General features: G+C 33.5%; 4 protein-coding genes, 2 long non-coding RNA genes and 1 pseudogene across 15 annotated transcripts; 6 read left to right on the forward strand and 1 right to left on the reverse strand.

Moving 5' to 3' along the window:
- The first annotated feature begins 134 nt into the window (after positions 1–134).
- On the forward strand, positions 135–2,004 carry LOC147390552 (uncharacterized). Of its 2 annotated transcripts, XR_015182648.1 has the most exons (4): positions 135–277; positions 548–740; positions 822–1,012; positions 1,426–2,004. It is a non-coding gene; the product is annotated as an uncharacterized LOC147390552 (long non-coding RNA). The 2 variants fall into 2 exon arrangements; XR_015182647.1 differs by lacking the exon at positions 135–277 and having other exon boundaries at positions 420–740.
- Positions 2,005–11,805: 9,801 nt separating this feature from the next.
- LOC147390553 (putative disease resistance protein At4g19050) lies at positions 11,806–23,310 on the forward strand. Of its 3 annotated transcripts, none has more exons than XM_086458284.1 (4): positions 11,806–11,951; positions 18,827–21,983; positions 22,575–22,609; positions 22,987–23,310. In XM_086458284.1, the coding sequence occupies exon 2, from the start codon at positions 18,869–18,871 to the stop codon at positions 21,980–21,982; it is 3,114 nt and encodes a 1,037-aa protein (XP_086314410.1). In that variant the 5' UTR covers positions 11,806–11,951; positions 18,827–18,868; the 3' UTR covers position 21,983; positions 22,575–22,609; positions 22,987–23,310. The 3 variants fall into 3 exon arrangements, with proteins under 3 accessions (XP_086314410.1, XP_086314409.1, XP_086314411.1); XM_086458283.1 differs by having other exon boundaries at positions 22,999–23,310; XM_086458285.1 differs by having other exon boundaries at positions 23,046–23,310.
- A 117-nt stretch (positions 23,311–23,427) lies between these two features.
- On the reverse strand, positions 23,428–27,734 carry LOC147390554 (uncharacterized). 2 transcript variants are annotated; one of them, XM_086458287.1, is made up of 3 exons: positions 27,099–27,734; positions 25,986–26,900; positions 23,428–23,804 (listed from the first exon to the last, which is right to left on the reverse strand). In XM_086458287.1, exons 1-3 carry the CDS (start codon positions 27,138–27,140, stop codon positions 23,802–23,804), a joined length of 960 nt encoding a protein of 319 aa, XP_086314413.1. In that variant the 5' UTR covers positions 27,141–27,734; the 3' UTR covers positions 23,428–23,801. The 2 variants fall into 2 exon arrangements, with proteins under 2 accessions (XP_086314413.1, XP_086314412.1); XM_086458286.1 differs by lacking the exon at positions 23,428–23,804 and having other exon boundaries at positions 23,814–26,900.
- Positions 27,735–28,077: 343 nt separating this feature from the next.
- LOC147390555 (pre-mRNA-splicing factor SLU7-B-like) lies at positions 28,078–32,368 on the forward strand. 3 transcript variants are annotated; one of them, XM_086458290.1, is made up of 5 exons: positions 28,078–28,233; positions 29,675–29,973; positions 30,756–30,815; positions 31,158–31,258; positions 32,100–32,368. In XM_086458290.1, the coding sequence occupies exons 2-4, from the start codon at positions 29,770–29,772 to the stop codon at positions 31,242–31,244; spliced, it is 351 nt and encodes a 116-aa protein (XP_086314416.1). In that variant the 5' UTR covers positions 28,078–28,233; positions 29,675–29,769; the 3' UTR covers positions 31,245–31,258; positions 32,100–32,368. The 3 variants fall into 3 exon arrangements, with proteins under 3 accessions (XP_086314416.1, XP_086314414.1, XP_086314415.1); XM_086458289.1 differs by lacking the exon at positions 31,158–31,258 and adding an exon at positions 29,481–29,562 and having other exon boundaries at positions 28,133–28,233; XM_086458288.1 differs by lacking the exon at positions 31,158–31,258.
- A 4,676-nt stretch (positions 32,369–37,044) lies between these two features.
- LOC147390556 (aquaporin NIP1-1-like) lies at positions 37,045–42,059 on the forward strand (annotated as a pseudogene). Its single transcript, XR_015170318.1, has 6 exons — positions 37,045–37,269; positions 37,608–37,728; positions 38,809–38,912; positions 39,758–39,955; positions 41,054–41,115; positions 41,752–42,059. The product of XR_015170318.1 is annotated as an aquaporin NIP1-1-like (transcript).
- A 12,893-nt stretch (positions 42,060–54,952) lies between these two features.
- Positions 54,953–61,243, forward strand: LOC147390557 (putative disease resistance protein At5g45510). 3 transcript variants are annotated; one of them, XR_015183242.1, is made up of 4 exons: positions 54,953–58,122; positions 58,696–58,730; positions 59,152–59,905; positions 60,943–61,243. XR_015183242.1 is itself a non-coding variant. In XM_086459998.1 (3 exons), exon 1 carries the CDS (start codon positions 55,011–55,013, stop codon positions 58,119–58,121), a length of 3,111 nt encoding a protein of 1,036 aa, XP_086316124.1. In that variant the 5' UTR covers positions 54,953–55,010; the 3' UTR covers position 58,122; positions 58,696–58,730; positions 60,943–61,243. The 3 variants fall into 3 exon arrangements, 1 of the variants encoding a protein (XP_086316124.1); XR_015183241.1 differs by having other exon boundaries at positions 59,164–59,905; XM_086459998.1 differs by lacking the exon at positions 59,152–59,905.
- Positions 61,244–64,827: 3,584 nt separating this feature from the next.
- LOC147390558 (uncharacterized) lies at positions 64,828–65,572 on the forward strand. Its single transcript, XR_015182581.1, has 4 exons — positions 64,828–64,902; positions 65,014–65,082; positions 65,172–65,243; positions 65,334–65,572. It is a non-coding gene; the product is annotated as an uncharacterized LOC147390558 (long non-coding RNA).
- The last annotated feature ends 1,578 nt before the right edge of the window (positions 65,573–67,150 follow it).

The following is a 67,150-nucleotide window of genomic DNA, read 5'->3' on the forward strand; positions in this document are numbered from 1 at the left end:
CTCTCTCACTCACTCACGCTGAAACCCTCGCACTGAAACCCTCTCTCTCACTCTTTCATTCTCTCTCGCACGAACACAAACACGAACGGGACCCTCCCACTATCGTTCCAGCCATGGTGACAAAGAAAATGGAAACCTGGAGAGTGGCAGCTTGTAACAATCGATAAACAAAGGGGTTTGGTTGATTAGGGCTTTAAATTGTTCGAGAAATTGATGCCCAAGAGGCTCTTAAAGATGTCACAGCTTGAGAGGCCAAGAAGAATAGCATAAGCTGAAGGTGTATAGTGTTTTTTTATTTACTTAATCTTAGAAATATTAATTTTATTAAATCTCATGTAGATGTGAAATTGTGAAGTTTGCATGTTTTCCTACCCCACTTGATTCTTTGTTATCTTTGTTACTTAATCTTAGAAATATTAAATTGATTGAATCTCATGTAGATGAGAAATTGTGAAGTTTGCATGTTATCCTTGTTCTTTTACTCTGATTCAGTTTGAAAAATTACAAAAGAAAAATTTTGATGAGTTGGAAATTGGATGTATTTTAGGTTCAATGCATAAAAAATGCTGGAATTGATTAGGGGGAAGAGACTGGTTTTTGTTGGTGATTCAATTAATAGGGACCAATGGGAATCCATATTGTGTTTATTGAGAGGACCCATCAAGGATCCGAAGTGCGTTTCTGAGTCCCATGGTCGAAGGATCACTAAAGAGAAGGGAAATTACAGTTTCAAATTTGTGGTAGTTCTGTGAAAACTTGTTCATTTCTTAATCGTATTTTGGATCTGCACAAATATTTGATTCTCGAGTGGTTTTTTTCAGGACTTTAAGTGTACAGTTGAATACGATGTCACTCATTTCTTAGTTCACGAGAGTAAGGCAAGAGTAAGACAGAAGCAAGTACCAACTCTGAGAATTGACACCATTGATAGGAGCGCTTCGAAATGGAAAGGAGCTGATATTCTTGTTTTCAACATTGCACATTGGTGGTTTCATTACAAAACAAAAGCTGGGTGAGTATCATTCTTGAACTATTCTACGTAAAAGCTTCTCTAGTACACTATTTTTCTCATGTACATTCTTGTTTGAAGCTTTGTAGAAGCAAAATGATTCAATCAAACTAAGCTTCTTCAAAGCAATTCCATGAATCTTAGTCAATTTAGTAAATTTAATGTTGAAGCTAAAATGGGTTTGGTTTACATTAGATGTTTAAATAATGTTCCTCCAACTTAGACTTTCAATCCTTGCATACTTAGAAAATATATAGGTTTTGAATGGTGTATTGTATTACATTTCGATGTATTACATTTTCCATATGTCCAATCAGACTAGCCCCAAAGTAAAAGATATCCCACACTTTAACATGCTTTGTATTACTAGAGAGGATGGACTAAAATGCTTTAATTTTGGCCTCTTACATGGTTAGGATTTCTACTCAACCCACCTTTTATGCGCCATCTACGAATCTATGAATGAGCTCGAGGAAGCATTGAAGCTCTTACAAAAGGCAATGAAATTGTTGGAAGACACACCGGGGCAGCGATGCATGATTGTAGGGATAGAAGTACTGATGGGTGTGATGCTTTACATGGTTGGATGATATGGAGAGGCTTGGAGCTCTTTTGAGAGTGTTGTAGCAAAGCTTAGAGCCATTGGAGAGAGGAAATCAGCATTCTTTGGGGTTGTACTGAATCAGATGGGATTGGCTTGTGTACAAGTGTACAAGATTGATGAGGCTTTTGAGTTGTTTGAAGAAGCAAGGGGGGTACTAGAGCAGGAGTGTGGTACATGTCATCCAGATCAAATGTTTGCAATTGTATGAAGTCTTGTGCTCTTTTGGCCATTGCATGAGTAAAACATGCCTTATGTATTGAACAAGAATTGTAAATGAGACATATTGTACGTACAGGCAACTCTTTTTGTATATTGAATCATTTTTGTAATGTTTTTTTAGGTACCTACTGAATCAAATAAAAATGTTCAACATGAACTTACGAATTCAATCTGTCAATTTTTTTTTTTTTTGAGTTCTTGAATCCAAAATCGTCTCTCTAGAGGTTGTGAAGTGCTGCTGCAACCCATACCATACGTCTGGTTCTATTAGATATCTAGCAATTTCATCACCACTTTTAGAATTAAGAAATCATCTCATTCTAAGTGTAGAGCTAGCATACCATAGGAATCTTATTTCTGTTAGGATGAATTGATTTTACTTGAATGTTCTTATGGTGTTACTTCATTTTGACTTCTTTGCTATTGCATCATGGTGTTTCCTTTTATTAGTTTTTTTTCGTATTAAGTCTTCTTTTATATCGCTATTTTATTATATGAAGATAAGATGTTGTTTTTATATACAGTTCAAATTATCGAGTTTCCAAGATACTTCAGGGCCATGTGAGAGTATCGTCAAATAGAAACCCATTTTAGGACTTTCTATATAGAAAAAGGTGTGTCATAACTTTTCACTTTCTGAAATCTAATGTTCTAGAGCCAACCACCTTTCCAGCATTGTGCCCTTTGATTTCTTTCTAGATTTTATTGACTAATTTTCCTCAATTTGTTCATATCCTTATTTATAATAAAGCGCAAATTAGAAGTGAGCCTACTTAAATAGCTTAACCAAGCCTAGTATACTCAAACATGGCTACAACAAGCATGTAAAATCGTTTTTTTTATGGGTATTATCATACCATAGAGTTGGTCTTTTGATGAAGTAGATTTTACTAAAGTTATCAAAGTGTATGCATAATTCTTGGATACTGCTTTGCTAGCATGTGGATAGGAATAAATTGCATATGGTGAATAATTTTGTGACTATGCAAGCAACCACATTAAATGGATTACCTAAAATCTAGGTTCACATCATGAGTACTTGTTAATTCTACATTGTTGGAATCATTTAAATAGTGGCTCTCAATCTACTTGATCAAGCATGCATCTATGATTATCTATTAGTGGACTCTCTTGTGGGTCACTACCAATATTTTCATTAATCCATCAAAAACTACATGTCTTTTATTACAAGAGGAAGAATCATCTATCACCAGACTCAGTTTGTCTATGGTGCTTGGGGAATGAAACATGAAGACTCCTTTCCTATAATAATATAAGCAAAATACTAAGCTTATTACTTAAGTTATAAAGCTTACATTTGCAACTATCACTACTACTTCAAAAGCCAAACCTCCATTAAATTCTTCAAAACCAAGCTATCCAATAGAGAGCACTAAAATGACCAAGAACCATAGCAAAACCCATTTAAACACCCATCACACCTATAACCTATGCAATGATAAATAAATGAAGAATATCTTGAGAAGAGGGATATCAACACCAACAAGCATAGAACTGGAAATAAGCGAAATTATATACATTTTCAGTTGGAATAAAACTAGAAATAAGTAATGATTATATATATTTCATGAACATTCCATGTATCAATAAATAAAGTCTAAAGCTCAAACTGACATTTACATTACATTCCAATTCAAAAGCCTCAAGAATCTCAAAATCTGAAGTTCAAATAATTGTTTACACGTCAACTAAAAAACAAAGTACATTCATTCCCATGCATCCCCCAACCTACTTCTAAACAAGAGAAAAAAAAGACCACATACTCTGAACTCCAATGCTGAAAATTTTCATCAAGATTAGCAAACCAAGTGGAGCTACTGGTGGATTAGTTTGCAAAGTTGCCAAATCAACATCTTCCCCCATTGATGCTTTTGAGCACCACTTCGTACATTATTGTGCTAAGAAAATGGATCGATCACCACTATCACAATCACATGCTCCTGTTGTAACTTAATTCTCATTTCACAAATTGTAAAGTAACAGATCACCACACCCTTGGCAATATACATAGCAAAGATATTCAAACTAAACGATATTCAAACCAATAGAATCCACAATATACATTGCAAAGATATTCAAACCAATAGAATCCATAAAGTTTATATCTGCCTTAGCTTTACAAATAATTTTAGCACCAAAATTAAGAATGCTCTTTAAAAGCATCTTCATCTTGAACAGTTACTGAACACACATAAAGATTTCTCATCTTATGGATCATGGCTAACCGAACCATCATCGTCGTCTTCTACACAAGTCTCTCCACTAGTATGTCTAGAAAAATTGTCTTCTTTAGTTGAATTGTTTCTGCACTATCAATGGTATCAATGGTATCGCCGCTCTCCACAAGCAAGATGATTGTTTCTGCGATTAAGCTTTCCACATAGATCTGCATCTGAAACAATAGAGAAAAAAAAATGATCTTAAAAGGGCTCAGTTAGGTAAATTTAAACTTAATTTCGAAAGTTCTATAACCAAAACAACATGATCATCAAAATAGGTAAATTTAAACTTAATTTATTACAAGAACATTCATAACAAAGAAGAATTGGAGACCACAATTGAGGGAAAACAGTCATCAAAAGACAGCATTCATTGGCTCATCAAAGGTGGCAATTTCCATGTTTTCTGTTTTTTGAATACTAATAACTTCCTTACCCTTGCCTACGCAAGAAGGGATTCCAAGATACATGCCTGGGCTAAATTCACATATCATGTCTATTGATGGCCTTTATGCAGCTACACCACCCTGCTTAAACACACCAAGATTGATGTTTTTATTGCTCCATATGGTAGATCATTTTCACAATAGGATGACCATACAAAACCAACAACAGAGGTCCTCATACTCATCCCAAAGATTTGGGGTCAGCTAACCAACAACAGAGGTAGTAACCAAAAGTACAATCCTTAAGAAAATTAAAACCAAGATCCGTAAGACTCATTTTCAAATGCAAAACAAAACAAAACAAAACAGAACTCACCTAGCTTTGTGAACAAGAGCTAAACACATTACCTCAACAAAACCCTAGTGTATGAGCCAAATGTTTCAGAACATTTACTAACCTGACGAAGGCTAAACGAACAGCCGTTCGTGTTCGTGAGATGGAGTTGCAGGGCGGAATAGGGTCCTGTTCGTGTTCGTGTTCGTGCGAGAGATGGAGTTTCACACACAATGATAGAGTGAGAGAGGTAGTCGCAGCGAGGAATAGAGCGAGAGCGAGAGAGAATGAAAGAACAAAAGAGAGGGTTTCAGTGAGAGAGAGAGGGTTTGATCGGGTTTAAGCGAGAGAGGCAGCGTGAGTGAGTGAGAGAGTGAGAGAGGCAGCATGAGTGAGTGAGTGAGAGAGTGAGAGAGAGAGCGAACGAGAGAGAATGAGAGAGCGAGAGCGAGAGCGAGTGAGAAGAGAGAGAGCGAGAGAGAGTTCGAAGAGAAAGGGTTTGGAGTTCTGTTCGAACAGAACATAGAGTTTTGTTCTGTTTGGTTTAAAGAGAAGAGGGATGTCAAAATAAAATGAATATATTTTGAGGGATGGCGCTGCAAATATATGTATAAATTTAAGTTTCGCTGAGATTAAATCGTGGCCGTCTGATGGCGTAATATCGAACGACCCATATAAGTTTGCCAATCCGTTTGCCAAAAATTTAGCCAGCGAACGCTCCCCTCTATATATATATCCCATATATATATATATATATATATATGTGGGAGCGGTTCAACAGCCCCATAATGGTGCCCCACATGGTGCCACGCATTTTTCAAAACATGGGTTACAAGCTTTGGAATGAGTTGATTTTTTGTGAGGATGATCTCTATGATGAGGAGATCATCCTCATAAAAAATCAGCTTATTCCAAAACTTCTAACCCCGTCAAAAGTGATTTATAAAAATTGGATGGTCCACGATTCTTCAACTTGTAAACTTGGGTTAGAAGTTTCAAAATGAGCTGATTTTTTGTGAGGATGATCTTTTAGTGTTAAATTTGCCATAAATCTTATATTGGAAAAAAAAAATTAAAAGACAAAGGTTTTGTATTTTAAAATGCCTTAATTCTATTCGAATCAAACTGGCTTTAAAGTCAAATTAAATCTAGTTGAATCGAAACCAACTGAGTCCAATTTCATTTACATCACAATTGGACCAATCACTAACACAGTGAATGGATTAGATTTAATGCATTTAGCATTATTAGTTCAGAGAGTTATAAATATATGAGGTGGTTTTTATATGATCGTGACAGGCCCATTTCGGGTGCATCAATAAACCCAGCTCGGAGTTTGGGTCTAGCAATTGTATCGAACCGCCACGATGGAATATGGGTTTATATATTGGGGCCATATCAGGTGCATGGGCCTACAATATCATTCGTTTCACAGACAAGCCAGTGCGTGAGATCATTAAGACAGGCTCTTTCCTCAAGAGCTTAGGAAGGGACGCCTCCAATTAATAGTGTTCCATTTCATTTGTTTTTCAATTTTTTTAAGGGGGCAAGGTAAAGTCTTCTTCTTTTTCTGTCCTAATATGTAATTTTAAAAGTAGGAGAGTTATTTATTTAGTTTTAAATAATAAACTAGTTTTTTTTTTTTTTTAAGTCTTTAAATTTTTTTTTTTTTTGAAGAGAGATTCTATTGCCACTCCAACTTTTGCTTACACCATCCCAATTCATGTGTAAATTACCAAATAATTAGCACACATCTTGGGGTGGTATTACAAAAGTTGGTGTGGCAATAGAAACTTTCTTCTTTAATCGCCTACTCTAACTAAAGTGATTAGAGGGATCATGAGATTATAATTTTACTTATCTTTATGAAAATAACCCTAACAAATATTAAGTTGAGATGGAAAGATGGGGGGCATTTATGAGATTTCCAAAATTTTGATTGCAAATTACTTCTACTCCACTTTCTCTCATTATAAAATATTGAGTAAAATGTTTTGAAAATTACATAATAAAAAAAAAGATATTTTTATAATTTTAAAAACTAATGAATGTGATTATAAGGATGTGGTTTGCAATTTTTTTTGGTTTTTAATCAAAATGACGCTACTTATCAAATTTAAACAAAGGTGAGGGCGTTTGTAAGATCCAAATTTTGGTGTCTAACCTCTTCTACTCCACCTTCTCTCATTATAATAGTCAATATGTTTTTTAAAGGAATTAATATAGAGTTTGCTATTTCAATATTTTTACCGGAAAAGTGATAATGGCTTGGCAGGTGCATTTTATTTTGGAAAAATTACCTAATACCCCTAAATTGAAGTTTTCCTAATAAATACCCCAATTTTTTGGACATTAACTTAATAATACGGCTAGTAAAGTTTTATCAATTAAATGCCCATTGACCTTAAAAAAAACTTAGATATATATTCATGATACCCATATATATTTTTGCCTAGATTGGAAGAAAAGTTGATCAACAACCACTGGCGTGTGTGTGTTAATGAGGTGCTCTATCTAAATAAGCTATAATCATTGTGCTTGTTCCATAAATATTGTAATATATATGTAGTTAATTTCTTACCAAGATAATAATTTAATGATTAGTCATGGTAGTCTTGATTTCTTTTTCTTTTTCGGCCCAAGATTCATATTGGTCAGAAGTAAGATTTCATCTATAATCCATCGTGTGATTTAGTCACATTTCGGGTTTTTTGAATGATAAATGAGCTACTTAATACAATGGTTAGAGTATTGCTTTGCTTACTTGTACATGATTGTCAGGTGTTGGATTTGGGGAATATTTATAGAATGAAGAGGGTTCATTTAGTGGAAGGTAATGGATTAAAAATTAGGCAAAGGGGAGAATAATGGAGAAAATTAGGTATGACTTGGGCCAATAGACTTTGAAAGTTTGGTAAGACTTGAGTTAAATGGTTTCGAAGTAGACTTGGGCTTAAGGATCCATTTTAGATGAAGCCCAAGGATTAATAAACTGATTTAAAGAAGCCCAAAGGTCTAAATTTGGGTTGCATAAGGCTCTTTCACTTCGTTCTTCTTTCTTCTGTCTTTTCATATCATCCCTTCTTGTTCCAATTGCAGTTCTGACAACATTAATGTACATCATCAAATATATCATAAAATCGAGAATTTAACAATATTTATAATAAATATGCATGTAATGATGTTTATACATTAATCGATGTAATTCTTGGGATTTGATTGAGAAAATTTTCAAATATATGATTAATTAGTCTCAAAAGATACAATTTTCAACTCTGGTCACACCTCCAAACCAAAGTTTTTCTAGTCTCGAACAAAACAAAGGCCCTGCTTGGTAAGTCGTAAAATGCAAAATTTTGTATTTACAGTATTATGCAATTAAAGATTTTACAACTTTTTGTGGGTCGAGTGCTTGGTAATATTTCTAGAAAATGCTTATAAAGTTTTGCGAGTGCTTGGTTAATAAAGAAAATGCAAAAATTTAGAAGAAAAAAAAAACCATAGTTTTAGAACCAACTAATAATGTATATAAAAGCACAAGAATTGAATAATTTGGTCGTTGAGAGAAAATTTTGGGAGAAAATATGGGAGCAGTTTAAGTGCTTTATTTTTTTAATACACATGGCTTCATGCCATTGGTTCATCAGCTTAGCACACAGCAAATCTACTTTCCTGAGGAGGAATCCTGATTCCTAATCACCTTGTAATAGCCAACTTAATCCTTATCCAGATAAGGTAACTAGTCAGAGGGACAAAATCCTTTTATATTGTGATTATTTCCCTAACTATATATATTAAATCCTAATAAATCCACATGGCACGAATGAGGATGGTTTTATCCCTCCACAAATACCATGTTTTCCAATGAACTCATAGCTCACTTGAATTTTTGGGTCCTACGGTGTGGGATATGAATTTACAAAAAAATCAAACAGTAGAAAATGATTTTCCAAAGATGATTAAGCAACTAAATTTACAAAAAAAACTCAAACAATAGAAAATGATTTCAAAACTTGGTTTGACATCTCATTTCAGACAAGACAATCCATTAAACTCAATTTACGTTACTTTTTTTTTTATGGGTGGTTTACATTAATTGATTTACATATATTTAAAATAAAATGATTATAATTTTGCAATAAAAAACATAAATTATGAAATGTTTAGTCATAAAATCATATGCTTATTAACATAATAAATATTTATTATCTAAAAAAAATTATCTAATTCAAAATCTATGAAATCCCAGTTGACTCGGCTGAGATTTTCAAAATATTGTACGAGATATCTCGTTTATCTAAGGAGACGATGTGAATGTTGAGACACCGTGCAAATCCGTATTGTCATTTAACAAGACCAAGATGACTCAGGTGAGTCATCTTAGTCTTGGTCAAGATTAAAACCATGGCTAAAAGTGATTTCTCATGTAATGTTTCATGTATAATTGAACACAAGTAAATGGTTAGTTTAGAAATAATTTGTTGGAAAATCTGAAATGTTGAGTACCAGTGTGCAATTGATAGTAGTCCCTCACCCAAGATCTTTGGTTAGCAATTCAAACAAAAATTCAATTCGTGAAAAATTTGAGTTCTACTTGATTTTGGATAACAAAAATCTGGTATAAAATTCGGGCAATAATTCACTAAATGAAAAATATGCGGTATATGCTTCATATGTGTATTATTTGTTCATTTCAAAAATTCGAAAACCAAAAATTTGGACATGTGATAGTGATGGTGATGGTAATAATGATGGTGGTGATAATGAGGACATTGAAGTTATTGTTCCATTGATTTTTAAAAGAAGACCAAAGTCAAGGGACAAATCATCACTTTGAAAAATTAAATAGTAATCTCAAATAAATGTAAAGAGTCATGTCATTATTTTTTTTTTTAAATAAAAAGGACAGTTGTCATGTAAAAAAGTGGATTCCTCCAAAATTTTGAAGCATGGCCGCTTCAAAGTCGATTTGTGTTACACGTTACAACTTACAAGTTTACACTTTGTAACATACAACAAGTCATAGTAGCATTTTTTTTTCCATTGAATTTTATAAAAATTTGGAAAGGTTGTAAAAAACAGGTTTTATTATTTTCAAACTTAAAATCCATGAATTAATCAAAATAGTTTAATAATCCGGAGAGTAATACTTTCATTGAAAAAAATGAAAAATTCGTGAGTTTTTCAAAATTTAAATGAGAGATTGTTAACAAGGATTCAAATTCCATAACTTAATTTTATCTTCTCATTTAAGTCAAACCCTTTAAATCAATTTAAAAAGTTTTTTAAAATTTCATCATAATTCAACATTTTTAAGGTTTTATTATTAGTAAGTTGTTCCATTGATGAAATTAGTTTGTTTCCAAAAAATCGTATCTTGAAAATACAACATTTAACATTGTGTACTTTAAACAATTTACAAAGCTCAATGGTTCTCTTGATATGTTATTTGAAACACTCTATTTATCTAGTTGAATCGGCCAACTTTATTGGATGCCTTAGGCTTTTGGGTGAAGAATGTAGAGATTTTTTTTCGAATATTACTTAGCAAACCTTAATTTGTAGGGATTTTTTTTCTAAATACCCATAATTTTTGGGAGATATCTTGATAGTGTAGCTAGTAAAAATTTTCTTTCTTAATGTCTTTTAATCCCTCTTTCAATCATTTAGATAGATGATTCAAATTGTCAAGATCAACCTTTCCTTCAATCGTCGAGATTGACATTTAGAAATTTGTCGATCTTGTCGTTAGAACATGATCAATTATCAAGATCAATGATTCAAATCATTGAGGTCAACTATTTGAATTGTTGATGTCGATAATTTGAATCTTTTATCAGGGTGGGGGAACATTAAGAAAGAAAGACTTTTACTAATTTGGCTATCAAGATATTGTTAGAAAATTCACGACGCATTTAGAATGACGTCCCTAATGTCACAACGTGAAAAAAAGCTTATATTTGATGGTCCAAGACTGTAGAATTATATAAAATCTAACGGACCAAAGCGTTAAATTTTTCATTGTCAATTTTTTTTTTCAACGGATTAAAACCGTCAAATTAATAGAGGATGCGAGAAATTTGATGGTTCTAAATCATTGAATTGGGGAATGTTAAAATTTTCAACGGCCATGAAATTTGGTTTCTAATATTTGTGGGTTTTAGCCCGTCAACTTTTCTTGTGAAAATTTTCAGTTTTCACATAGTGTGTAGGTCTATATATTAAGTAATTTTTGCCTTTTCGTTTTGTTTTGGAGTATTTCTTCACATTTTGGCAAAGAGACATAAAAGAAAGAGTCGTGGTGGAGTAACATTGTGGGGGACATTTCTGACGTGGAAGTGTGTAGCTAGGAACCATGGATGCTTTTCTTCGGGATACATAAGAAAAAGATTTATGATCAAACATATCCTGAGGTAATTGATTATGATTTTGTGATTGAGGGGGTGGGGGGTTAGAGGGGAGCGTCAGAAAATCATTACACCTATATATAATGTCTATAAGAATGGAATTATATTTTAGTTTCTTTACTTTATCTTAAATTCATTAATTGGAATGGGAGTCGTGGTATTTTTTCTTTCTCCCACCTAGAGTAAAGAACTTATTCATCAATTCCATGGTTTCTAATTGAAGAAAAGGATCTAACTCCTCTTCTCCCATTTGTAAAAGTGGATCAACTCCCTTATTATTTTAACACATATATCATTATCTTTTTTCAATAATAATGTGAGATTAATAAATATTCTTCTTTGGCCCACCTCAATTAGGAAAGCAACTAAATCTCTTTATATGATGCCTTGGTTTTTTTTTTTTTTTTTTTTTATCTTATATTCCTTAATTGGAAAGAGAGTGATGATATTCTTCTTTCTCCCACCTCAAGCTCAAGGAAAGAACTTATTCATCCACTGATCCATGGTTTGTAATTAAAGAAAAGGATCTAAGTCCTCATCTTCTCTCATCTTCATCTATAAAAGTAGATCGATTCTCCTATTATTGTAATGCTTTTCATGCTTTCAAATTGAAGAGCAAAATTACCATCGCTTAAAATCTATATCGATCCAAAGGATAGAGATAGAGAGAAGAAGGTGTGTTTAGAATTGAAGATTCACAAAACAAAGAGGATTTCTTATTTCTACAAACTATTCAATTTCAATAGCCTAAGGTACACTAATTGAATCTTATACTTTAGCACAATATTATTCTTATGTAGAAATTGAAAATTATTGATATTGTAAACCTAGTTGAATGTCATAATTTTGGCCCAACATGTGAAAAAAAAAAAACAAAAATTATTAGTTCGTGCATGGTTGAATGTTGTAATTTTGCCTAACATTATTCTTATATTTGAATTCGAAATGATTAACCTAGTTAAGGCTTATTTTTTATCATTTGTAGTTAACCAAATTGGATTGTTTATGGAATTAAATTACTTAAAAGATTATTCATTAGGGCTATATTAAAGACAATGACATTCACTGTCAAAATCGTTTGGAATGAATTGCAATTGCACTTTAAAATTTGTTTTAAGATTTGAGAGACCATTTAGAAGGAAGGATTTTAATAATTGAACTATTAAGATATGAGTAGGGATCCATAACACTTTCCCGTACCTAACCAAGGTCAAATGGCAGCACATTTTATGCCACATAGAATATTTTGGGACCCACTGACCGTATGGATATGAGGTCCATCTCTTGGTGAACCTCCACACAAAAGATCAGTTTGATTGGCGATGTGCATCCATTGATTATAACATTATCTTAACAATGATTTGTAATCGTTGGATTTAAACTCTTTTCAAGAGGTTTGACCTAGTGGACACAAGTTATCAAACACTAAGATTTTCAATATGTAGCTTTACCAAGGAATGGATCACATATCCATATAGTCAGTGGATCATAAAAATGTCACATGTCATAAAATGAGGTGCCACCTGACCTTGGTTAGGTACGGGACACCTCCTAGATCCTTACTCTTAAGATATTACCCAAAAGTTAGGGATTGTTTAGCAATAAGTCTCAAAATCAGAGTGCATTAATTAAAGATTCGTGCTAGAGTAGGATTAAAATTGACATTGACTCTCACATTGTTGATGTGGAGGTGCACATATAGCTGCAGATGCTTTTCATTCATGTGTATCTCGATGAAAGGCATCTATGTTTCCAACACTGTAGAATCAGTGTCAATTTTAAGGTTACTTCAACATTTTCATTAAGTAAATATCTTTTTTTTAAAGAGTCGTAATGAGTACACGTGGTCTTGATATGTAGTTGGGTACGTGACTGACATGGCAAGGGCACAAAACTGCACATCTTTTTCCTATGTATCCTGATGAAAATGATCTATGATTATGTGTCCTTGCCACATCAGCTATGAATCCAACCTCGTACTAAGATCACGTGCATTTATCATGACTCTGTTTTAGATGGTTAAGACTAAATTTTAATTTACCCCCTCCCATAAAAGCACATCAGGAAAATCTTAGTGGAACTTTTTTTCACTGTGATTTTCACTGCATTGATGTGGTGGCAATAGATGTGTTTCCTCCGGATACGAGTGAAAAGCATTTGTGGTTATGTGGCCACCTCCTCATCAGCACAGTGTGAAACGGAGCGGAAAACAAAGTCCCGCCACAAGGCTCTTTTGAATATTTTAATTTAATATAAATGTTTTTTTAATAAATAAAAATAAATATTTAGCACAAGAAGTCAAGGACAATGCTAGTCCCATGCTAACACTCCTCCCTCTTAAAAACACGTGTCCCTCCAAATTCCTCTAAATATCATAGATACTCAAGAGTGTTCCTATGGCTCTGTGAATATTAGAGATACCTTCATGTGTTTTTGAATTATTGACATGACTCCCTTGACTTCAGTCTTTAATCATTAACTAATAAAAAGTGACTTTTATGCACTAACATCTTCATCACCATTATTGTGATGATGATAAACTAAAGAAGTTGCGGTGCCTAGATATTTATCTCACTTGGATCATGGAGGCCATTCTTTCCCTAGTTTTAAATATACTATAAGTAATGTTGGTTTATGTTCTTGTGCTGTGTCCTTTTATGATTGTTGATATTCTAATAAGAAAGTCTTCACTCAATCCATACTCGACTGATGTTTTACAAACACAGAACTATAGATGTTTTTCCTTAGGATACACAAATTCACATTTGTTATGCATCTTGAGGAAATAGATCTATAGCTCCATGTCTATAACACGTTAGTCAAGTATAGATCAAGTGAAGACTTTCTCATTAGAAAGTCATATTTCTGTTTATTACGTTCTTGTGTTTGCAACTATGTCTTCTATTCAGAGTTGGGTTTTATAAAATAAAAAGGGTACCATTCAATTTGAATTGTCAATATATAAATAATCATTAGAAATAGTGTTACTGTCTATTCTCATGAACTGGCCGTTCATGTAATTTAAAATATTATAATTAATGAAAATCGTTTTTTACTAGATTTTTATTGAAGAAAGGAAGTTGAAAACTGTTGGAAATATGAAGAAAATAGAAATTGTGTAGACAATCAATTCAACATAAATGAAATAAAGTATTTGAGATGAAACAAATAACCTAGATATATTGATATCATCGATGAGATTTTATGATGCATCTAGACACATCTTAAGAATAATTTAAGTAATTTACAATCCATCCTTTTTATAAATATATACAAGTATGGGGACCAATAAGATAAGTGAACCTCCTATGCTAGTTTGCAAACTAGTGAAGAGACTCATCTCCGGATCAATTATATGAGATTTCTCCAAAAGGCAACATCTTAATTATATGAAATTTTTTCTCCATTCTAAAGGTATGAGAAAACTTCGGAATAAAAATAAATAAATAAAAAAGAATGATGAGACATAAAATATAAAATATATTTTAGAAATTATGAAAAATTAAATGTATCTATCTAATCATTCATAAGATATTTATTTTAATTTATTCTATATTTCCTATTTAACATATTCCCAATCATAATTAGACATGTTATGATGGCATATAAAGTTTACTCATCGACATATCTTTTGATCAAAACAATAAATTATTGAAAAAAATAAAAAATCAATACATCAAGATGTTACCATCTAATCCCATATTTCTACATTTATAAATCACCAAACTTTATTAGAGTCGTGTTGGAGTGACCTTAGGTTAGAACCTCACATCGCACTTCTTGACATGAAAGTGGATTGGAACCATAAATGCCTTTTTTACTCGTATCTTGATGAAAGCATCTATGGTTCCCATTCACTTTCATGTCAAGAAGTGTGATATGAGATTCTAGCATGAGGTCCCTTCAACATTATTCATTCTTATATGCATCAAATCTCACATTAAGAAAAGAAAGTGTTTAGTTTTTTTTTTTTTTTTTTGAAAAAAATTTAGTTTAAAATGTAAAACACCATGTTTTAAATAATAAAAAAAAAAATGCTTTTTTATTATTTTAACCATCACAGGTACATATGCATTTTAAATGTGCTTTTTTTTTCTCTCTCTAAAAATTGTTGTTTTTAGTTACCATGTTCTACACCACCAATGTTCGTGAAATCGAAGTCTCTTATTTGTTCTAGCCCACCTTAAATCTTAGTCCTTTAGAAAACTCAACATAACCGTTAGTAAGCATAGACTAAACAATTACCTACCATCCTCGGAAGGCATGTGACTTTTCTCTCAAATCTTCAAAGTCATTTCCTCAAGGTTTCTTTAGCACTTCTTGTCATTATTTTAGAATTTTTAAATTGAATATTTCTTTTAAAAATCAACCTTTGTTCGACATAACCAAAGTACCAAACTATCTTAGCCAATTTTCCAAAATCGTAAATTCATCAAAAGTTGATCACTTTTTCTTAAATATCTCAAAATAAAATCTATTCAAATAAGAGAAAGAAAAAAAAAACAATCGAGAACTCTCTATTAGTTGAATAACCAAGCACAAAACTAGTTCAATTCTAAAACTAAACAAGTAAAAAAACGCATTACCTTAAAAGCTTGGCCTTGAAAATTTGGTATTTTCAAAAAGTGTTAGTTGCCACGATCCTTCTCCGACCCATTAATTATTGAGCACATGTTTTGATAAGTTTTCTAAATTAATCTTAGTCGCCCTCAAAATTTTTTTTTTCTCAGATACTTATTTTCAAGGTGTATTTAATGCACCTTAACGTGTGCCCTTAGGGCACATGTTAACAAACCCGTGATTTTTAACCATTTCATTTGGACATTTTAAAGTGAAAATGTAGAATTATGCGCAATGTCTACAATGTGGCATTTTGAGGATGGTATAGACACCAAATTGTAAAATTGTGGAAAAGTTCTTATATTAATAATAGATCAAGAAAACCTCTTGGAAACCATTTGAAAACACAAAATCCCAATTGAGCCTAATTATTAAGAATGGGCCTCTCAAAACTCCGGCTTGGTTATTTTTGGATGATACCCTTATCAAAATATGTTCAAGTGATTCCTCATAGTCAATAAGACGTGTTGGCCAATGAAAAAATCACCAGTCTTTTCCAAGATTAATTAGAAATAACAAAAGGATAATAACAAAGTGCAATGATGTTGGGCATAAAATGTCCAACACCACTAATTTATTACTTATTCTAATAAATAATATATATATATATATGGGTCCAGTTCGGCACCCTAAGTTTTACTACACACTTTAACAAACGCGTTTTGTCCTACATGGGTTAGAAGTTTCGGAATGAGCTGATTTTTGGTGAGGATGATCTCTATTGTGAGGAGATCATCCTCACCAAAAATCAGCTCATTCCAAAACTTCTAACCCCATCAAAAATGATTTACAAAAAATGGACGATCCACGATTTTTCAACTTATAAACATGGGGCTAAACATTTCGGAATGGGCTGATTTTTGGGGAGGATGATCTTCTAATCATAGAGAGATTATCCTCACCAAAAATCAGCCCATTCCAAAACTTCTAACCCATGTAGGACAAAAAACGTTTGTTAAAGTGTGTGGTAAAACTTAGGGTGCTGAACATTTCCCTATATATATATATATATATATATATATATATATATATATAGGATCAGGTTCAAACGACAACCATTTCAACACACATATAGACAACGTGTTTTGTCTTATATGGGCAAAAATGTTTGGAATGGGCTGATTTTTTGTGAGGATGATCTCTGTGGTGAGGAGATCATCCTTGCCAAAAATCAGCTCATTATGAAACTTCTAGACCGTCCAATTTTTGTTGAAAAATTATAGACCGTCCAATTTTTGTAAATCAATTTTGATGGGGTTAGAAGTTTTGGAATTTGATGATTTTTTGCCAGGATGATCCCCTCATCACAGAGATCATCCTCACAAAAAATCAGCCCATTCCAAACATTTTTGCCCATATAAGACAAACACGTTGTCTATATGTGTGTCGCAATGTGTGTTGCAGGAACCCGACCCTATATATATATAGGGTCGGGTTCCTGCAACACACATTGCGACACACATATAGACAACGTGTTTGTCTTATATGGGCAAAAATGTTTGGAATGGGCTGATTTTTTGTGAGGATGATTTCTGTGATGAGGGGATCATCTGGCAAAAAATCATCCCATTCCAAAACTTGTAACCCCATAAAAATTGATTTACAAAAATTGGACGGTCTATAATTTTTCAACAAAAATTGGACGGTCTAGAAGTTTCATAATGAGCTGATTTTTGGCAAGGATGATCTCCTCACCACAGAGATCATCCTCACAAAAAATCAGCCCATTCCAAACATTTTTGCCCATATAAGACAAAACGCGTTGTCTATATGTGTGTTGAAATGGTTGTCGTTTGAACTTGACCCATACATATATATATATATATATATATATATATATATATATATACAATAGGATCATTGAAACTATTCTATTTGTATATTGTAAACCTAATTTACACTTTCAATAATTTTAGAAATATTTTTTTTTTTTTGCAATATATTAGTCAAAAATGTTAAACTATTTTTGTTGTGATATTTTTTTGTAATTTTTTTATTACTTGATATGGGGGAAAAAAAAAGGTAAAAGATCTCTAACAATTTTAGATTTTTAATATACAAATGAAATACTCTTGATGATGGTAGACATTTTTGTGTATTGGATATTATAATTATCTTTAATATTTTACCTGTAAAAATGATTATTTTAATATTATTAATAACTATTATTTTAATGTAATTGGATGTTTAGGGATAATTATATTTTTATAGTTTATGATTATGACCACTTGGGCGACATTTTGCCACCTTATAAATAAATGCTTTGGGAAGAGATAATGTGTAAGTGCATGGTAACAAAGATGGGGTCAGGAATAATTCAACAAGAGAAAGCTCGGAAAAAGTCCGCAAAAGATTAACATAGTTGGAAAAACATCATAAAACTGAAAAAATAAAAAATAATTTTTTAAGTGTAAAAAATAAAAATAAAAATGAATTCCATAAATTACATACTAAAATAACACTTAAACATGCAAAAAATAAAAAACATATGTTTTTTTTTTTAATTCTCAAAAACTTTGAGATTTTAAAAAAAAATCATGATTTTATCGAAAAAATTTAAAATCGTGATTTAATCACAGATTTGTCACTATATATGTAATTATGTTTAAAAGGCAAGGTTTAGGGTGAGTTCTTTCAACCTTACTAGTGTTTAAGTAATACTTTGGTTTGAGGTCTACCCAAAAGAAAACTCTTTAATTTGTTGATAAATTAATTTTTTTTAATTATAATTTTCATAAAATATCATATTGAAGGTTTGATTATTAATGAAATTAGTTTGCTTCCCAACAATCTTATCTTGAAAACAGATCATTTCAAAGTTTTGTACTTGAACGGATTCACGGTTTGTTAGGTCTCTGGGTTGGAGTCTGATCTGATTTTTCAATTTTTATTTTTAATTTTTAATATGGTATCGTAGATTTGGGTAAAGTAGCATTAAAGAATTGAGAGACTTGATATTCTTTTACATATACAAGGAAGTTATTTGTTATTCTTGTTTCATCTACAGTTGCAATACTAGTTCAATCAATCAGAGAAATTAGAGGTTGTGATGGATAGTGGAAGTCAACAAGTTGTTCACATCCCGCAAGCAAATAACATTGAAGACATTTTCATAGGTTTACAAGACAAGCGCCCGCTCATAATCGAGAATAAACTCCAACAACTCCTCAACTACTTCAAATTTCCTTCTGTCGTAGCTATTTCCATCAGCGGTTGGATATATAGAGAGTTGTGGTTATGTGGACAGAGGGTTTTGAAGTATGCGGTGAAGACAGCAATGGACTGCAAGCTCTTTGAGACGTTGATATGGGTGGTTACAAAGCCAAATAGAAGAAGTGATTCTCTAAGTAGTCGGAAGAAGTTTCAACTGCGAGTAGGTGAGACATTGGGTCTTTTTGTGTTTCCTCCTCCTCCTATCGCTAGTGATGATGATTATGACAGTGATGATGATTATGATGAGGGTGTAGTCTCAGATAGAATACGTGCTTGCTTAGAAAATCGAAGCTTCCTATTGGTGCATGATACTCATTGGGAACTCCAGGATTTGGAAAGCATGGGAATTCCAATTTTCAACAGGAGAGGAAATTCTTCCAAGGTTGTAGCACTTTCTTCTACTAACCTAAGTTACTATTTCCATTTTCCTTTCGAGGACATGGATAGGTTGTCATATGAGGAAAAATTGGATTTGATTTTAGAAGAATCTGGTGATATAGCTTATTCCCAAAATCTGGGAGGTCTTATTACTCCAGAGGTCGTCATGGACTGCATCTTATACTTCTTATTATTTGATTCAAAACGTATTAAAATACGAATTTTGCTAAGGTATTGGTATGCAGAAGGGTATATTGGCGCAAATGATGATCTAGAGGCATCTTTCAAGTTAGGGAAGGCCCTATTGGAACAGCTCCACCACCATCGCCTAATTCAATTACAACTGCAACATGTAGAATTTGAAACTCTATGGGGGTTCCTAGACAATCACATACGAAGAAGTTCTCCGAGATTCCTAATTATATACAGAGATACATTTGATACACGTGAAAATCCACCACAGTGGGAAGACATAGAAAGGATCAATTTTTACCATACCCCTAATGAATATCCAATGTCTCCTCCAAAATGCAGTAAGCTCTCTACACTTGTTGTCAGTAATTTACCTCCATTCAATAAGTTCTCAGAAAACTTTTTGGAGCACATGGAGAGTGTTCGAGTTCTTGGCCTCATGAATACAAGTATCTCATCTCTGCCTTCCTCCTTCCCCTGTTTGGGCACCAGCCTTAAGATACTAAATTTACGAAATTGCAGTCAATTAAGGCATCTCCAAGTTTCTTACTTGCGAGCGTTGTCAAAACTTGAGGTCTTAGATCTTTCAAAAACACCTTTGGCAGAAATCCCAGAGGAATCTTTTGAGGGACTGCAGAGCCTTCGACTCCTCGATCTTTCTCAATGTTCTCAATTATCCTCACTGCCATCATCAATATCGTGCTTGAAAAACCTCGAGCAGCTCTTGCTTCGAGGTTGTCAAAATCTAAGGGTACTACCTTCTTTTCCACCACCATTCAAGCAACTCCTACTACTTGATCTTTCCTACGCAGATTTCACTCAAATCCCAGAGCAATTCTTCCAACATATGCACAAGCTTCAAGATCTCAACCTCTCCTTCGCTCATAAGTTAACATCCTTACCAGCCTCCATTCCCAATCTTATCAACCTAAAGAAACTGAACCTTGAGTCTTGCTCAAACTTAAGGACTGTAGTTCCTAGTTTGCTACAAATCTCATCGTCCCTTGAACAACTCGACCTATCAAATTGTACCTCCCTAGAGGACCTCAATAAACATGTTTCATCTTCATTTGGTAGAATCCTCCCAAAAATCAAGGTTCTAGGGATTTCTCAAACCCGATCAGATAGGTTTTTCTCACTCAAAGGTTCTCCTAGTTTAGAAACCATAACTTTGGTGGAAAACAGTAACCTTGAGGTGCTTGATCTTTCCTATACCACAATCAACCGGTTCCCATTAGAGGGTTCCTCAAATCTACATCCCCTAAGGTGCTTGAACCTACTAGGAGTGAAGCACATTCAAACAGTTAATTGGGATGAAATAAGTTGGTTACCGCAAGAGCTGAACTGGGATCAATGTGGTGATGGCACCGCGTTCCATTTGCATTTTCCACAAGCAAAATGGAATGGAGATGGCGACAACAATGGAATCTTTATATCCGTATCTAATGCCAGTATTTTTCGATCTCTTACACCTTCATCTAAACTTTGGGAAAAATATTTGTTACGATTTAGTGTCTACATTTGCCCTTGTGTGGAACAAAGCAAGGGCAAAGATGTGCCTTCCCAAAGAGAGAGATCATGCTACAAAGATATCTACAACTCTAGAACAAAAGCTCCTGCTCCTTATTATGAAAGGAGTATGGAGATTGAGAAAGTTAGGGGAAATACAAAAGGCGTCTCCGGAATTCTCAGTCACACACAATTTTTGTCTCTCCATGATGAAAGTTCGGTTAAGAAATTAACCGATTTGGGTATTGAAAATATGGCACAGTTGAGAGAATGTCGATTGGAAAAATGCTATGCAATGGAGGTCATCTTTGATGTGCAAGCTGGTGATATGGCTAAATACCAGCCCTTGTTGAAGTGCCTAGAGATCATATGGATCTCTAAACTCATGAAATTGATGAATGTATGCCTTAGTATGGGAATACTGGAAAGAGGAAGCTTTGGTGTCCTCAAAAATCTGCATCTAGAGTATTGCCCACGAATTGTGAATGTTTTCTCATCTGGTGTGTGTTTGGAAAGCTTGGAAGTGCTCGAAATTAAATTTTGCAGTAGATTACAAGAGGTCTTCTCGGGTGAAGCAAATGGAGAAAGTTCATTACAGAAATTGCACACTTTGTGCCTTTGGGAACTTCCCAACTTGAAAAGCATTGTTCGCGACGTGTCCTTGACATCCTTAAACAGGGCCAAAGTAAAAGGATGTCCAAAGCTACGCAAAATTCCTATTCTTAGCAGCAGTAGCAACAGCAACACCATTAATCTTGAGGTCACAGGCGAGTCCGAATGGTGGGAGCAACTGCAATGGGAAGACAGAAATGTCAAGCACAAAGTCTGTTTCAAAAGGTTGCATTCAACAAGATTTCCCAAATCCACGTAAGGTAATTGCAATTAATTTTTTTTTTCCTAATGACATATATGTTATGTATTTGTTATTTATTGTCCTATTCATAGTTTTGAAATTAGAAAACTCAAACCAAATTGGAAGCCATTGAGTCTGAGTCAATTTAAAACTCAAGTGAGTCAATATAAAATAACATAAATTATTTAATTACTTAAAAATTATTGAAAAATCTGTAGCTTAGACATAATTTTCAGATATTTTTATGGTTTTTTTCTCTAAAAGAGCATTGACAGGTCAACTTTCGAGTTCAATCAACAAGTTTTAAAACTATGGTTCTAACATGACTCAGGGTGGGCCATTGGAAGTTCAGAACATATTTGGTGGATCTACACATACTTGGAGTTTCCTTCTGATCATAATGCATTACATCTCCTAAAGAACTTTTGATCAATCTATCAAAGTGGTCGGTTATGGATCGACATTTTGGATTATTGTCTTATTTAATGAATACCTATTATTTGCATAATATATTAAATTGAAAAAAATTAAATAGAAGATAGAAATCAAAAGATTTGATATTGTGCATGATCTCATGATGAAAAGTAATTTATTTTGATGGTTATTGCAGGAAAGAGTAAGAAGTAGACCTTGTGGCTTTATCCGGTAAACACTAGCTTCTTTTTAATCTCTTCCATTTTTGGCCAACAACTTAATAATCTTTGTTATATGTAACTAAAATTCAACAAGAAAGATTATTTTGAAAATTTATCAAAACCGAGAGGCCATGACTAAGATTCACCTTTTCCAAAATTCAGTCAAATTTAAGCAATGGATACTCCATCTAATACATTTGGTTTCGTAATCACATTATATTGCACTTTACTGTGATTAGCAATCAAAATGAAGGTATTGGGGCAAGAGCAATTGGATTATTATGGTCACTAATAAAGATTTTTCGTTACTAATTTGAAAAAGTTTTTTGTTTGCTTATCTAGATACACTCATTGAGCATATTATGGTCACTAATAAAGTAAATTTAGTTTTCATAATAGGGAAGATGCAGAAGATGCCCAATGTGTCAATGGGGTTGTTTGTGTAGATCCACTAGACTATGGAGTATGGAGTGAAATAAATGGAAGAAGCCGAGGTTGTTCATGTTCAGACATTTATTATCTTATTTGGATGGTTGAGGCCATTTTATTTTAAATTCTCATTATGCCTTAAATAATGCTGGTATGTATGTTCTTATTTGTATTGGATTGTCTGGCTTGTTTTATACCTTGTAATATTTGTGACCATAGGGCTTCTATTTTGTATGGATACTTCTAATAAATGGAAGAATGTCTTTCATGTATTATTTGTCACTTACATGTCCTCTTCGTCACCTATGTCCATTAAATGATCATGAAATATATCATTTTTTTTTTTTTTTTTGTCAATGAAATAAATTATGGTAATTTATTTTTTTAAAGAAAAAGTGAATGAATCTTACAGACGTAAAAATCTGCAATCCACCTCGGGATCCAAATTTTGATCAAAGCCCACAAAGAAATCACAAAAATAACAAAAAGAGAAAAAAAAAATTCTTAAAAATAGAGAACAACGAGATTTACATGATTCAACAAAGATGCCTACATCTACGAATCCTTTTTTTTTTTTTTTTTTTTTTTTCAGATTCCGTTTCCAATGTCTCTTCCCATTTAAAGAATCGAGATTTGTTGTTAATGCAAAATGATGCTAGGCTGATGAATCCAATGACTTGGCGCCACTTGTATGGAAATAGACAAGACATCCAATCATGCAAATTGGTGAGAAATTTGGGAGCAGATCCTCTGAAGCTTGATTTTCCTTTAGCTCACTGTAGCATTTTTTGAAAAGTGCATAAAATACCAAATTGAAAATAAAATCAGTATTCAATCCTGTTGGATTCATTGTCTAGATCAGATTAAAAAAGATTTTAAAAAAATAATTCAAAAAGAATTATTTTTTGTGTTTAGAATGGATGGCCACTGAGTTCCTAAATTTAAACCAATGGATATCATTCTCCAGATGATAGTCACATTCTCAACTGTTGGTTAGCACGTAGTGTTACACGATTGGTTCATTAGCACCCATTTTTATCAACAACAATTCCCCTTAATTAGATAAAACTCTCATCCTAAAAAGGAATTATGATCCCCCCTCCCTAACTACTAAATCGATCCTTATCCAAATAAAATAAATATCCACGTGGAAAGAATTGATCCTTTTATATCAAGATTCTTTCCTTAATTAGATAGGATCCAATCTTGATACTTCCACCTGACACGATTAATATATTTCGTGTATGTCTCGGTATACATGCTGATTGGTGCAATATGAATGGTCCGGATGAGAATGGTTTTATAACTTTACAAATCCCATTTTCTTCCATGAACTCATAGCTTACTTGAATTTTTGGGTCCTACGGTGCAAGATATAATACTTGCACAAAAAATTAATAGTAGAAAATGATTTTCCAAAAATGGTTAAACAACTATGTAAAAGTGATTTTGTTGCAATTTTCCATGTACAATTGAACACAAGCAAACAATTTGTTGAGAAATAATTTGTTGGAAAATCTGAACTGGAGGGTGCATCTTTGCAATTGCAGGTAGTAGAAACAAACCCAAGGTCTTTGTTATAGGTGTCCAATCATCTCCATCATACTCAAACTCGAAAACTTAATTTTATCAACTCAGACAAGTCAAACCCTTTAAAATCAGTTTAAAAGGTTATATAAAATTTCTTATTAATTCTACATTTTTAGGTTTTATTGAACTTCCCTATTAATGAAAGTAATTTGTTTCCAAAAAATCTTATCTTGAAAACAGAACATTTAAAATTGTGTGCTTAAAACTATTCACAAAACTCATGACAGTTTACTTGATTTGTTATTTGAAACACTATTTGAACCGACCAACTTTATTGGATCCTGTATGATGAGATTTTTCAATTTTTGGAGTTATCTTGATAGTCTAGTAAGTAAGCTTTTTCTTTCTTAGCAAGACAACAAATTGTTACATGGTGTTATGACATGATTGCAATGCATTTTTACCAGTTGAGAAAGACTAGTACATCAAGTGCACGTGCAAACAGGTTTGTATTACAAGCAACAAACCCTGAGACAATAGTATAAATGAAATGAAAAACAACATAAATCATCATAGTTTTTAAGGATTTTTTAGGAGAGACCAGGGGCCCTTGTTCATGTTTCCAAAATTTCAGCTGGCTTTTTAACAGTTTACAGGTATGCAAAAGTGAAACCGTCTTCAACCAATAAAGATCACAGGCATTTGTAAGGTCCTTCAAGGTATTGAGTGTATATTTTCCTTCACTCGAGTGTGTCATACCCCAGTTAAGACCTGTGACCCTTATATTCATAGTTCCCTACTTCTCCAACAGAGTGGTCTTTTGGAGTAGTTGGTTGGTTAATAATGGTATCAAAGCGCTAGGTTCGTATAGGTCACGAGTTGGATTCTTTCCACCCATATGGGTGAATGGGAGTGTTGAGTGTATATTTTCCTCCACTCTCAGGTGTTTCATACCCCAATTAAGCCTTGTGACCCTCTTATATTCATAGTTCTCCCTCACCCCCCCTCTCTAACAGCTCGGTCTTTTGGGGTAGTTGGTAGGTTAATATGGTATCAGAGCACTAGGTTCATATAGGTCACAAGTTAAAGTCTTTCCACCCTTTTGGGTGAGGGGGAGTGTTAAATGTATATTTTCCTCCACTCTCAAGTTTTTCATACCTCAGTTAAGCCCCCTAACCCTCTTATATTCATAGTTCTCCCCCTCTCGAACAGATCAGTCTTCTGGAGTAGTTGGTTGGTTAATACAAGGTACCTATCAAGCTATGAAAGACGAAAAATACCTCTAGTTCCACTACTTTGCTAAGACATGCAAGCAGATTCCTTGGTGAAGCTAACACATCCATCCCTCTTTTGGGTGTCACGCGGGAAGGGGGAACGAAGTAAATTGCAAGACATTTTAAACAAAAGCTTTAGACCAGTGAGCATACCTTACTATAACCCCAAATCGTGTTTGTGGCCTTGTAAATCTCATACTCCAAGGATTGTCCCCATGGGAAGTTAACCCAAGATCTCAAAGTACTGAGATCTGTCAGATCATGAGTTGGCAATTGTGAAGCACGACTTACGTGGTCCATTAAGTACGGTTGGACAGACTCGAGCCGTACACAATAGACATCACAGACCCGTTGTGGGTCCCCCATTCGGAACGTCACCGGCAACAAACTCCTCCCTTTAGAGCACTCACTACAAAATATCCCACCACAAAATCGGTAGCGATGCCTGGAGCACATAACAGGGTGGAAATGCATGCTACAATACAGACAAGCTGAAGCAGAACTGTCAGGCAACCATTTTGGTGGTTCTGCTTCGATAATTTCTTTTGTATTACCAAAATTTGTCTCAGTGAGAATTTGAGCCATATCCTTCCATGCCTGCTCAAGAAGATGGCTTGATAACCATGAAATCCCACATTCATGGACATTGCCCGAAGCAAGAGCGCTCACTTTCCCTCGGGCCACAAGTAATATCTCGAGTACTACATCCCACATGGTTAGCCCGTTATCTTCTTCAACAAATTGATTCCACCACATGTCCTTATTAGGGAAGTAGTTGCCATTTGAGCAGAAGCCTCTACTCCATTCGTTGTGCTCACTTTCCGACATTGGAGGAATGGAAACAGGTATCCCAACCCCAATTTCTTCCAAAAGTGGTGAGTCATAGTAGAAGCATCTGCCTTGTTTTGAATGACCGACATCTAAACTTCTTAGTCGATGATTCTCCTTTGCAATATTTTGAGGTGTCTCAACGTTAATTCCTGGGGGCTGAGTGTTTTCGTGGCTTCGGAAGCAAACAGCCGCTATGGATGTGTTGTCTTCGGTATGCTTCTCAACTACCATGGATGCCTAACCATCAAATATCCAATCAATCAACATTTCAATACCCAAGTTTCAAACCATAATCATAATTCCCATATTAAAATATAACACGAATAAATGAACAAAAAACTTGAATTGTTAAATTGAAGCAACAACACCCCCACCCTGAAAATAAAATAAAAAAATAAAAAAATAAAAAAAAAAACAAAACAAAAAAACACTAACCCAAGAGGCAGTTTGTGGAGGAGGGTGGTTCAGGCTAAACATGGGGATAAGAGGTTTGGTTAGTATAGTGGTGAGGCTAGAGGTTCGTATGATTGTTATGTGTGAAAAGGTATTTTGAAAGGAATTGATAGGGGGATTAGATTCAGAGTAGGGGTGGGGGACAAGGTTGGATTTTGGGAGAATGTTTGATGCGGTGATTCGTCTCTAGCAACTCAATTTTCATCCTCGCTTGTTCGTTGAAAAAGAACAACTCTGTGAAACATTGTCTAATTCGAAACGGAAGCACATATTCTTGGGATTTGGACTTTAAGAGGAATTTCAATGACTGGGAGTTATCTGAAGTAACATCTCTTGTAGATCTCCTAAGTTCGATCCAACTCAGATTATCATTTTGTGCCCCAAAAAAAGGGTGAATCAAACAGACCCTTAACTCTCTTCATTCAAAACCAACTCAAGAGAAGTAATTTTCAGAAACGAAGATTCAAATAAGCTCTATGGCCCCAAATAAGAATTCCCCTAAACCAGTACATCCCAATCAATCAATCGATCAAAGCAATTCAGGTCAATTCCACCAAAACAGAATCAAATATTCCCGAAAAGGAAAAAAAAAACACAAATTAGAGATCTTTGGGATAATGGAGAACGATTACCGGACTACAAGCAGAATTTTGAGTGAAGTGGTGATGTTCTTGTTCTTGGTCTAGAGAGAGAAGAGAAACCCTAGATTCCAAAGTCTCTAATTCTTCTTTTACAGTCTGTTTGGATTGAAGGAAGAGAAGGGAAGGGAAGAGAAAATATCATATTTTCTCTTCCATTCTGCTGTTTGGATTGTTAAGTGGGGAGGGAAGAGATGAAAAATGGAGGGAAGGGAAGGGAAAAAACTCAAAATTTTGTTCTCTCTAAAAATGGAGAGACGAGGAGGGAAGAGAAGAGGGAAAATTTTTCATTCCAATTTTGCCCTTATCATTTTCAAAATTTCCAAAGAAACGTTTTATTGGCACACCAACCATTACTGCTTACATCCCAACTAAATAAAAATCAAATTTCTGAAACCTAGAGATGTAGAACGAAGGAAGCGAAGAAACCCTAGAGAGGTGGAACGACGGCGGCGACCTCGAGTAGGAGACGACCTGAGGTATTCTCTCTCTCTCTCTCTCTCATTCTTCTGATTTTTTTTCAAAAAACCAATAGTTTTGGAATTTAGTCATTTTAAGGTGATCTAGGTTTTCCCCAAATGGTAATCTTCTTCTTGATAAGGTGATCGGTGACAACAATTTTGCCCAAGACTACGACCCACATTAAGATAACAACTTTAGATGGAACCTCAATTTTCCAAATAAGTTTGGATTGAAAGGAGATATTGCCCCTAAATTGTATCTTTTGGTGGAATGATTTTACTAAGGAATTTAAGCGAGGATTCCATCTGTATGGTTGCCAGTCCCCTTCATCGATGGTCACCATCGTATCTTGGATAATCTCCAAAAGCCTCCACAAAATTTCCATTTCCCAATTGTTAAAATTCTATTTTGGTGTATATCACAAGAACCAAAGCCATTCTCTATGACATAACAATCCCTTGCACAATCACCATTTTCGTCTAAGATGGCACAATGGAAGGGAAGGAATTTTTCGAAATGGCACCATTCTTGAATTCTCCATAAATATTGGAGGTACCTCTTCAAAACACCCAAACTATAAGGACTAGGATGTCATGCTCCCATTCCCTCTTATAACCATTGTCCAAAGCACCTCACATTCTTCTCTAGACCCCCATAACCTTTTTCCTAAGAGAACAATGTTCATGTTATTGAACAATCTCAACCCCAAGACCCAATTGTTTTTAAGAATGGGCAAATATTTCCAACCCATAGGTGGATGTATGAACTATCCTCCTTGCCTTCCAAAAGAATTCCCTATCAACCTTTCAAATCTTTTGGAAAAACAGGCCAGCATGGAGAAAAGTGATACAAATTGGAAAGCTTAATAGGGGATCAGAGTTTACACCCACCTATGATGTGTGTAGTGCACAAACAAGAAGCACCCCAATATATTTGCTGGAAAAACCAGGCCTTTGTGCTACCAAAACTAGATGATTTTGATGAGTGTTTCTAGTTAGGCTCGAATTATTTCTGAATCAAAGTCGAGTTCTTCAATTATAGTGGAATTCTAGGCGTCATTCTATCTTGCTTTCATTTGGAACTTCTTCCTTATAATACAAAAATCGAAGGACTTTAAAGAACAAAGATCACGACAGTCTGTTTTATACACCAAAACACAAGCTAAGATTAACCCAAGGTATTGCATAGAAAACACAGTCTGTCTCAATATGGGTCCATATCTATAGTCTATATTTTACACATGGTGTGCATTCCTATCCTCCAGGTCCGTCCAAATGATAGGCTCTTAGTCACCGGTCCATCCAATTTATGTCAGATTTTATTTTCTGAATGAGAAGTTTTATCTAGTGAGTGCCTTGCCAAACTCAGACATTCTATCAATGTGTTCAATGCTCTCTTTTTTCGTAAAAACTTTATTAAATCTTGGTGCCTGATATTTGTTTATTTAATGTCCTTCAGGGAGATAATCAGTACAGAACAAGTGGTCAAGCCTTAGAGTTAAGCAGCTCAACACTCATTCTTGGGAAGCTTTTGAGAAAGGACAAGATATTCACATGCAGACAGCTCCCTCTCAAGCTGAATTGCTGTACAAGAATTATAAGGTTATCAAGGAGAATTTGAAGTCTAAAACAAAAGACACCATTATGGAGAAGTATGGCAATGCAGCAACAGAAGGAGAGATTCCAAGAGAGCTTCTTCTTGAGCAAAGTGAGAGAGAGGTTGAATATGACCATGCTGGTAGAATCATCAAGGGCCAGGTAAGATCTTATTTTTCCTCTCTTCCAATTGCACATACTTTTTATGTGTGTCATTATATCTCTGTCTCTTCCCTCATTTAATGTGGTAAGCATGGCTGTATAAAATAAACTCAATAGGTAGAACTAAGAAAGTTTGTGTGACTGCAACTTTAGTAGTGATACCCATTGAGGAAGCACTTGAGAAAAATAAATGGCTATGAAATACACTGAATTGGCCATTTTTGTTACCTTTTTCTTAGAATGGTTTTGTTACACATTAGGATGGAGAGATTGGGCCAGATTTTTTTTTTGTTGGCAAGTATATATTGAATTTAACATGTGCAGATGCTACAAGGAGACCTGCTCGAACCACAAAGGCCATTATTGGGTCGTGTAAAAACAATTTTCAAAAAAATATTGTCTTTTTCTATATATATATATATATATATATGTACATTTTAAACGTGTGTTTTACATTTAAAATAATAATAAAACCCTTTTTATGTAGGCCTATGGTTATTTTTTTAGCCTTTATGTTGTTTGTGATTTGGTTAAAAAATGCTGTTTAATGTGGGATTTTATGATAAATATCTTAGTGTTAAGATTTTCCTTAAATTTTTTCAATAGTATCTTATTTTGCTCTAAAGATATGTTGATGGTTAAACTTTTTTTAGTATCATAAATTGAGTACTTCACTATGACCATTACTAACTTTTTTTAGTATTATGAAATTCTTGTTGATGGATTCTGCCATTACTAACTTCACTATGACCAATTATTTATTGTTTCCTTTCTATTGTTAGTCTCAAAGGGAGAAGGTTCGTCTGTGTCATCAAGAAGTCCAACGGGAATGCCATCATAAGGTAAGCAATAAATATAATTTATTTGCTTTTACCACTGACAGTTACCCTTACATATTTAAGTTTTCTTTCAAGGAGGAGAAGGTCATGTGTTAATAAATGATTTGTTGGCTTTAGTTGTTTATTTCCAGCAAGTAATCAGCTGTAAATTGAGTACATGTTTTTTCTGAAAACAGATCCTTTTTGTTTTGTTTAAATTGATGTATCTTTAACTCTCTTTGGTTTTTTCTGAAATTGAAAAGAAAATGAACAGTGCAAATTAATTTTCAATAAAAGTGAGTATTTTTAATGGTATTACTGGAAATGGAACCATCCATTATGGAATTCCAAATGGTGTGGGAGCAGTTGCTGGGGAACATCCATATGGGGAGCATCCTTCTAGAACATTATTTGTGCGGAACATCAATGGTGATGTTGAGGACTCCAAACTGAGTGCCCTCTTTGAGGTAATTCACTTTAGAGGGATCTCATTTCAGTTGGGCTGACTTTTGGAATTTTTTGTTTATCATTCATTATCCTTGGTTGAAGTACTTTTAGTTCTACATGCATGTACAAGCATCATCATTACTGCCTTATCCATAGTATGTGGGAACAACAATTCAAATTTTGAGAACTATAGAATGGGAAGAATTTTGTTTTTGGTGTAACCAAAACATTAGGTATGAGGCTTTCTTGTGATTCTTCTCCGCTCTTTGTTTGTCAAATGACTCCATCACCATTGATGTTATTGCATACTTCTGGCCAGCTTTGTTACTGACTGAGGCATGAGTTCACTATTTTGCTAAAGTATGAAAGCTTAAACCCGACTCTATTAGAGATCATATACTTCCCAAATGTTTTTTTGTGGGAAATGGACTTGTGATTTTGTTTCTCTTTGCTTCCATTGGGGGTCAAGTTATTTATTTGTTACTCATTATATATTATATTTTTACTCGCAAATTCTTTTTCGGCTTGCAATTGAACGAAATTTGGATGCCAACATCTCACTATAGTAAAACCACCACCCAATTTTATTTAGAACATATTTTACTCAAATGCTTTTACAATGGATGCTGTATACATTTCAGATAATTCAATTTTAACCATAAACGTTATATTCCACCCCATAATGATCTTGTATAGTAAGATGATTTCATCTTGCTTGTGTGAACAGAGTGAATATCAATGAACACAACTTTTAGGTCCATGAAAAAAAGTTGGTCTTACTGCTATCTTATAATTTTTTCTTCTTTTAATTTGATTGATATGTGACTCATGATTATGGTTGTTTGCACATTATTTATGTAGGTGGAGAGGTTTGCATGCTTGTACACAGGCCAAGTTGCCAACTTAAGCTTATACTCGCCCAACAAATACTACAGACCAAGCGAAGACTTCATGCCCCATGAATTCGATATACTCGCCATCTAACTTAACGGAAATGGTGATTGATTGATTGATCTTTATAGTGAAAAATTTGGTGTCATGTAATAAATGTTTGTCAAATTGTTCTGGATCCATGTATCTTAACATGTCAATTGTGATTATAAATCAAGTTCTTCGCTTTGATTTCAGAATTTGAATTGATTTCGCTTGGAAAATTCGAATTAATAAATTTCACTTGATCTCATCATCTATCGAAATCACCCAAAATGATCATTGAACAGACATTGTTTTATGTTTCCCGGCAAGAATGTAAACCACGACACCAATTTGAGATCCAGGTGATAGAGGATCCGAGTGAATCTTCATAACTTCAAGCATCTTCCTTGCCTTTTTAAAGTAAACAAAATCAAAACACCTCTTCAAATGAGCCATCAAGAACATGACATCATTGTCTCCATTTAAGAAAAATCGAAGAGTACTAAGAAGAGGTTCGAAGAGGTAACCTAAGATAACATCAAACACTTCTCCAATTGATCCCACATCCTCAACCTCTCCCCATCTAAGAGATTTAACATTGACAATCCCACCCCCCTTCAATCCAACTACATTGGCATTTACGGTTGCATTGAATTGGAGGTTGTAGAGGACGTGCGGGAGATCAGTGAGAGTGACATTGGCATTGAGGATTGCTGCAGCAGCAATGCCATAGTCGACTTTTTATTGCTTTCTTCTCCTTAAGAGATACATTAGGGCTGGTTTGGTTCTTTAGTCAAAAAAACTCGAAAATTGGAAATGGGTGGATTTTATCAATGTCGACTTCACAACTTTTTATTTGAAAAAATGATGAACTTGACAGTAATTAAAAAAGCGTCAAGTTCGTCAGTAAATAAAAAGTTAACTCGTCAATAAACAGTAGTGAGTTCAACATTAAAAAATCCTTCTGCAAGGGTCCCTTAAGTAGTTTTTCCTAAATAAATAAAGTTGCTATTAATTTAAGTGCAATGATTATTTGTAAACTATGAAGGGTATAATAGTCATTTGGACTAAAAATAATTTCTTAGTATGATATTTGGTTGGAAGATGAATATTTATCATATTCTTTATAAATAAGTTTAGGTGTTTATATTTTGTATCATTACATAAATACAATTTTGTTCTTTAGACTATGAAGGGTATAATAGTCATTTAACAAGAATAATTTCTCTTCTCTTCTCTTATGAATCATAACCAAACAGGAGAAACTTGATTCTTTCTCTTCTCTTCTCTTTCAATCCAAACAGGGTGAAGAGAAACTAGTCTTCTCTTCCCTTCCCTTCTCTTCCCTTAATGAGTTTCTCTTCCCTCCCTTTCCCTCAATCCAAACACAGCCTTAGTTTCCTCCATTAATGACACGGAAGGTAAATCGTATATTCTACGTATTTAAGATAACCGAGTCAGATCGGATTGGCTAGTTTAAACCGGAATCGTAAACCGGTTCTTTGAAGTTTAAACCAGAGAACCGTTAAGCACTTAGCGGGCGCGCCAGAAAGGAAAAGGTAAGAGAATTTTTATTGCCACACCAACTCTTTTATGTAAGGGTGCTGTCATAGGCATCCCAATTATTACTTGAGGGAACCCACACCGTAGACAAATATTTTTGGCTTACGTGGGTTAAAAGTTTCGGCTTTCTCCTCTAGTTGCAAAATAATAGAGATTTGTATTTCACTATTCATCTCGTACAAATACCAATTGTGTCCCCATCATTTTACATAAACACCATTTTTGAATTCCCTTTTTCAATAAAAATATGTTTTAAATATAATTTTTGTCTCTTATTTATTTTCAATTATTATTCAAGACTTTAAATTATTTTATTAAATATTTATAAAAATATTTTAAAAATCAGATTTAATCAATTATTCGAACAAAATTGACGAAAAAAGTGTAATTGAAAATAAGTTTGATCATGAATATTCATTTTTTTTTTAAATTTTTTTAAAATTAATTTAAATGTATATATTTATATTTTCTACTAAACATAAGATGATCAGACCAAATTGAAATACGGTCGATTCAATCAATAGAAATCTAAACAAAATAAAATTAATTTTTAATTATTTTCATTAGTGGATTTTTTTTTTTTTTAATATTTAAATTGGGGTGTAACAAGTAAAGTTGGGTTGCCAATAACAAATTTTATATATTTAACTTGGGGTGTAATAAGTAAAGTTGGGTTGCCAATAGCAACGTTATTATTTTTTATTATGTGAATAGTGAATTAGAGATATGAATAGTAATTTAGAAGTTGGAATTCGTTCGGAGTAGAGCATCTTGCCTGTAATAAGAGAATATGCCAATACATTGACAAAAGGTAGAGATTTGCCTTGGAGTTTCTTTAAGACTTTTTGAAAATGGTTGATTCTCTATTTGACTTCTAACATTTTTCAAATGTCAGTGTTACACTTTCTTTACTTTTAAAAAGCTTTCTCCTTTCTTTGTTAAAATGATTTTAAAAAAATTTACTTATATGATTTTTTAAATTGGTCTATTTCTCCTTTCTAAGTAAAATGTTAGTTTCACCGTTTTTTTTTTCAAAAGCTCGCTTACTTCCCTTTTGAAAACATGCAATTTTCTCTTTTTGGTATGGTCAAAATTGGTACGGTTCCCCTTTGAAGTTCAAACAATCTTTCAGAAGTGTTTTATATCAATATTTCTTTACATTTAAAAAGAATTCTTATTTTCCAATTGAAAGCATTCGAGTTACTCCTGCTCAGACTTTCAGAAATGTTAGATTTACCCATTTGGGCTAATGTTCTTTTAGAAGAGTCGGTGTTACCTTTTTCTTATTTTTCCAAAACCTTGTTGTTTCCCTTATAAAAACATTCAATTGTCTCATTCTAAGATTTCTATCTAAGAAAAGTTCTACTTTGGAGTCACAACATATTTCAAAAGTTTCAATGTTACACATTATTTGCATTTTTTTAAAGCATTTGAGTTTTTCATATGAGGTTTGTGAAATGGTAAATTTTTTCCTTTGTAAAGTTTCAATGTTTTCTTAAGAAATTGTTGGGATTTTATTTCGAAGTCAATGTTGTGTTAGATTGGCCCCTGATAAGGGGCGGAGCCAGGATTTTCTTGTAGTAGAGGCAAACTATGGTTAGTTGTATAGTTGAAGAACTTCAAGACGAATGGTTTTAGAGAGCCATTCAGAGGTTTTTGGTTAGAAGTTAAAGAAAATGATATTTAGGTCATTTCCAATTAGTAGATGAGAAGGTCCAGTCAAAAAGCAACGTCATCAACAAAAAACTGAAGGTGGGGGGCGCGGGGGCAATGTTTTCTACAATTTACTTTGAACAATATTTCCTTACTAGCTCCGCCCCTACCCTTGATGCTTCACTTGAGGAAATGTTTTCTGCAATTGACTTTGAACAAGATTATTTCCTCCCAATTGAAGCCATTGCATTTGCACATCAGTTCTGTTGTGCTTTCTTTAGCTGGTTTGAGTTACAAAAGTTTTACCCCAAATGCCAAGGCAGGTTTATCAAAGATCACATTTACATAAGTGCATGGGAAGGTGTTGGCTAGCCAACTTGGTAATGTTTACGAATATTAGTACATCTTATTATTATTATTTAGAAGGATAGTTTATATAGCCACTCCAACCTTGTAACACACTGACAGTGAAATTAAGTTGTGTGGAGTGTGAAGTAGTTACCTTCAATTTTTTTTCTACTTCTTTTTCTGAAACAACTCTCCAGTTTTGATTTCTACTCAGGTAAGAAAATTTCTTTGAACTCTAAAGAGGCTAGTTATGAGAGACCAAAGAAAAAAAAATTAAGGTAGATATGTCGGATTATCGTCACAGGTTCACCGCTTCTCCCTTTTTTGTCATTTTCCAACCTATTTACTGATATGGTGGTATGCTTCTGATTCTAACCTACACCTATTCCTAAACTCTAACTATTATAATACATCCATCTTGAGGAACAAAATTTGAAAATTTTGTATGTTTGGCTCCTTTTTAATGGATGGGTACGTGCTTAATCTAAGAAAACAAGGGTTTCATCCATTCATCTTTAAATTCTTATTCCAAAGATTTTGGGTTGGCTATATGAATCATATTTGCTTCTATTCCATTTTGTTTAAGGTCACATCTTCTATTAGTGAAAGAATATTAATATCTGCTTCATGGGTGGGTTCGTGCTTAAACTATGAAAACGAGGGTTTCAGTCATTCATCTTTAAAGTCTTATTCCAAATATATGGGGTCGGCTAGACGAATTATATTGACTTCTATTGCATTTTGTTCAGGATCACATCTTCTATTAGTGAAATAGTGTTCACATCTGCTTTGGGTCATATTGATTACAACGTAGTTGCTATCTATGTATTAATTCAAGTCTGAAATTTATTATGTACAAAACGACTTGATTCAAATTCTTATCAACTCTTTTCAATTCTATGACAAATTAGTAATTTTATTCCCAATAAGTTAAGAAATAGGATTATCAAATAAGCAAAACATCAGATTTAAATAAAAATAATTCTTGGAATAAAAAGATGGTAAATCTCTCTCTCTCTCTCTCTCTCTCTCTCTTATTTATTATCAATGTTTCTAACTTAATGAAACCAAAATAATTTTCTATATTTTCGGTAGCTTTGAATGTTTTCTTTTCTCAAACAAAGACTTTCACACTTTTCAACCATATTTACTCAAACGCTTATCATGAATCCAGATAAGAAAAATCTAAATAAAATGAAAATATCAAATCAAAATTTCTCTCTCCTTCTGACCCACTTTTCTTCCTCTTCTTGATTTATGGTACCTTAGGTCTCAATATAATGTACTTGTTCTATGCTTTTGTTCACTTCCTCAATAGGACTTGAGACTTAAGATTCCTCTCTTCTCTCTTTTCTTTGTGTTTCATTTCCTTTTTTCTTTGATGGCTGAAATCTCTGGTGCTAATGGAAACCATACAAAGTCCATGGAAGACGGAGTTTTTGTTAATTTAAATGGTAGTGAGGAAGTTCATAAGGAAGAGAATCAGAATTCCCACGCATCGAATACCCATGAAGGATTTGGCTTTTGTTTCTCTTTGCCTTTCTTGCAAAAGGTAATATTCCTCATTTTTTGGTATTTGAAGTCACAAATATATATATTTTTTTCTAATTCACAATATTTAGACATCCCTCCAAATATTTCTACTTCTGTCACATCAACAACAACATCATCATCTTCTATCCCTTATATATACCAATAGTGGGGTGGGACTATCAAACTTGTTCCACTCTATCTCAAACATATTTTCATCAATAAAGGCACAAGTCTTCATATATTTTCTTATTAGCAACGTTCACCTAAACATCAATTATGGAATGAAAGATTAGTATTTGTTATTGTATTAAAATTAGAAGACAATAAAATAAAATGGATTTATTAAATTGGATACAGTTGATAGCAGAAGTGGTAGGGACATATTTTATAATATTCGCAAGGTGTGCGTCGGTTGTGGTGAATCTTAGCAAAGACAAAGTGGTGACATTCCCCAGGATTTCCATAGTGTGGGGTAAGGGTGTCAATGGATAGCCGAAATTCGAATCCGAATTCGAATTCGAATTCGAAATTTCGGATATTATTCGAAAATTTCGGATATCGGATTCGGATTCGAATGTTATTTTAAAATTCGAATCAATTTCGGATACGAATTCGGATATCGCAATATCCGAATTCGATAATATCCGCTCCGATATATATATGTATTCTGTATTCATGTTTTACAACAAAACATTTATATATATATACATATCCTGTATATTCGTGTTTTACAACAAAATTTTAATTTTTTTTTATCTTCCCTCACCGACTCACCCTCAACCACACGAACCAGTCGAAACCCTCCTCAACCACACGAACCATTCGAAGTAAACGGAACGAGGGTGGGGTTTCGACCGTGCGGGGTTGCGACTCCTTCTCCGGCCGGCGAGTATGCAGGTACGTACTCTCTCTCTCTCTCTCTCTCTCTCTCTCTCTCTCTCTCAATAAAACCCATTTTTTCGACGGTACGAACTTCATAACCGTCGTCTTCTCCGGCCGAAGAGCATCAACGATGCTCTCTCTCTCTCTCTCTCACGTAGAATAAATCCCCATTTTTTTTATTCAAATTCGAATGGAGTTGAAAAAAATAAGAAAATCAATTTTTTTTTTTTTACAGATTCGAATAGGTGGAATTTCACTCACACACAGAGTAAAATCTCATCGTCTTCAGCCCTCATCCCTCATCGTTTTCCACCATCTCAACCCCTCACTGTCGGAATCTTTCTCAACGGCTCACCTTCGGCATCGGCGTCCATTGACAGGTGAATCGTTCGAAATCTCTCTCTCAAAACCCATTTGATTTTCTTTGGTTTTTTTTTTTTTTTCGGATAAATTTCGGATATTTTCGGATAGTTTTCGAATTATAGATTTCGTATTCGAATCGGATAATATCGGATATCCGATAATTTATTCGGATACGAATTCGAATATACGTTAGTGATATCCGATCGGATTCGAATTCGAATTCGGATAGTACTAAAAATTTTCGGATTCGAATTCGGATATAACACTATCCGATCGGATATCTATCCGTTGACAGCCCTAGTGTGGGGACTAGTGGTGATGGCCATGGTATACTCCGTCGGTCACATTTCTGGTGCTCACTTCAATCTTGCTGTCACCATTGCCTTTGCCACTTGTTGAAGATTTTCGTGGAAACAGGTATGATGATTTAAATTCATTTCTTCAAAAATGAAAAGGGTTTATATTGGACAACGTAATTAACATCTCCCAATTAATCGCAATTTTTCATTCACTGATTAATTATTGATACTAATCTTGCTTGTCTAGCCAAAATAAAAAAATAAAATAAAATTGGGAGGCAATGGGCAATAAGTAGATTGAGAGAAAAAAAGGGGAGATACATAGGGTTGATTACAATGGTAGGCTTTCTATGTTTTAAAATCCAAATCGATGGAACCGATGGTCAAACCATTTTTGTGTGAATTTTGTGATATAATTGATTTGGATCAAGAATAATTGAGATATTTGAACGAACTGTTGATTATCATCGAATCTATTAAATTCTCTGTTTGTGAAAATTTTAAAATATAGTATTTTGAAGTATTTATTTTTCAATGTAAGATTTTTTTTGAAAGACTATAATTTCTATCTGAAAAGATTATTTTGATAATCAAACCTACATTATGTACCATTAACTTTTATAAATTTGATTTGAAATACAACATAGGGAAAATATTTCAAGATAAACTTTATGATAAATATAATTAGTATGAGTTTCATATAGGGGATTCTTTAATATTCAAACCTTAATAGTAGGAGTAATGTTATTCCTTATGAAAATAAAAGATTATATGGATCCAAGGTTGACAGTTCCACAGATAAATTAATTAAATATATTTAAAGAATTTAATAAATGAAAATCTGTTGGACCAAACTTTACATGCCTTAAAATATATAAATTGTGACTAATTTTTCACTCAAATATTCTTCTTCTTCTTAATACCTCTTATTTACTTATTTATTTCAATTTTGTTGCATAAAAGGTGCCGGCGTATATATCAGCTCAAGTTCTTGGATCGACGTTGGCAAGTGGAACCCTAAGATTATTATTTGGTGGAAAGCACGAGCACTTCCCAGGAACAATACCGACTGGTTCGGACATACAATCTCTGGTGCTTGAGTTCATCATCTCCTTCTATCTCATGTTCGTTATCTCGGGTGTCGCCACTGATAATTGTGCAGTTAGTTCTTCTATACCACTTAATATACTTATGTACAATTTCACAATTTTTTGAAAAACCAAATCGATGATTGAACCGAAAATTTGTCAAATTGGTCAGACCATTGTGATCATTGGTTCAACTTAGTTGAATCAATTTAATTTACATTTTTATTATCAAAACTTGAGGGTTCACTAACCAAATTGATTTTTATTACAAAATAGGATAAAATTAATATGGTAGGACCATTAGTGTGGTCCAATTTTAAAAACACTGCATTTCAAAGTAATTTTAACATACATATTGACTGTGGTCTTCCTTGAGAGACTAATGAAAATCATCTAAATACCCCCATCTTCAACCTCTTCCCAAAAATCCTTGATTGTTTCTCCAAAAACTCATCATTTTCGATCTCTTCATCCGAGATATTGAGGAAGAGGTCACTCCTTTAAATCAATGATCGTCCATATGATTGAGGAAATTATCTTTATGAGAAAGTGTGATTTGCAAGACTATAATTTTGTACGTTCACGGGAAAATCTTTTTCTGTGAGAAAAAATTTCCTCCTATTGATGGGATAATATTTTCTAACTCAATCTGATGTTCCCATCTTTTTCTGTTGTTCTCTCATGAGTCATGGCTATCCCAACTTCAAAACTATACACCAATTCTCTTTTTAACATTTTCTCAGAAAATATTTTCTATGATCAGTTTACTTCTCAGAATGAATCATCCAATCCCAAGAAAAATAATTTTTTAAAGCTAAATCACATACATCAAGAGTTGAAGACCATATTTTTTTTTTAAACAATATTTTTTTAGGGGAAAAAAAAAATAGCAAGGTCGGCCTGATAATAAAAAAAAACCATTCTCAAAGTGGAAGACTAAATTTTGGGGAAAAAAAGAGAGAAAAGTAATATAGGTTTTTGGAAATTAAGAGGGTGAAAACAAAGATGGAATCAAACTTGCATCATCAGTTTGGAAGTCTTCGGTCTACCTCAAATATATTTCCCAAGAAACAAACCCAAGGGGTATTTCAAAATATCCAACCGAGAGAAGTTAAAGTAATGGAGAGCTTAAGGAGGCTAACATTATCATAATTATTTTAAATTATTGCAGATTGGAGAGCTTGCGGGTCTCGCTGTGGGTGCAACTGTCCTACTAAATGTGCTTTTCGCCGGGTATTTATTTATTTCAATAAAATAGTTCACATTATTATAGATTCATGTTCAACTCAATCTTGACTTATTTTTATCAAAAAAAAAAACTCAATCTAGACGTATATGCCTTCATTTCTTAATTTTTAAGTCAGACTAGCCTTACTAATTTAATAAGATTTCAATTTGATTGGATTGATTTACATTTATTAATAATTTTAAAATTATGTGTGATTTATTTGCTCTCTCTCTCTCTCTCATACAAATTTAAGAAGAAATAAATTTTTTCTGGGACTTTTTTTTATAAAAGAATGCTCTGGGGTGGCATATTATATTAATTTCATTTGTCAGCATGTTTCAATGAAGAGTTGGTGTATAATTTTTCTAAAAGATTATAGCTTAAGAAATTGTTTAGTGTTAAATTTGCCATAAATCTTATATTGGAAGTTTTGTATTTTAAAATGCCTTAATTCTATTCGAATCAAACTGGCTTTAAAGTCAAATTAAATCTAGTTGAATCGAAACCAACTCAGTCCAATTTCATTTACATCACAATTGGACCAATCACTAACACAATGAATGGATGAGATTTAATGCATTTAGCATTATTTGTTCAAAGAGTTATAAATATATAAGGTGGTTTTTATATGATCGTGACAGGCCCATTTCGGGTGCATCAATGAACCCAGCTCGGAGTTTGGGTCCAGCAATTGTATCGAACCGCTACGATGGAATATGGGTTTATATAGTGGGGCCCATCTGTGGGGCCATATCAGGTGCATGGGTCCACAATATCATTCGTTTCACAGACAAGCGAGTGCGTGAGATCATTAAGACTGGCTCTTTCCTCAAGAGCTTAGGAAGGGAAGCCTCCAATTAATAGTGTTCCATTTCATTTGTTTTTCAATTTTTTTTAAGGGGGCAGGGTAAAGTCTTCTTCTTTTTCTGTCCTAATATGTAATTTTAAAAGTAGGAGACTTATTTATTTAATTTTAAATAATAAACTAGTTTTTTTGTTTTTTGTTTTTTACTGGTCTTCAAGTTTTTTTTTTCAAGAGAGATTCTATTGCCACACCAACTTTTGCTTACACTATCCCAATTCATGTGTAAATTACCAAAGAATTAGCACACAAATTGGGGTGGTGTTACAAAAGTTGTTGTGGCAATAGAAGCTCTCTGCTTTAATCGCCTACTCTTCAGTTAGAGGGACCATGAGATTATAATTTTACTTATCTTTATGAAAATAATCCTAACAAATATTAAGTTGAGATGGAAAGATGGGGCATTTATGAGATTCCAAAATTTTGATTGCAAATTACTTCTACCCCACCTTCTCTCATTATAAAATATTGAGTAAAATATTTTGAAAATTACATAATAAAAAAGGATATTTTTATAATTTTAAAAACTAATGAATGTGATTATAAGGATGTGGTTTGCAATTTTTTTTGGTTTTTAATCAAAATGACGCTACTTATAAAATTTAAACAAAGGTGAGGGCGTTTGTGAGATCCAAATTTTGGTGTCTAACCACTTCTACTCCACCTTCTCTCATTATAATAGTCACTATGTTTTTTAAAGGAATTAATATAGAATTTGCTATTTCAATATTTTTACCGGAAAAGTGATAATGGTTTGGCAGGTGCACTTTATTTTGGAAAAATTACCTAATACCCCTAAATTGAAGTTTTCCTAATAAATACCCCAATTTTTTGGACATTAACTTAATAATACGGCTAGTAAAGTTTTATCAATTAAATGCCCATTGACCTTAAAAAAACTTAGATATATATTCATGATACCCATATATATTTTTGTCTAGATTGGAAGAAAAGTTGATCAACAACCACAGGTGTGTGTGTGTGTGTGTATGTTAATGAGGTGCTCTATCTAAATAAGCTATAATCATTGTGCTTGTTCCATAAATATTGTAATATATATGTAGATAATTTCTTACCAGATAATAATTTAATGATTAGTCCTGGTAGCCTTGATTTCTTTTTCTTTTTCGGCTCAAGATTCATATTGGTCAGAAGTAAGATTTCATCTATAATGCATCGTGTGATTTAGTCACATTTCGAGTTTTTTGAATGATAAATGAGCTACTTAATACAATGGTTAGAGTATTGCTTTGTATATGTCGGGAATTATTAGTTTAAAATACTTTAGATTCAATATAAGCTTACTTGTACATGATTGTCAGGTGTTGGATTTGGGGAATATTTATAGAATGAGGAGGGTTCATTTAGTGGAAGGTAATGGATTAAAAATTAGGCAAAGTGGAGAATAATGGGGAAAATTAGGTATGACTTGGGCCAATAGACTTTGAAAGTTTGGTAAGACTTGAGTTAAATGGTTTAGAAGTAGACTTGGGCGTAAGGATCCATTCTAGATAAAGCCCAAGGATTTATAAACTGATTTAAAGAAGCCCAAAGGTCTAAATTTGGGTTGCATAAGGCTCTTTCACTTCGGTCTTCTCACTTTGACCATAGATTTTCACCCGTAAAATCCATGAATTCCTTCTGTCTTTTCGTAACATCCCTTCTTGTTCCAATTGCAGCTCTGACAACATTAATGTACATCATCAAATATATCATAAAATCAAGAATTTAACAATATTTACAATAAATATGCACGTAATGATGTTTATACATTAATCGATGTAATTCTTGGGATTTAATTGAGAAAATTTTCAAATACATGATTATTTAAAGCCTCAAAAGATACAATTTTCAACTCTGGTCACACCTTCAAACCAAAGTTTTTCTAGTCCCGAACAAAACAAAGGCCCTGCTTGGTAAGTCGTAAAATGCAAAATTTTGTATTTACAATATTATGCAATTAACGATTTTACAACTATTTGTGGGTCGAGTGCTTGGTAATATTTCCAGAAAATGCTTATAAAGTTTTGCGAGTGCTTGGTTAACCAAAAAAATGCAAAAATTTAGAAGAAAAAAAAAACCATAGTTTTAGAACCAACCAATATTATATATACAAGCACAAGAATTGAATAATTTGCTCGCTGAGAGAAAATTTTGGGAGAAAATATGTGAGCAGTTTAAGTGCTTTATTTTTTTTAATACACATGGCTTCGTGCCATTGGTTCATCAGCTTAGCACACAGCAAATCTATTTTCTTGAGAAGGAATCCTGATTCCTAATCACCTTGTAATAGCCAACTTAATCCTTATCCAGATAAGGTAACTAGGTAACTAGTCAGAGGGACAAAAATCCTTTTATATTGTGATTATTTCCCTAACTATATATATTAAATCCTAATAATCCACATGGCACGAATGAGGATGATTTTATCCCTCCACAAATACCATGCTTTCCAATGAACTCATAGCTCACTTGAATTTTTGGGTCCTACAGTTGTGGGATATGAATTTACAAAAAAATCAAACAGTAGAAAATGATTTTCCAAAGATGATTACAACTAAATTTACAAAAAAAACTCAAACAGTAGAAAATGGTTTTCCAAAGATGATTAAACAACTAAATTTACAAAAAAAACTTAAACAGTAGAAAAATGATTTCAAAACTTGGTTTGACATTTCATTTCAGACAAGACAATCCATTAAACTCAATTTATGTTAATTTTTTTTTATGGGTGGTTTACATTAATTGATTTACATATATTTAAAATAAAATGATTATAATTTTGCAATAAAAAACATAAATTATGAAATGTTTAGTCATAAAATCATATGCTTATTTACATAATAAATATTTATTATCTAAAAAAAAATTATTTAAATCAAAATTTAAGAAATCCCAGTTGACTCGGTTGAGATTTTCAAAATATTGTACGAGATATCTTGTTTATCTCAGGAGACGATGTGAATGTTGAGACACCGTGCAAATCCGTATTGTCATTTAACAAGACCGAGATGACTCAGGTGAGTCATCTTAGTCTCGGTCAAGATTAAAACCATGGCTAAAAGTGATTTTTCATGTAATGTTCTATGTATAATTGAACACAAGTAAAAGGTTAGTTTAGAAATAATTTATTTGAAAATCTGAAATATTGGGTACCAGTGTGCAATTGATAGTAGTCCCTCACCCAAGATCTTTGGTTAGCAATTCAAACAAAAATTCAATTTATGAAAAATTCGAGTTCTACTTGATTTTGGATAACAAAAATCTGGTATAAAATTCGACCAATAATTCAATAAATGAAAAATATGCGGTATATGCTTCATATGTGTATTATCTGTTCATTTCAAAAATTCAAAACCCAAAATTTTGGACATGTGATAGTGATGGTGATGATAATAATGATGGTGGTGATGATGAGGACATTGAAATTATTGTTCCATTGATTTTTAACAGAAGACCAAAGTCAAGGGACAAATCATCACTTTGAAAAATTAAATAGTAATCTCAAATAAATGTAAAGAGTCATGTCATTACTTTTTAATAAATTAAAGGGACAGTTGTTATGTAAAAAAGTGGATTCCTCCAAAATTTTGAAGCATGGCCGCTTCAAAGTCGATTTGTGTTACATGTTACAACTTACAAGGTTACACTTTGCAACATACAACAAGTTATAGTAGCATTTTTTGTTTTCATTGAATTTTATAAAAATTCGGAAAAATTGTAAAAAAACAGGTTTTATTCTTTTCCAACTTAAAATCAGTGAATTAATCAAAATAGTTCAATAATCCAGAGAATAATACTTTCATTGAAAAAAATGAAAAATTCGTGAGTTTTTCAAAATTTAAATGGGAGATTGTTAACAAGGATAACTTAATTTTATCTTCTCATTTAAGTCAAACCCTTTAAATCAATTTAATTTTTTTTTTAAATTTCATCCTAATTCAACATTTTAAGGTTTTATTATTAGTAAGCTGTTCCATTGATGAAATTAGTTTGTTTCCAAAAAATCTTCTTGAAAATACAACATTTAACATTGTGTACTTTGAACGATTTACAAAGCTCAATGGTTCTCTTGATACGTTATTTGAAACACTCTATTTATCTATTTGAATCGGCCAACTTTATTGAATGCCTTAGGCTCTTGGGTGAAGAATGTAGAGATTTTTTTTCGAATATTACTTAACAAACCTTAACTTGTGGGGATTTTTTTCTAAATACCCATAATTTTTGGGAGATATCTTGATAGGGTAACTAGTAAAATTTTTCTTTCTTAATGTCTTTTAATCCCCCTTTCAATCATTTAGATAGATGATTCAAATTGTCAAGATCAACCTTTCCTTCAATCGTCGAGATTGACATTTAGAAATTCGTCGATCTTGTCGTTAGAACATGATCAATTATCAAGATCAATGATTTAAATCATTGAGGTCAACTATTTGAATTGTTGATGTCGATAATTTGAATATTTTATCAGGGTGGGGGAACATTAAGAAAGAAAGACTTTTACTAATTTGGCTATCAAGATATTGTTAGAAAATTCACGACGCATTTAGAATGACGTCCCTAATGTCACTACGTGAAAAAAAGCCTATATTTGATGGTCCAAGACTATAGAATTGTATAAAATCTAACGGACCAAAGCGTTAAATTTTTCATTGTCAATTTTTTTTCAACGGATTGAAACCGTCAAATTAATAGAGGATGCGAGAAATTTTATGGTTCTAAATCATCGAATTGGGGAACGTTAAAAATTTCAACGGCCATGAAATTTGATTTCTAATATTTGTGGGTTTTAGCCTATCAAATTTTCTTGCGAAAATTTTCAGTTTTCACATAGTGTGTAAGTCTATATATTAAGTAAATTTTGCCTTTTTGTTTTGTATTGGAGTATTTCTTCATATTTTGGTAAAGAGGCATAAAAGAAAGAGTCGTGGTGGAGTAACATTGTGGGGGACATTTTTGACATGGAAGTGTGTAGCTAGGACCCATGGATGTTTTTCTTCGGGATACATAAGAAAAAGATTTATGATCAAGCATATCCTAAGGTAACTGATTACGATTTTGTGATTGAGGGGGTGGGGGGTTAGAGGGGAGCGTCAGAAAATCATTACACCTATATATAATGTCTATAAGAATGGAATTATATTTTAGTTCCTTTACTTTATCTTAAATTCATTACTTGGAATGGGAGTCGTGGTATTTTTCCTTTTTCCCACCTCAAGCAAAGAACTTATTCATCAATTCCATGGTTTCTGATAAGGTCCCAATTATTCGATTTTGGGACCGTAATTGCATTAAGATTACCATTGCATAAATGTTAGTTCCTTTAAATAATTGCAAAATTATTTTATTTATCCAAATTAATAAAGCTAATGATATATTAGTGTTAATTGTAGCGCACGTGGAAGCCAACAAATCGCGAAACAATAATGGTTACAATACACGAGCCGAAAGGAAGCATCCAGAAAAATCTCGATCGATTTGGGCGCCACGTCACCGCGCCGCGGCTAGGCATGACCGCACCGCGGTCATCTCGAGGAATTTGTCCTCGAGATTTTCACAGAAGCTTCCAATTGCTTCGGTGGTTGTAACTGAATGGGTAGTTCGAAGCAAATCATCCGAAAAGTTGACCCGATTACCCGAATACAAATGTTATAAATTGAAGGGTTGATTTTAGAGAAGGGTCTTCTCTTTGCTCTCTTCTTCTCTACTTTTTGATTTTTCCTCTCTTTAATTCTCTGTAATTTTCTATTGAGAGATCTCTTGAGTGTAGTGAGAACATCAAGAGTGCTCAATTCTTTATCTTTGTAATTTGTTGGAGAGCTATAAATAAGGATTTTAGATTGATCATCATCTTCTTCACCCATGTTCTTCATTCTGTTATTAATTTCTACAATATGAATCTTGCGATGATCGGCTAGACTCTCCGTAAAGAGGTCAAGAATGCCGGAGTAATTTCATCCTACTTATGTTGTTTTAAATTCTTTCTTTCTGCTTTATGTGTTAATTCTGAAATTCCTCTTAGAACAAGACTAGCTAGCTTATACATTCAAATCAAGCTTAGATGATTGTTACTTAGATAAGCTCAAGAACAATCATGCTATGTGAAGAATTGAAGTATAAGTCAGTTACACTTGTTTGAAGTTGGAATTCTCCTGAATACTCTTTGGTTACCATCAATGTTTAACTCGATTTATCTTCCGATCCACAAGCAATGACTTGCTACGTGGATCGAGTTATAATTAGAACAAATCAGCATTTTGGATGAATTGCAAAGGTTGAATTGACCTCTCCACACCCTCTTTCCTCAATCTCTATTTGTAGTTTCAATTTCATTTACAAATTAGTTGTTAATTGCTTCTCTATTTTAAACAAATCAATTTTGTTTTTTAAGAAAAATCTGTTTTCCAATTCTGTTTTGGTGTGTTTATCCGAATGAGTTTTTGAATCCAAATTGTCCTTGTGGAACGAATTCGACTTGCCCAAAGTCTTAGTTCAAATCTTTATCTCTGCATCTCTATTGCAAGCTTTACAATCGATCAGTTTCTAATTGAAGAAAATGACCTAACTCTTCTTCTCTCATTTATAAAAGTGGATCAACTCCCTTATTATTTTAACACTTATATCATTATCTTTTTCCAATTATAATGAGAGATTAATAAATATTCTTCTTTTGCCCACCTCTATTAGGAAAGCAATTAAATCCCTTTATATGATGTCTTTGCTTTCTTTTCTTTATCTTATATTCCTTAATTGGAAAGAGAGTGATGATATTATTCTTTCTCCCACCTCAAGCTCAAGGAAAGAACTTATTCATTCACTCCTTGGTTTCTAATTAAAGAAAAGGATCTAAGTCCTCATCTTCATCTATAAAAATAGATTTATTCTCCTATGTTATAATGCTTTTAATGATTTCAGATTGAAGAGTAAAATTTCCATCATTTAAAGTTTTTATCGATCCAAAGGATAGAGATAGAGAGAAGAAGGTGTGTTTAGAATTGAAGATTCACAAAACAAAGAGGATGTCTTATTTCTACAAGCTATTCAGTTTCAATAGCATAAGGTACACTAATTGAATCTTATACTTTAGCACAATATTTTTCTTACGCAGAAATTGAAAATTATTGATATTGTAAACCTAGTTGAATGTCATAATTTTGGCCCAACATGTGAAAAAAAAATATTAATAAATTATTAATTCGTGCATGGTTGATTGTTGTAATTTTGCCTAATATTATTCTTACATTTGAATTTGAAATGATTAACCTAGTTAAGGCTTATTTTTTATCATTTGTAGTTGATCAAATTGGATTGTTTATGGAATTAAATTACTTAAAAGATTATTCATTAGGGCTATATTAAAGACAATGACATTCACTGTCAAAATTGTTTGGAATGAATTGCAATTGCAATTTAAAATTTGTTTTAAGATTTGAGGAACCAATTAGAAGGAAGGATTTTAATAATTGAACTATTAAGATATGAGTAGGGATCCATAACACTTTCCCGTACCTAACCAAGGTCAAGTGGCACCACATTTTATGCCACATAGAATATTTTGGGACCCACTGACCGTATGGATATGAGGTCCATCTCTTGGTGAACCTCCACACAAAAGATCAGTTTGATTGGCGATGTGCATCCATTGATTATAACATTATCTTAACAATGATTTGTAATCGTTGGATTTAAACTCTTTTTCAAGAGGTTTGACCTAGTGGACACAAGTTATCAAACACTAAGATTTTCAATACGTAGCTTTACCAAGGGATGGACCACATATCCATACAGTCAATGGATCCTAGAAATGCCACATGTCATAAAATGAGGTGCCACCTGACCTTGGTTAGGTACGGGACACCTTCTGGATCCTTACTCCTAAGATATTACCCAAAAGTTAGGGATTGTTTAGCAATAAGTCTCAAAATTAGAGTGCATTAACTAAAGATTCGTGCTAGAGTAGGATTAAAATTGACATTGACTCTCACATTGTTGATGTGGAGGTGCACATATAGCCACATATGCTTTTCACTCATGTGTATCTCGATGAAAGGCATCTATGTTTCCAACAATGTAGAATCAGTGTCAATTTTAAGGTTACTTTAACATTTTCATTAAGTAAATATCTTTTTTTAAAGAGTCATGCTGAATACACGTGGTCTTGGTATGTAGTTGGGTATGTGACTGATGTGGCAAGGGCACAGAACTGCACATCTTTTTCCTATGTATCCCGATGAAAATGATCTTGGTTATGTGTCCTTGCCACATCAACTACGAATCCAACCTCGTACTAGGATCACGTGCATTTATCATGACTCTTTTTTAGATGGTCAAGACTAAATTTTAATTTCCCCCCTCCCATAAAAGCACATCAGGAAAATCTTAGAGTTTCACTGCATTGATGTGGTGGCAATAGATGTGTTTCCTCCGGATACGAGTGAAAAGCATTTGTGGTTATGTGGCCACCTCCTCATCAGCACAGTGTGAAACGGAGTGGAAAGAAAAGTCCCACAGCAAGGCTCTTTTGAATATTTTAGTTTAATATAAATGTTTTTTTTTATAAATAAAAATAAATATTCAGCACAAGAAGTCAAGGAAAAACACGTGTCCCTTCAAATTCCTCTAAATATCATAGATACCCAAGAGTGTTCCTATAGCTCTCTGAATATTAGAGATACCTCCATGTGTTTTTGAATTATTGACATGACTCCCTTGACTTCAGTCTTTAATCATTAACTAAGAAAAAGTGACTTTTATGCACTAACATCATCATCACCATTATTGTGATGATGATGAACTAAAGAAGTTGCGGTGCCTAGATATTTATCTCACTTGGATCATGGAGGCTATTCTTTCCCTAGTTTTAAATATACTATAAGTAATGTTGGTTTATGTTCTCAGTGGCATTGCGTTGTGTCCTTACATGATTGCTGATATTCTAATTAGAAAGTCTTCACTCAATCCATACTCGACTGATGTTTTACAGACACAGAACTATAGATCTTTTTCCTTATGCATCTTGAGGAAATAGATCTATAGCTCCATGTTTGTAACACGTTAGTCAAGTATAGATCAAGTGAAGACTTTCTTGTTAGAAAGTCATATTTCTATTTATTATGTTCTAGTGTTTGCAACAATGTCTTCTATTTAGAGTTGGGTTTTATAAAATAAAAAGGGTACGATTCAATTTGAATTGTCAATATAAATAACCATGAGAAACAGTGTTACTGTCTATTCTCATGAACTGGCCATTCATGTAAGTTAAAATATTATAATTAATGAAAATCGTTTTTACTAGATTTTTATTGAAGAAAGGAAGTTGAAAACTGTTGGAAATATGAAGAAAATAGAAATTGTGCAAACAATCAATTCAACATAAATGAAATAAAGTATTTGAGATGAAACAAATAATCTAGATATATTGATATCATCGATGAGATTTTATGGGGACCAATAAGATAAGTGAACCTCCTATGCTAATTTGCAAACTAGTGAAGAGACTCATCTCCGGATCAATCAGATTTCTCCAAAGGGCAAGATCTTAATTATATGAAATTTTTTCTCCATTCTAAAGGCATTCATGTGTGATGTATTTTATTCATAAGCAAAAAAAGAGAACTGAAAAACCAATCTTAAAACTGCATCGATCTCTACACCATAGTCATAAAAGTCAGAGTAGAGGCTTAAAATGGTATGAGAAAACTTCGGAATAAAAATAAATAAATAAAAAAGAACGATGAGACATAAAATATAAAATATATTTTAGAAATTATGAAAAATTAAATGTATCTATCTAATAATTCATAAGATATTTTTTTTAATTTATTCTATACTTCCTATTTAACATATTCCCAATCACAATTATACATGTTATGATGGCAAAAAAATGTTTCCTCATCGACATATCTTTTGATCAAAATAATAAATTATTGAAAAAAATAAAAAATCAATACATCAAGATGTTACCATCTAATCCCATATTTCTACATTTATAAATCACCAAACTCTATTAGAGTCGTGTTGGAGTGACCTTAGGCTAGAACCGCACATCGCACTTTTTGACATGAAAGTGGATAGGAACCATAGATGCCTTTTTTACTCATATCTCGATGAAAGTATCTATGGTTCCCATTCACTTTCACGTCAAGAAGTGTGATATGAGATTCTAGCATGAGGTCCCTTCAGCATTATTCATTCTTATATGCATCAAATCTCACATTAAGAAAAGAAAGTGTTTAGTTTTTTCTTCTTTTTTTTTGTTTGAAAAAAATTTAGTTTAAAACGTAAAACACCATGTTTAAAATAATAAAAAAAATGCATTTTTATTATTTTAACCATCACAGGTACAAATGCATTTTAAACGTGCTTTTTTCTCTCTCTAGAAATTGTTGTTTTTAGTTACTATGTTCTACACCACCAATACTCGTGGAATCGAAGTCTCCTATTTATTCTAGCCCACCTTAAATCTTAGTCCTTTAGAAAACTCAACATAACCGTTAGTAAGCATAGACTAAACAATTACCTACCATCCTCTGAAGGCATGTGACCTTTTTCTCAAATCTTCAAAGTCATTTCCTCAAAGTTTCTTTAGCACTTCTTGTCATTATTTTAGAAATTTTAAATTGAATATTTCTTTTAAAAATCAACCTTTGTTCGACATAACCAAAGTACCAAACTATCTTAGCCTATTTTCCAAAATCGTAAATTCATCAAAAGTTGATCACTTTTTCTTAAATATCTCAAAATAAAATCTATTCAAATAAGAGAAAAAAAAAAAAAAAAACAATCAAGAACTTTCTATTAGGTGAATAACCAATAACAAAACTAGTTCAATTCTAAAACTAAACAAGTAAAAAAACACATTACTTTAAAAAGCTTGGCCTTGAAAATTTGGTGTTTTCAAAAAGTGTTAGTTGCCACGATCCTTGTCCGACCCATTAACTAATGCACCTTAAAGTGTGCCATTAGGGCACATGTTAACAAACCCGTGATTTTTAACCATTTCATTTGGAAATTTTTAAGTGAAAATGTAGAATTATGTGCAATGTCTACAATGTGGCATTTTGAGGATGGTATAGACACCAAATTGTAAAATTGTGGAAAAGTTCTCATATTAATAATAGATCAAGAAAACCTCTTAGAAACCATTTGAAAACACAAAATCCAAATTGAGCCTAATTATTAAGAATGGGCCTCTCAAAACTCCGGCTTGGTTATTTTTCGATGATACCCTTATCAAAATATGTTCAAGTGATTCCTCATAGTCAATAAGGCATGTTGGCCAATGAAAAAATCACCAGTCTTTTCAAAGATTAATTAGAAATAACAAAAGGATAATAACAAAGTGCAATGATGTTGGGCATAAAATGTCCAACACCACTAATTTATTACTTATTCTTTTCCCTTCCTTATTTGTGTTCTACATACATATATATATATAGGAAGTGGTTCGGCAGCCCTAAAGTCTAACAAGTTTCTTACCAAGCTTTTCGGAGCGTTGGTTCTCAACGTATCCCACGGTTCGGATAGAAAATACGGTTTTAAAGTAAAAAAATCACGTTTTTACAATCGGCTCCCTAATCAATATAACATTTCTTTATTAAAGCCCTCCTCTTCTTCATACACGAATCTTTCTCTCTCTCTTCTTACACAGAAACCCCCGACGCCATCGTCGTCGATCTGTCTCTCATATCACATTTCAAAAGACCGTCAGATCTCGCCGTCTTCGAAACTCTACCCCTCTCTCTCTCTCTCTCAAGTTTTAGATCGAACGACCCGACACCTATTACTCTAGCGTGGGTTTCAGGGAAGAATTTCTTCAGGAAAGGATTCATGGAAGAAACTCCACCTATAATTACAACAAACAATCTCATCAAAGTTCAACAGACATTCCATTCTACAATCCAGAACAAAAAGAAAAATTAAAATTAAAATTAAAAAATAGAAGAGAGAGAGAGAAAGAAAGATATCTGTTTGTTAGATTCTTACCAGACACACCCATATCAAAACTGTATAAAAATCCACCCCAAGAAGCAACGAAGCAAAAGAATAAGGGGGACCAAATCTTCTTCTTCTTCCGAAATTGGCCTATCAATTCACTGATCGAAGCTTCATTAGCCATTGAAGCACCGTTGATTTCTTTCCCTTTCCTTCTTTTCATTCGAAAATCCATTGATCCTCTGCATAAGAATCCTAATATTTCATTTGAAATTTTCCTTTGCTCCTCCTGGACTACACAGTGCAGTTTTCAAGATGTGGGTTTTCTTTAATAACCAAATTAAAGCCTTGAAACCTTCATAAACAAATGCAACCTTCATAAAATCTACCTAAATCTCTCTCTCTCTCTCTCTCTGTAATTTGGGATAACAGAGTTTGAAGAAGAGAGGGATTTTTTGAAAGAAATAAAAAATGAACAGGGGGCTGAACGTAATTATTATTCGTTTACAAGACAAAACACCATAGAGATCATCCTCACCAAAAATCAACCCATTCCAAAACTTTTAACTCATGTAAGACAAAACACGTTTGTTAAAGTGTAGGGTAAAGCTTAGGGTGGGGAACGGGACCCTATATGGGAAATGTTTAACACCCTAAGCTTTGCCCTACACTTTAACAAATGTGTTTTGTCCTACATGGGTTAGAAGTTTTGGGATGGGCTGATTTTTGGTGAGGATGATCTCTATGATTAGAAGATCATCCTCACCAAAAATCAGCTCATTCCGAAATTTTTAGCCCATGTTTACAAGTTGAAAAATCGTGGACCGTCCATTTTTTGTAAACCATTTTTTATGGGGTTAAAAGTTTTGGAATGAGTTGATTTTTGGTGAAAATGATCTCCTCACCATAGAGATCATCCTCACCAAAAATTAACTCATTCCAAAACTTATAACTCATGTAAGACAAAACACATTTGTTAAAGTGTAGGGTAAAGCTTAGGGTGGGGAACGGGACCTATATATACAAGGAAGTTATTTGTTATTCTTGTTTCATCTACAGTTGCACTACTAGTTCAATCAATCAGAGAAATTAGAGGTTGTGATGGATAGTGGAAGTCAACAAGTTGTTCACATCCCGCAAGCAAATAACATGGAAGACATTTTCATAGGTTTACAAGACAAGTGCCCGCTCATAATCGACAATAAAGTCCAACAACTCCTCAACTACTTCAAATTTCCTTCTGTCGTAGCTATTTCCATCAGCGATTGGAAATATGAAAATTTGTGGTCATGTGGACAGAGGGTTTCGAAGTATGCGGTGAAGAGAGCAATGGACTGCAAGCTCTTTGAGACGTTGATATGGGCTACAAAGCCAAATAGAAGAAATGATTCTCTAAGTAGTCGGAAGAAGTTCCAACTGCGAGTAGCTGAGACATTGGGTCTTGTGTTTCCTCCTCCTCCTCCTATCGCTAGTGATGATGATAGCGTTGATGATGATGATTATGATGAGGGTGTAGTCTCAGATAGAATACGTGCTTGCTTAGAAAATCGAAGCTTCCTATTGGTGCATGATGCTCATTGGGAACTCCAGGATTTGGAAATCATGGGAATTCCAATTTTCAACAGGAGAGGAAATTCTTCCAAGGTTGTAGCACTCTCTTCTACTAACCTAAGTTACTATATCCATTTTCCTTTCGAGGACATGGATAGGTTGTCATATGAGGAAAAATTGGATTTGATTTTAGAAGAGTCTGGTGATATAGCTTATTCCCCAAATCTGAGAGGTCTTATTACTCCACAGGTGGTCATGGACTGCATCTTATACTTCTTATTATTTGATTCAAAAGATATTGAAATACAAATTTTGCTAAGGTATTGGAATGCAGAAGGGTTTCTTGGCGCAGATGAAGATCTAGAGGCATCTTTCAAGTTAGGGAAGGCCCTATTGGAAGAGTTCCATCAGCATGGCCTAATTCAATTACAACTGCAAGATGTATTATTTGAACCTCTATGGAGGTTCCTAGACGATCACATACGAAGAAATTCTCCTAGATTCCTAATTATATACTCTAATACACTTAGTACGGGTGTGAATCCATCACAGTGGGAAGACATAGAAAGGATCAATATGTACCATACCCCTGATGAATATCCAATGTCTCCTCCAAAATGCAGTAAGCTCTCTACACTTGTTGTCAGTAATTTACCTCCATTCAATAAGTTCTCAGAAAACTTTTTGGAGCACATGGAGAGTGTTCGAGTTCTTGGCCTCATGAATACAAGTATCTCATCTCTGCCTTCCTCCTTCCCCTGTTTGGGCACCAGCCTTAAGATACTAAATTTACGAAATTGCAGTGAATTAAGGCATCTCCAAGTTTCTTACTTGCGAGCGCTATCAAAACTTGAGGTGCTAGATCTTTCAAAAACACCTTTGGAAGAAATCCCAGAGGAATCTTTTGAGGGACTGCAGAGTCTTCGACTCCTTGATCTTTCCCAATGTTCTCGATTATCCTCACTGCCATCATCAATATCTTGCTTGAACAACCTTGAGCAACTCTTGCTTCAAGGTTGTACAAATCTGATGGTTTTACCCTCTTCTGCACCACCATTGGAGAAATTACTATTGCTTGATCTTTCCTATGCCTATTTCACTCAAATCCCAGAGCAATTCTTCCAACATATGCACAAGCTTCAAGATCTCAACCTCTCCTTCTCTCGTAAGTTAATATCCTTACCAGCCTCCATTCCCAATCTTATCAACCTAAAGAAACTGAACCTTAAGTCTTGCTCAAACTTAAGGACTGTTGTTCCTAGTTTGCTACAAATCTCATCGTCGCTTGAACAACTCGACCTATCAAATTGTACTTCCCTAGAGGACCTCAATAAAGATGTTTCATATTCATTTGGTAGAATCCTCCCAAAAATCAAGGTTCTAGGGATTTCTCAAACCCAATCAGATAGGTTTTTCTCACTCAAAGGTTCTCCAAGTTTACAAACCATAACTTTGGTCGAAAACAGTAACCTTGAGGTGCTTGATCTTTCCTATACCAAAATCAACCGGTTCCCATTAGAGGGTTCCTCAAATCTACATCCCTTGAGGCGCTTGAACCTACTAGGAGTGAAGCACATTCAAACAGTTAATTGGGAAGAAATAAGGTGGTTACCGCGAGAGCTGAACTGGGATCAATGTGATGCTGGCACTGCATTCCATTTGCATTTTCCACAAACAAAATGGAATGGAGATGGCAACAACAATGGAATCTTTATATCCGTATCTAATGCCAGTATTTTTCAATCTCTCACACCTTCATCTAATCTTTGGGAAAAATATTTCTTGCGGTTTAGTGTTTACATTTGTCCTTGCATAGAACGAGGCAAGCGCCAAAAGGTGCCTTCTCAAAGGACAAGATCATGTTACAAAGATATTTACGACTCTAGGACAAAATATTCTACTCCTTATTATGAAAGGAGTATGGAGATTGAGAGAATTAAGAGATATCCAAAAAGCATCTCTGGACTTCTCAGTCACACACAATTTTTCTCTCTCCATGATGAAAGTTCGGTTAAGAAATTATCCAATTTGGATATCGAAAATATGGTAGAGTTGAAAGAATGTCGGTTCGAAAAATGCTATGCAATGGAGGTCATCTTTGACGTGCAAGCTGGTGACAAGGCTAAATACCAGCCATTGTTGAGGTGCCTAGAGATCCTATGGATCTCTAAACTCATGAAATTGACGAACGTGTGTGTTAGTATGGGAATACTGGAAAGAGGAAGCTTTGGCGTCCTAAAAAATCTGCATTTAGAGTATTGCCCACGAATTGTGAATGTTTTCTCATCCGGTGTGTGTTTGGAAAGCTTGGAAGTGCTCGAAATTAAATTTTGTGGTAGACTACAAGAGGTCTTCTCGGGTGAGGCAAATGGAGAAAGTTCATTACAGAAATTGCACACTTTGTGCCTTTGGGAACTTCCCAAGTTGAAAAGTATTGTTCGCGACGTGTCCTTGACATCCTTAAACAGGGCCAAAGTAAAAGGATGTCCAAAGCTACGCAAAATTCCTATTCTTAGCAGCAGTAGCAACATCAACAACAATAATCTTGAGGTCACAGGCGAGTCCGAATGGTGGGAGCAACTGCAGTGGGAAGACAGAAATGTCAAGCACAAAGTCTGTTTCAAAAGGTTGCATTCAACAAGATTTCCCAAACCCACTTAAGGTAATTGAAATTATTATTTTTTTCTCTTACTGATCTATATATGTTATGTATTTGTTATTTATTGTTCTATTCATTGTTTTGAAATTCGAAAACTCAAGCCAAATTGGAAGCCATTGAGTCTGAGTCAATTTAAAACTCAAGTGACTCAATATAAAATAACATAAATTATTTAAGTACTTTAAAATTATTGCAAAATCTGTAACTTAGATATATTTTTCTGATATTTTTATGTTTTTTGATCTAAAAGAGCATTGACGGGTCAACTTCGAGTTCAATCGACAAGTTTTAAAACTATGGTTCTATCATGACTCAGGGTGGGCCATCGGCAGTTCGGAGCATAGTGTATTACATCTCCTAAATAACTTTTAATTGATCTACCAAAGTGGTCGGTTATGGACCGACATCTTGGATTATTATGTTATTTCATGGATAGTGAATGTCATATTTAATGAATTCCTATTATTTGCATAGTATATTAAATTGAAAAAAATTAAATAGAAGATATAAATCAAAAGATTTGATATTGTGCATGATTTCATGATGAAAAGTGATTTATTTTTATGGTTATTGCAGGAAAGAGTAAGAACTAGACCTTGTGGCTTTAACTGGTAAACACTGGCTTCTCTTTAATCTCTTCCATTTTTGGCTAACAACTTAATAATATTTGTTATATGTAATTAAAATTCAACAAGAAACATTATTTTGAAAATTTACCAAGACCGAGATCATTCACTCAAATCATCTCAATATAGTTTGTGAAAAAGACGAGATGCCATGACTGAGATTCACCATTTCCAAAATTCAGTCAAATTTAAGCAATGGATACTCCATCTAATGCATTTGGTTTCCTAATTACATTATATTGCACTTTACTGTGATTAGGAAACAAAACAAGGTATTGGGGCAAGGGCAATTTGATTATTATGGTCACTAATAAAGATTTCCGTTGCTAATTTGAAACAAGTTTTTTGTTTTCCTATCTATAAACACTCATTGAGCATATTATGGTCACTAATAAAGTAAATTTAGTTTTCGTAATAGGGAAGATGCAGAAGATGCGCAATGTGTCAATGGGGTCGTTCGTGTAGATGCACTAGATTATGGAGTATGGAGTGAAATAAACGGAAGAAGCCGGTGTTGTTCATGTTCAGGCATTTATTATCTTATTTGGATGGTTGAAGCCATTTTATTTTTAATTCTCATTATGCTTTAAATAATGCTCTTATGTATGTTCTTATTTGTATTGGATTTTATGACTTGTTTATACCTTGTAATGTTTGTGACTTGTTTATACCTTGTAATATTTTATGACTTGTTTATACCTTGTAATATTTGTATTGGATGGCTTGGTGGTAAATAAGACCACTGGATATAATTGGATTTATTAAGAAAATTGTTTGAAAACTTAAGAGTTGTTGGTCTTAGACTTCTCTGTAATTTTTTTTAACCTCTCTCTTTCTCATTAAATCTTTTTTTAGATCTCACATCTCAGTAGGTTGTTGAAGAACAAGAGGGATTGATTTCGAAGCTCTTTGGTCTTCACGAGTTCACTTTATATGAGTTTTTCACTCTTGGTCTCTGTTTTATCATTTTTATTTAGCCTTTATTCACATATATTTCTACAAAATGTTATTGATTTGTTTTGGATTTCTTTTAATTTTGTTACTAATTTTTTTTAATTTTGTTACTAATATTAAGTTCATAGACGTTTTAGAAATTATGTGGCTGACAATTCTTAGGGTGTTCCTTCGATTGAGAATGAAAGCTGGCGACGATATTCTAGGTAACTTGCTATCATGCATAATACCTCGTAATATTTTATTCCCAACCTTAGTTTATAAGTTTAGTAGGTTTCTAAGCTTTTGGTGTGCATTGTTTGTTAATTTAATTCTCTTCCAGTACGAGTACGATCTCATTTTCTGTTTGATCTCACAGTTTATAATGTGGTTCGAGCTGTTTCCTCTTGATTTTCTAGTTTTTTTTTTCTTATTAATTGATGCTCTTGAAGATTTGCTTTGTGATTGCTTCTGATTTTTTTATTCTGTATTATACCATTCGAGGGTTGCATAGGTACCTTGTGTTTCTTGAAAAATTATCACCATCTGGATTTCTTATTTGTTAATGGCAAACTTGAATTCATTACATTTAATCTACAATTTGTTATTTATTTAACTCTCACTCTGGAAAGTTCTTAAGTGCTTAAAGCTTACGCCCATTATGTGTTTAGTATACCGTCAACAATTCGTTTTTCCCAAGGTTTAAAATGTCATATCAATTGAATGTTTTGATTAGTGAGAATATTGACACAGTATCGGCTGATACATTTGATACAAATCGATACATTCCAATACATTCTTGAAACAATCAATGTTTCATATTGGTCCTGGTTGATACCGATATGTATCGGCCAATACATTCCAATATTTTAAACCATCGTTTGTCCACCACTTTTAATTCCGCAATCTGGCTCCCTCTATTAATTGTCACTTTTATATGTTGTTAAACTACCTTATAGTTGATTCTTTGTTCTCATGCTTATTTCTTTATTGACTTGAAATAAATTTCTTGTACAATTCATCTAAGAATGAAGACCCTTTGGCCATTTGTACAATGGTTTCATATGCTTATTTGGTAAGTAACGCTTGATGTATGTGTTTCTGCGGTTTTGGATCAGTTCATTATACTCTGATAACTTTGGGGTCTCAGAATTTGCTTAGCTACAGTATACATCGATAGATTGTTTATGCTATTTGTGCAATCAATAGTGTATCCAGATTGATTCTAAGTCAAGAATTCTTTTCTTCTATTACATTTCTTTAGGGAGTTGAATCAAGTCAAAGATGGAGAAGGCAGGGAGAGAGGAAGCAGGACAAGCTTTGCCTTCAATTTGTTCGCCTTCAAATATACTACCAAATGTGACGCCAGAGCTAGTGGAAACTCCGAAACATGTGGCAATCAGCAGGTGTGGTTTTGGAAGTGAAGGACGCCGCATATCATTGCTTACTAATCACTTCAGAGTTTCACTTGGTGTCCCTGATGGGGTTTTCTTTCAGTACAGTGTATGTTCAGGATAAGCATTTTTTTAAAGATAAAATAAAAAATTCTCTTTGGGTTTGCTGCAGTTGAATATGAAAACTTATGAGCCGTAACTATGAAGGTGTCTGTTCAGGATTTTTGAAAAAAATTATAAATTCAGAAAATATTTTTTTTATATATATTATAAATAGAGAAAAATGACTGTCCAAAACTGTCATTTGTTACGGCTAATCCAAAATCGTCGTTTTTTTACAACGGTCCAAAACCGTCCTTTTTTACAATGTTAATCGTTAGTCATAAATTAAATGCGACTCCTTTTAAAATGATTGTCCTAGACAGTCGTTTATGGTGCATTATGACATAGTGTACATGTCTTTGGTATAGAACATTATTCATCTTGTTTTAAAAAAATTGATCCAACTAAATTGAATTAAGGTCTAGAAATGTCGGAACAATTTGACAAATTCTTTATTTAATCAACAGTAGAAATTTTAAAACATTGATAATTTCTGCTCCGCATTGAGGATGTCCAGACTCCAGTCAGTGCTAGATGAGGTAGCCCACCACCCCCTCATTGAACAATTGATCAGATTTCAGTGCAATGTCCACCAATGTTTTAAAACTGAGTCGACTGAAAGCATGAGCAAAATTTTAGAGTCGTGATGGAGTAACATTAAAATTTACATTGGGTTACATTTCTGACGTGGATACATATCAGAATCATAGATCTTTTCATCGAGATACGAGTGAGATCTCAATGAAAGCATCTATGGTTCTAACACACATCCACATCAGAAATGTCCCGTACATTTTAATGTTACTTCAGCATTATCCCAAATTTTAAGTTGACTTTGTATCCAAAAATCGCTTTGATCTAACTCATCAAATTGACTTGAAAACTTCATGATCACATTAAACCCACCAAGTTATATTTTATATTACGAGTTCCTTAATTCGGAAAACAGATATGGACATTTTGAGGTAAAAATAGTACTAGAAACATAGCACCCAAACATGTATCTCGAGATGATAAATGGCATGGATCCCAATGCTTACAAATAACAATGAGGAGACAGCAGGTAGTATAAAGAATAAAGTAAGATTGTAGAAGTCCATGGACCAACTCATCCTCACAAAACCGCCTTGTAAGGTGAGGATTGCCCCAAGTTTATATGTAGCATAAGGTCATGATACCCAAGCGATGTGGGACTATCACTTACACTCCCCCTCACGTGTAATGTGTCCCCTACATCCCTATGGTTAGGCACTCTAATACCATATAGAAGTCCGTGGGCCTAACTCATCCTTACAAAACCGACTTGTAAGTTGAGGATTGCCCTAGGTTTATATATAGCCGAAGGTCATGATTCCTGTGGGGGGAAATTTTCGGATATAGACACGTGACTCGAACGATTCTTTGAAGCGTGGACTTGAAACTCAGGTAGAAGGCTTGATGGATACAATTATCGAAATTTCTTGGGCGCAAGGATGCTCAGCTCGAGTGAACACCACCAACCCATCAAGTAGCTCGGAGGAAGTGCTCCGTAGATATCAAAGGTTAGTGTAGATCGGTAAGACGGATCTGACAGATGTGCCATTGATTGACAGCTCTGACAACCCATACCATGTCAGATCAGTTCTGATTACTCCAGGATTGACAGAGCAGTTGCAACTACCTCTGCAACTGACATGCCAGAGAGTAAGCAAACTGTCCTAAGTCACCTCAAGGAATGACACAGCAAACGATCATAGGAGACACCTATAAAAGGAAAAGGACCATGGATAAAAGGGGGTTTCTTTTTCTTTTTCTCTCTGAAAATATATTAATATTTACAAATTTAATTATTAGTCTCTAACTTGATCGTCGGAATAAACAAATTCATAGGTCCACTCGAACAAAAAAAGAAAGGAAAAGCGTAGAGCGAGAATCAGTCTCTACAATACCCAAATGATGTGGGACTTTCACTTACAAAGATCCATTAGAATTTATCTAATATTTGTTTTGAATCTCTTAATTGATGGGATAGGTATCTATAAAGTTATTTTCCTATTTGGGCACACTATTTTCTTTTTCTATTTAAAAAGGAAAAGTAAATGAGGTACTTCTAACCTTCTTTGTGAATAGTGGAATCGATCAAGATGTAGTCGGTGGATTTACAATGAGAACAAATCTTTCGGTCTTTCTCTTATTTTCCCTATTTTAGGACAGTTTGAGTTATTTCCTAGCTAGATTATTTGTTGGAAAAAATCTAAAGGAATATCCCCCCCACCCCCCCACACAGAAAACAAAAAAATAGCATCACCTATGGGAATCCCTCCCGACTCCCAAGTGACCTTCAAGTATGGAATCAAGGCCAAGTTGATTCTTTCTTGTCTCCCAAATGGCCGAGGAAATGGTGCCAGAGAAAATAAAAGACAGCTAGATTTGAATAATGGATAGATTTTATTTTAATTTGTATTGTACATCTTTCCGTATGTGTTCTCCAAGAACTCCATCGCTGTCACTACCAAGTCCCACCTAAATCACTCGTGGCTTTTTATTGGCCTTCAAGTATGGAATAATTGCCAAGTTGAGTCTATCCCGACTCTCGAGTGCCTTGAATGAAGACCAAGTCGAGCCAGTCTTGACAATCACATGGCATTCTATGGGATCATAGCCAAGTTGAGTATCCCCTATATAAAGTTTCCTTTCAAATACAGGATTAGAAGACAAATGCTATTTAAAATAAAAATAAAATTTTTTATTAAAAAATGACAAATGTTATTTTAGTTAGTCTAAAATTTGTTGAGTGCTTCAAGAGACTCAACAAATTCTTTTCTATTCTTAATATTTAATATTATTTTATTTTACAAATAAATATTTATTGTAACCTACTCAAATCTTATTAAGAGTTGTGACCTTGGAATATAAAAAAAAAAATGATCTGTTGTCACAGGTTTCTATAGAACGAAATTATGTGAATTTTGAAACAAATATTAAAAGAATATTATTTTAATTATTAAATTCTAATTTTAACTTTTAATGATTGAAGTCTTGGACATTCGTTTATGACGCATTTTGATGTAGTGGGAGTTCGGTATCTATCCATTTTCAATACCTTGGATCAAGTTCAATTTTTTTTAATATTTTTTTTTTATGAATATAATTTTTTCAATAAAATCTAGAAAGATGTATGTTGGATTGTCAATGTGACCATCCATATGGGTCCAACCAACCTTAGTAAGATTTGAAATCTTACTGAATTAATAAGGAAAGTATTGTTTATAATTTTATATTTTTATTTTTATTAATTATGATCCAAAGTTCCCTCATTATATGTGATGAGTCTTGGTCTCGATTTTTATTGTTTGGCTCTTTATAATAAAGAGCATCTTCAGTTTAAAGAATCTATTGGAGTTGTTTTAAGTTGGACTTGAACACAAGAACTCAAAGTTGTTTTGCAATGTGTCAAACCAATTGTTAATCATGTAAGATCAAAGTTATTCCAGCTTCTAGTTTTAATAAGAATCTAAAGTGGAAACAACTTTTCAAGTCCAAAAAACATGGTTTTCCTTTCCAACTTCAGGTTTTTTTTTTTTTTTTTTTAATTTATCAAAAATTTCGGATCGTTTCTGTAATTTTGCATTTTACAGGACCACATTCACAAATATTATTTCTCTTTTGGTTGACAAAGTGCTCAAAAGTCAGAGCCTACCAGGTGTGCTCCCACCAGAGCTGGTCAAGCTTCCCTACCTGCAAGAAATGTAAGAACACGTCCTTAATCCCCTGGCGCACTTTAGCTTTTCCCTGCGTTAATTCCTTAAAATACGCATTTATTCAAACATGAAAAAACTTCTTCATCAAATTCTTCACAGTGATCTCACCCGCAACTACCTTAACGGTACAATACCTCCAGAATGGGGTTCAATGCAATTGGTGAATATGTAAGCTCTCCCATTATCTTACACCCATGGTTTACTTTAGCAAATCAATGCTTTTGTTTTCTAAAATTAACATAAATGTATCACTGCAGCTCCCTTGTAGGAAATCGATTATCGGGTCCAATTCCTATAGAAATTGGAAACATTAGCACTCTCAGAAATCTGTGAGTTCTGATTTTATATTTATATTTTTCTCCATTTTGATATATTGAAGTGTCTAAAAATTTCGTCTAAGCTGGAATTTAAACTTTCAGGACCTTGGAGTACAACAATTTGTCGGGAGTTCTTCCTCGAGAACTGGGAAATCTGGTTGGCATAGAAAGAATGTAAGGCCTTTCAGCCCTTTTACATTACTTATAGGATGTTTTGGATTCTGGGTATTTCTCGAATTGTCGGATTTTGAAGTACTTTAACTGGTCAACTTAGGAAGAATGTAAGCCTTTCAGCTTTTCTACATTATTTAGATGATTTTTCGCTTATGGGTATTTGTTGAACTGTCGTATTAGGAACAATGGTGTTTTGTTTGATACAGATTGAGTTCCTCAATATTTTTATAACTTTAATTGGTCAACATAGGAAGAATTTAGCCTTTCAACCCTTTTACATTATTCAGAGGATTTTTCACTAGTGGGTATGAATGCGTCAAATCGTCATATTTTGAAGATTTTAACATATTATGATTGTTCAAGCATTAGGAGCAATAATGTTTTGTTGATATAGATTGATTTCCTCGAACAATTTTACCAACGAGTTATCAGAGACACTTGCCAATCTCATCATGTTTTGTTGATATTGACTAATTTTTGATAAATTAGGTATTAAAGAGTTTATATTTTTTTTAAAGGGATTTTTCAATACATATTTTTAAGAAATAGGTTTTTGTGGTCATTATCCCTAAAAAATTTGCTCAGAAATCTAGGATCCACCTATCACATGTACCCACATGTATTGAATGATGTTTGTAATTTACAAAACTACCCTTATTATTACAAAACTACCCGTGTACCAAAACCACATGCATTCATCATGACTCTTATCATAATCTTCTTTCTCTAACATTGGGCTAGTGGTATGAGTGAAAAATGGGAGTTGTTCTAAACTGACCAATTGACTTCCTTCGACATCTAGGTCAACATTGTGCTGATGTGGCTGTATGTAAGGAGCTATAGATTTTTCTCGAGATATAAAAAAAAAACTATGGCTCTTTGCACACTGTAGAAGGAAATCAGTTCAACATTTTCCAAAGAAAATGGTATCAAATATGTGGTATCAAAACAAATATGAACTAGTATCCATATCGGTATTCCATCCCTATTCTATAGGAATCTTGCCTACATGGCAAAAAGTTTTTGTTGGCGTTTAAAACACATTGGACTCCTAAATAATGAGACCCTATGTTTTTTAAATCCAACCAAAATGTGTCACATAGACACCTTATGTTGGTGTACAATTGAGACACTGTTTTAGATCATGACTCAACAAATATCTTAATGTAATAATCGATATATAAACATAGATTTCTAAGACAATAAATGACACAAATTTTGATGATTACATTGCACAAAACCTAAAGCTAAGTGTGATGCAAAAATGAACAGTTTATCAAGTTCCACTTGTCATTGTGGATATTAAGGAATTGACAATATTTGGAAGAGTATATTATTCTAAACTTCCCATCATGGGGTCCATATTTTACACTACTCACTTTATTGTCTTTCTCTTCACTCCATTCAATTTTATAGTCATCCTCATAAAAAATCAATTAATTCTGAAATTTCTAACCCCGATTTACAAGTTGGATAATTGTGGACAATCAATTTTTATCATAAATTTATAAAATCACTTTTGATAGAGTTAGAAGTTTTGGAATGGGCTGATATCTATGGTGAGGAGATCATCCTCACAAAAAATCAGCTCTATAACTTCTATGCCATATGAGAAAAAAAAATTGGTTCCCAATTTGTCGATTGAACACGACCCATATAATTATTATTAACTCGTCCGAGTTGACTCGTGAATCATCGAGTTGAATGGAATCCATTGATGCACGATCTTCTGAGTAATGTGAACT

Source organism: Akebia trifoliata, chromosome 11 (assembly GCF_017979445.1).
Source record: "Akebia trifoliata isolate Shusen 1 chromosome 11, ASM1797944v1, whole genome shotgun sequence".
Taxonomy (NCBI): Eukaryota; Viridiplantae; Streptophyta; class Magnoliopsida; order Ranunculales; family Lardizabalaceae; genus Akebia; species Akebia trifoliata.

Coding starts and splice junctions, on each gene's coding strand:
- LOC147390553 (XM_086458284.1), top strand. CDS start 18,869: ATGGATAGTGGAAGTCAACAAGTTGTTCACATCCCGCAAGCAAATAAC.
- LOC147390554 (XM_086458286.1), bottom strand. CDS start 27,140: ATGTTTAGCCTGAACCACCCTCCTCCACAAACTGCCTCTTGG. Junction 26,901..27,098: donor CTCCACAAACTGCCTCTTGG/GTTAGTGTTTTT, acceptor TTTGATGGTTAG/GCATCCATGGTAGTTGAGAA.
- LOC147390555 (XM_086458288.1), top strand. CDS start 29,770: ATGCAGACAGCTCCCTCTCAAGCTGAATTGCTGTACAAGAATTATAAG. Junction 29,974..30,755: donor GTAGAATCATCAAGGGCCAG/GTAAGATCTTAT, acceptor TTCTATTGTTAG/TCTCAAAGGGAGAAGGTTCG. Junction 30,816..32,099: donor AACGGGAATGCCATCATAAG/GTAAGCAATAAA, acceptor TTATTTATGTAG/GTGGAGAGGTTTGCATGCTT.
- LOC147390557 (XM_086459998.1), top strand. CDS start 55,011: ATGGATAGTGGAAGTCAACAAGTTGTTCACATCCCGCAAGCAAATAAC.